Here is a 62,349-nt window from a genome sequence, read left to right as displayed (position 1 = left end):
GAGGTCACGTGCGCCGAGCAGCCACTGGGCGTGCGGTCTTTTTGTTTTGATACATTCCATTCGACTCTTAAAGGGGCCGCGCGCCTCTCTGGCCGCGTTCCACTCGCAGCTCCAAACAAAACAAAACAACGCAAAAAAAAAAAAAACAACGGCATTTGGGCCCCGGCCACTTTTCCCTCCAGGGTTTGAACCTCAAGCATCTTTGGGCCCTCTACACCGACCCCTTCTCAAAAAGAAGTAACAACCTGTAAGGAGATGCTAATTAGCTCCTTGCAAACACCATTTATTAAGCACTTGCTGTGTCCCTGACCTTTGCAGAACATAAAAACCCTGGTAAGCTACAGGAAGTGCTTAGTGAAAAATCTTATCAAGCTTTAGCCTAACACATGGATATGCTGGAGCCCTTCTGGGCTCACACACTGAGGGGAGGGTTGTACGACTTGTCTAGTGCAGCTGTGGCTGCTAAGGAGGGATTATCCCAGAAACCTTATTTGGGACAGATGTGAAATGCCACCTTCCTCCCCAAAAGGTGCAAGTGCAGGAAGAGGCGTTGGGGATGCTTGGAGCCACTTCACAGATGGGGAAACTGAGTCACAGGGGGACTTACTTAAGGACACCCAGGACTCTAAGGGCCAGAACTTCTCTTTTGAAAAGGATCTTAACCAGCCCTCCCTTTTCCTCATCTTGCTCAGACCTGAAGCTGTGTTCCCTCCCACCCATAGCTGGACGTTGAATCACCTGTCTATAGATTCATTTCACTTGTTTGTTAATTAAGGTGTAAGCATGACCACCACCCAAATCAAGATACAGAACACTTGTGATTCCTAAGGCCCAGTTCGAATTAGAGTCCCACCTCTGGAGATGACTACTGTCGTCAGTTCTGACAACACTAATTTACTTTTTGAGAACTTCACACTGGCAGTCATGCAGAATGTGCATTTTAAGTGTGTTGGTTTTTTGTTCAGCATAATTCCTGTGAGACTCATCCAGATTATTGGAACTACCTTTTTCATTACCTAAAATTATTGCGCATATACTAAAATTTATCTACATCCCTCTTGATAGGTGTTTGGGTAAGGTTTTGACGTTTGATTATTATGAATAAATTATGTATCTTTTGGTGTCTGATTATAACTCTTGGATAGCTACTAAGAATGGATTGCTAGATCTTTTAGTAGGTATCCTGAGTTTTAGGAGAAATTGACAAACCTTTTCTCAGTGTGCTTTGAACCATTTCATACTTCTACCAGCAATTTTGAAAGTTTCATTTGATAGTGTCAGTTTTTTCAGTCTTTTCAAATGTAGCCATTCCAGCAAGTGTGAAGCGATCTCTTAGCTCATTTTAATTTATATTTGCAACATGAATAATAATGTTGGGCTTTCCCATATGCCCCTTTGCCAGTTGGCTATCTACTTTTGTGAAGTGCCTATTTAAGTTCTCATTTGTTTTTTGGAGTTACTTTTATAGTTTGATCACTAGTCCTTTGTTAGGTATATTTACTAAGAGTATCCTAGTGTATTTTCTTTTTTTAAACAAGTGTGTGTTGTGTCAGGGAGTTTAGAAACAAAACAAAGCTGAGGAGTGAGTCATTATATACAAAGGGACAGAAAGGGATCCTGAGGTCAGAGGGGCCTTGACCTCTACTGAGTCAGGTAGGACTACAGTCTGCGCAAGAAAGATGTCATCTTGTATGTCTCGGAAAGTTATTTCTCTATAAAGCGCTTGCGTGGGATGGGTTGGTCAGAACAATTTTTTAGAAATAACATGAACACACAATGATGTTTCCCACTGCTGGGCCTTTGTATGTGTTGTTGTTAAAATTTCTCCTCCAGGAAGCCCTCATTGATTCTCCCTAGCCAACCTGGGTCCAGGGTAGATTCTGTTCTGAGTAAGCCCTTGGCAGGACATAGTGTACTGCAGGTCCATCTTAGGAGACAAAGACCCGGCTTGTTTTTGACTCCTTTCTCTCTCCCCTAGTTCTTTTTAAGCTCAAGATTTTTTTAAAAAAAGATTTATTTAGGGCCCTCCCTGGTGGCGCAGTGGGTTAAAGCACAGCACTAAGAAGCTAAAGCCATTTCTGCATGAGTTTGATTCCTGCCTGCTCCGGAGGTGACCACATAGTGCGGCAGACCTCTCCTGACCGCCCGCTGCTCCCCTCAGCAGTGAACTTGGTTGATCTGCCTGTTCTGCTCCCCACTCTGTCTCTGGTGAAGCCTCTCGCCGCCCCTGAGCCTCTGGTCTGTACCCCAGTTCTGTATGCACAAATAAATAAATAAATCTTAAAAAAATGATTTATTTATGCTTACAGAACTGGGGTATAGGTCCGCGGTCTGGTGGGTGAGAGGCTTCACCAGAGACACAGTGGGGAGCAGAACAGGCAGATTGACAAAGTACACTGCTGACTGCTGAGGGGAGCAGGGGGCAGGTCTGGAGAGGTCTGCCACGCCATGTGAGTCAGCTCCCTGGCCGGGCATCAAACTCGTGCGGCAGTGGCTTTGGAGAGCTTCATAATGTAGTGCCACCATCTCCCCTAGTTTTTAATGTCTATTAGTTTGTCTAGGTCTTTAAACTTTGCAGAAACCTTTTGTGGAACAAGACAATGGATCAATAAAAGAATAAAGTGAGCAATTAATATTTGCCAAGTTGAATGGATTTGCTTTATCTTTGGATCCCAGAGCATTCTTGTCATGGAGTAGACGTTGGACAGGGGTTGCTGGATGAATACATTAGACAGCAAAGCTGGGTTCCAACAGTGTTAGGTAGATGGGCCCTGAGTGCTGAAAGTCTCCATATCTGGGGTTTCATGGGGCCATATGGAGACCAGGTCTTGTTAATTCATTCATATATATATATATATATATATATATATATATATATATATATATATATGCGCGCACACACACATACACTTGACATTACTTCTTAATAAATCACTAATTCATTTAGAAATGTTTATTGAACACCTAATGTGTGCCAACCTTTATTCCAGGGGAACACAACCGTGAAAAAAACCAGACCAGCTCCTTGCCTTTAAGGAACTTATGTTTTAATAGAGGAAGAGCCAATAAGTAAAGAAGGAAATAATTATATGGCCCATCAGATGAAGTCAAGTGCCCAGAGACAGATAAAACTGGGAGGGGTCGTTTAATATATTTACAGAGAGGTTTCAGACAGGGTAGCTGGGGCAGATCTCAAATGCTGTGTTTGTTCTTTTTTTTTAATGAAAGACTTGAGGTTTAAAGACCACAGTGAGAGCAGTGTGGCTGGGCACAGTGAGCCTGCGGAGAGGGGTGAGGCTGAGGAATGTGGGGACCAGATGGGGGGCCCTCAATGGCCACAGTGAGTCATGCCAGGAAAGAGCAATGGGAGGTTTTGGAGTAGATCAAACATAATCTTAGGGTTTTTTTTTCAACTGTTGGAAAATTTTAAATATATCCATAAACAGAATAATAAAATGAAACTCAGTGTATCCATTGTAAGGTTTATACTTTTGTGTTTATTTTTAAAAATTTAAGGTAGTATTTATGTATAAAAATGACCTCCTTTTAGCATATAGACCTGGCACCTGTATACCCTCATGTAGCTACCACCACAGCTGTTCATCACTCAAATCCCCTGTGCTCTTCTCCCCCACCTCACCTCTGACCTGTTTTTTGTTTCTATTGTTTTCCTGTTCCAGTGTGTCACATCAGTGGAATCAGGTAGCATGTGATCTTCTACGTCTACTTCCTTCAGTCTGCATCGTATCTTCTCCACCGTCTCAAGTGCCTTGCATTCCAGTCATATCCCTTTCCAGGCTTCTGGAAGATCCCATGAAGTGGAATCCCTCAGTCAGAGGTAGACCATGGAGTGTAAGGGGACCTCTGTGTCTGTTGCCCGACACCAGGGTTCTCAGATAGATGCTGTGTACAAGGTGCTGCTGTCAGTCATCTATTTTAAAAAATATTTATTTATTTAGGCATATAGAACTAGAGGACAGGCCAGAGGTGGAGGGGCAGTGAGAGAATTCATCAGAGACAGAGTGGGGGGCAGAACAGGCAGATTGAGGAAATACATTGCTGAGGGGAGCAGCAGGCGGGTCAGGAGAGGTCTGCCGCACTGCACCTGTGGATCAGCTCCAGGGCTGGGGATTGAACAGGCTCTGAAAAAGCTGTGACCAGCTTGCAGTGCTGCACTTTAACCCCTTGTGCCACCAGCGCCCTGTCAGTCTTCTTGAGGTTAACTTCTGTAGGCCATATAGTTGGCAAGTGGTAGAATCAGAATCAAAACCAGTCCCTCTCTGTCCTGTCCCCAAGAGAAAGAGGGTCTCCATTAGGTAGTCCCAGGAAGATATGATGCAGATTGTGGACATTTGCTGGTGCCATGACTTGCCACTCTGGTGTAAGGGGCTTCTGACTCCAGGGAAGCAGCCGAGCTGGACCTCAGAATCTGAAAGGCCAATATCAATTTCCACCACCACGTGGGAACCTCACCCTGTGCTCCTAGCTTGTGGGTTTGGCACTGCCGCTGCCACCCCATTGCCTGACTTGGGGAACTGAAGCCCCCATGGGGAAAGCTCCCAGGAGAGTTAAGTGACAGATTTAGAATTTGAACCCGTCTATTCTAGAGCTTCGCTCTTAGTCTAACTCTATCTCTGAGCCTCATTTTCTTCATCTCCGAAATACAGGGTATGAATAATTTGATAAGTGATGATGTTGGAGGCTGAGGCCTGAGCTGGGCTGGCTTTTCTATCTTGGGCCAGCTGTGTGACCTCATCCCGCTGAGTTCACCCTCACTCCCGTCAGTTCCTGCAGCCCCAGCCTCCCCTGACTCTGCCCCAGGACCCCTGCTCTGCCAGGCCTGTGTGGAATGAGTGTGGGTGGGGTGGATGCATGTGTGTTCTAGCTCCAGCCCGACATTCTTCCTGGTGAGCTGCTACCCTCTTACCCCTCGCCCAAGACAAAGCCTTCTCTTTTCCTTTAGCGCCTTTGCTGTTCGTCCTTCCTGATTAGAAGCACGAGAGGTGCTCATTTACAAAATTCAGAATAAACAGGAAAATATCAAGAAGCTCAAAGACCCTCCTAAGTTGACCTCTGAAGTCCACTGCTGTACACCGTTTGGCACTGTGTCTTCCTAGACATCTTGTTTTTATTGTCATTCATTCAGTCACTCATTTAATGTTTGTTGATGAGCTACTATGTGTTCGGGCTCTGGGAACACAGTGGTGAGTGAATAGGGCAGACAAAACTGTCTGCACAGCACTGAGGGCTTTTCCTAACAAAAAAAGAATCAAATCATAATCATTATTTTGTAGTAGTTCTTTCCCCCCATTTAACAAGATGCTGTGAGCATTTCCTTTGTTAATATGTAGAAAACCACAGAATCATTCTTTAAGAATATTTTTAAATTTAATGATTGTTTAGGTAATATTCATGCTTCGGACACAGAAACAAAATACATTCAGGCATCGCTGAGCCAACCCCTTTATGCCTCTGCCTTCTTCTTCCCAGTCCTCCTTCCATACCCAGACCTGGGAACACTTTCTTATGAATTTGCCACACATAAACCCAAGAAAATACAATTTTTTCTTTGTTCTCTTCATTAACCCAAAAGTCAGCATATAACCCAAAAGTTCAGCATGCCACCCAGCAGAATGTCCTGGAACTCTGTCTATGTCAGCACATCACGGTGTCCTCACTTCTGTACAGCTGCATCATCTTCCGTTGATGAATATACATGATGTCATTAACACATGACAAGACCCTCACCATTCTCTTTGACACAGTTCTGTATTGATGGCTATTTGGGTCATTTCTAAATATAGCAACTTTGTCCCAGCTGCTGATTCTTCCATCTTATGGATATAATAATCTCGCCAGCTCCCTGGTGTTGGACATTTAGGTCAATTTCCAACTTGTCACTGCATTGAGATGAATATATGCGTACAGATATTTTTGCTGAACTGCACAATGATCATCTCAGAAAACTTATAACAACAGCAAAATCCATCAAGTGCTCCTTATAGACCACGTGCTATGCTGAGTTTCTCTGTGCAGGTCTCTCTCATGTAACCCTCACCCCTCCCCTCAGAAACAAGGGTCATACCAATGAGGGGACTGGGCTTTCAGAGCCTCGTGACTGTCAGAAATTCTCCTCATTGAGAGGTGGTAGAGCTGGGATTAGAACCCGGGTGAGGCCAAGTGCAGAGTCTAACATCCCAGCAGAGGACAAGCCACTGGGACCAGCAGCCTCCCCAAGGCTGGGATGGTATCCTCCTGAGGACACCTGTTTGCCCTCAGAGGTTACCTGGAGTAGATGGAGGCCGGGGGAGGGGGGAGTTTTTGGAGGGGCAGTTGAAAGCACAGTCCCCAGGCAGGACTCAGGAAGGTCACATGATTAAGGTAGACAGTCTGGGTGTCAGACATGAGGAACGGTGTGGGGCATAGCAAGGAGGGACTCTTCTCTGTGCAGAGGTGAAGCTGCTGCCTACCCCAGCTCACTGTCACATGTGGGAGACCTGGGCTAGTTCTTCTGGTTTTTCAATTGGTGCCAGAAATCATAATAAAGTGAGGTCTTCAATGTGTAAGTGAAGGCAACTGATTTAAAAACACAGTTCTTTGGGTCTGCTGCTAATTCTTTTTTGTGTAATTTACTTTAATTATATATATATTATATTATATATATATATTAAATCATTCTTGTTTGTGCATTGCATGCTTTCTCCTCTTGTAAAGTTCCCACCAGCTGGGAATGCAAACTAGTACAACCACTATGGAAAACTGTTTGGAGGTTCCTCAGACTGCTTAACATGGAGCTTCCCTATGACCCAGCAATCCCACTCCTAGGTATTTACCCAAAAGACACACAAAAAACTGATTGAAAAAGATACCTGCACCCCCATATTTATTGCTGCTTTATTTACAATTGGAAAAACATGGAAGCAGCCCAAATGCCCAAAAGTAGATGACTGGATTAAAAAGATGTGGTACATATGTACAATGGAATATTACTCAGCAATCAAAAAAGAAACACATGTCTTTTGCAGCAACTTGGATGGAGCTGGAAAAGATCATGCTTAGTGAGATAAGCCAGAAAGAGAAACAAAAATACTGGATGGTTTCACTCATAGCAAGAGTATAATGGACCAAGCGAGGAAATAATAAGAATAATGAACAGCCATATACCAGAGACATTTTGTGGGGGTGGAGTAGGTAATGGGATCAAAAACGGGGGTTGGGGAGGGAAGTGCACGGGACTGTAGTAATGGCACATGGGTGACTTGGTGATGGGAAACCCGCGGGGATTACAATTGAGATGGAAAAAAAAATGTACAAAATGATGTAAAAATAAACTGTTACAATAAAAAAAAAGGGGGGGTTAAAAAAAATTCCCACCAGCAATTCACTGGTGTACCATTCACCATAGTTCCTTGTGTAAGAACACATTCCCTCCTGTTTTAATCCCTCTCATTCCCCCTCCCCTACAGTATGTCTCTGATTAATAGTTTCCCGTTAATTTTGTTTTTTAATTTATTATAATTTTCTTCCTGGCCCCTTATTTTGTTCCCCTACATCCTCCTCCTGGCTTATTTCACTGTCTGCCGCTAATTCTTAAATGGAAGTGGGGGAAAGAGAGAGGAACTCACAAGCTATTAACAAGGTGAAGGTCATGTGCATATTATTGCACAATTTTGGTCATTCTGGAGATGTAACCTTCAAAATTAAAAGAGATAGAGAGAGAGATAAAACCAAATATGAGATTTTGTTTGGATCCTGATTTGAAAAAAAAAAAAAAAAAACCCAGTCCAGCCACTTAGGCACAATGGGGTACCTTAAATGTGGACTTTGTATTAGATGGCTGGGGAATTTTAGATATTTTCTTAGGTGGGATCATCATAATCTAGTAGAATATCCTTGCTTTCGGGCAGTACATGCTGAAGGATTAGAAGCAAATAATTATGCTGTCAGCAAATTTCCCTCAAATTGTTCAGAAAATGGCACATACGTACATGCAGGCAAAGGGCGGAAGGAAGCACACAGGCCCTTTGTGGCCACTGGCCACCCCAGGCTTCACCTTCCTCTGTGCTTGAAATTTTTCTAAATTAAAAATTTAGGGGAAAAGGGTGTATGTGTGGGTGGGGAGCAACCCTGGGAGTAAAACAAATGTTTGTGAGCTTAGAGATTGCTCACCTGTCACTTAGCCTAATTCAAATCCACTGATGGGGAACAGGCCCAAAAAGAATGAGGGAGTGTCCTTTTCCCCCCCTTTTTTGCAACTGATTTACTGGTAGTCTTAATTCATTTTCCAGCCCCATTGTGAGAATGGGGGTGGGGCTGGTAAGGGTGAGGCTCAGTCTGTTTTTTCAGCCCCTTTTGTCTTCTCTCTCCCACCAGAGCCCTGTGAGGGTGTTTCTCTTATATCTCCATTTTGCTGAGGCTCAAGGAGGACAAGGGACTTGATGGAGTGGCATGCCAGATTGGGGAGGGAAGCTTTCCTTCTGGCCTCCTGCTTTCCGGTATCCACAGCAAGAACACCAGCTTGGGAGTCTACAGTTCTGGCTCCTTCACCAGCTTTGCTGTGTGACCTAGGGAACTCACCTAACCTCTCTGAGTCACAATCTGGGTTGATGAGTTAATAAGATGATGTATGAACTGCTGAACTCACATGACTGGTGCTGTCCCCTGGCCTCTGCTCCTGCAGCCCCTGCAGGCTCAGGTCTCCAGCTTTCTCCAGGCCCAGTGCCCACCAGTGGTTCTTCTCCTCCAGCCTCACCAAAGGTCTCTGTGTGACCCCAACTCCTCTCACTGTTTACCACAGGTTTCAACCCATCAGTTCACCCTTTGAGCCTCAGTTTCCTCATCTGTAATCTGTAACATGGCAGGGATGGGGAGCAGCCCCAAGTGCTCAAGGAGCTTTTTTTTTTTTTTTTTGCTTCATTGAATGGGCTTCCTACTTCCTTCTCCCCCAGTTTTAATAAGGCATAATTTACACCCCAAAAATTATCTGTTTAAACTTACATTTGATTTCTGATAAGTACAGCATCAGAGTTGTGTGCACACAAGCATCATATAGAATGTTTCCTTTATCCCTAGATTTCCTTTATGCCCCCTTGCAATTACCCCAACCTTTCAGTGTTCCCAAGGTCCTGGTGACCACTGATCTGTTTTATATCACCATAGTTTTGCCTCTTCCAGAGTGACCTGCAAATGGAATTGTATTTAGTGTTGCCTTTTAACCTCAGTTCTTGGGCTCAGCATAATGCACAGACTCAGCCTTTGGCTGTATCTGTAGTGCATCCCTTTTTGTTGCTGAGTAGTATTTCACCCTTGCATTTACATCATTTGCATGTCCATTTGAAAATTCATGGAGATTGGATTCTTCTGCTGTTTTAGTGATAATGAATAAAACAGCAATCATATTTGCATATAGGTTGTTTCTGGTGTGTAAAAAATAGAAATTCATTTATCTTGGGAGCAGAATGTCTAGGTCACAGGTACATGTGTATTTACCTCTAAAAGAAATTGCCAAACTATTTTCCACGTAGGCATTCTGTTTTCTGTTCCCACCAGCAATGTGCTAGAACTCATGTTTCTGCCTGTCTTGTCTGGTACGTTTCTTGAATTTTGGCCATTCTAACGGACCTCACTATGGTTTTGATTTGTACTCCCCTCATGACTAGTGGCACTGAGCACCTTGCCCTATGCTTGCTGGCCTTGGTGTGTTTTCTGTGGTGAGGTGTCTTCAGATCTTTTGCGCATTTTTTTTTATTGGTCTGTTTATTTTCTTCTGTTTGAGTTGTAAGAACTCTTTGTGTACTCTGGGTCCAAGCCCTTTGTCAGAGATGTGTTTTGCAAACATTTTCTCCAGAGTTATTTTGAGGATTAAATAACATCATAAATGCTCCATAAGTGGGTGCGCTTAACATTGTTGTTCTTATTACTGTTGTTATTTTACTGTTCCATTTTGTCAGCATGCATCCTATCTTGTGAATAGAACAAGGTCTGCTCCCCCTGTCTCACCACTCAGAATGCCCACTGGCACATGACAACAGAGATTCCTCAGTGCACTACTTGGTTCCCCCTAGGCTGGCACCCCTGTGGGAGACACAGCCTCCCCAGAGCCCAGAATGTCACTGTGTTGTTTGTTGTTTATAATGTTCATTTATCTAAACCAACCAGCTGGCTCAGGCTGCTTGGCTGGGCTGCCCCTGGAAAGCAAGGGGCCCAGAGGAGTGCTGGATGGCCTCGCCCTCCCTGCTCTGCTATAGGGGCAAAGCCACATCCCTCCCCATCTCAGTCACAATTCCCTGACTCCAGCTCTGTGCCAGCAAACACGTCCCTTTGTTCCAACCTTACCACACCCCCAGCATCTGACTCCTGCTTGCCAGCCGAGACACCGAGCCTTGGAGAGGAGATGTGGCAGCCTGGGAGAAATGGCATTGAGACATGGTGGCAGTTTCTCACTGCTCACTCTGCAAACGTTCCAAGTTGGCACATATCGGAGGCAAGCAGAGAACAACTAGAGGCAAACAGTGACTAGTTATTGAGGCACGGGTAGGTCCTAAACACTGGCCTCCAGCTGAATTATCTCGCTCAAGGGAGTAGCTATTGTTGTTCCATTTTACAGATCAGGAACTGAGGCTTAGATGACCAGGTGACTCACACAATAAATTAGTGGCAGAGCTGGATTTAAAGCCAGGCACGCTGTCTCCTCAGCTTGAGTTTGCTGGACCAGTCTGCATTTGTGGACACTGTCCTTTAGTGGGGCCTGTCCCATATGTGGCCAGCAGTTCTGGGGGCACCCAGGCTTGGCATGTGTGCATCCCCAGCCACTTTGGAAGCTGTTCATGCCATCCCCATTTTGCCCAAGACACCCTCCCTCCTTTCTCCCTTCTTGCTCTTTATCTGTGTAGTGCTTCATCACCCACCATCACCTTACCTATGCATAGCTTCCCAATGAACACAGCTGGCCTTGACACATGGAGAGTAATGTGACACAAGCTCTCTGTATCAGCCAAGATGCTCTTGGGCCCAGACTTGTCCCTTTGGGACCCTCTTCCACAGAAAAGGGAAAAGGAGTTTGCACAAGGATGTTCATTGTAAATGCAAAAGGTTGGAAGTCTCCCAAATGCCTCCCAGCAGGTTAAGTGCATTGTGGGAGCATCATTCAGTAGATACCATGCAGCTGTAAAGGAACGGTGAGTTTCACGTGCTGAGATGAAAGGGACGTGGGATCTAAAAGAAATGGGAAAGCACAAAGCGATACTTGGGACAGAAACAAAGAAGCAGACAGGGCCTTGTCCTTGCAAGAACAAGCAAGGGGCTGTGTCCTGGGAGTGGCTGAGATGCCCAATGACAGAGGTGTAGACACTTTTCACTCTATACTTTGTCACCTTTTAAATTTCAAACTGAAATTTCTTCCTCCTCTGAGGAACCTCTGGCTCCACTAACTAAGGGTCCCACCCACAGAGTTGTTTTGAGCAAACTGGAAATGGGGTGATAGACCCCACCCTTTTCTAAATCTGGCCACCCAACCAACTCTTGGGAGACACCGCCCAGCATCCCTTGTATCTTTTTGGGGACTGGACACCTTGGGGAAGCCTGGGTGGGGCTAATCCTTCCAGGGAACTCACAGGTCCAGCCCAAGACCCTAGAGAGTCACTGAGTTGGCCTTGAACTGAGGAGCTAAGGCTAATTTCAAGCTAAGCTCATGGAGCTCTGATGATTTGTAGGCACCCCCCACCCCAATCCTTGTCCTAACTCTTTAAAGGGGTTACATTAAAACCCTCTACAGAGGAAGAAACTGAGACTCAGAGCAATTAAGAAATTCTCTAACTTGCTTTTGGTAAAGCACAAGTAAATGGAGAGGCTGGAATTCCATCTCAAAGGCTTTTGGTCACATTCTAGGGGTGGGGGGGTAGAGGTGGGGTGTTGGCTCCTTCTGGTCTGTCAATCCTGCACAGGAGGCTCCTCAACCTGGAGGTGACTGTGTGTTACCCTTGAAGAGGCTAGAGACTCAAAGATGCATCTGAATTGGATCTGTGGGCTCCAAGCAGAGTGATGGAGGGCAACACAGAAGTTGTGGGAGCTCACAGTTGAGAGCAGCAGGGAAGGCTTCTTGTAGCTTTCAGTCTACAAAGATGAGGTGGTCATCAAACTCCTCAACTCAACACGTTCTCTGCCAAGCTCACTATCTTCTTTCCCATACCAGCTGCTCCGCCTGGTTTTATCTTTGTGATTGGCACCCTCCTGCATAGCCCGGAGGAGGTGTCAAGCCTCCCTCACACCCTGGCCTTCTCCCTTGGCCTTCACCTCCCTCTCACCAGTCGCTAAGGCCTCTGAACTGTTCTCAAATCCCTCTCCACCCTCCATCCCCTTGCCTGTCCCATGGGGATTTACTCTTCCAGCTTCCTCTCTGGAAGAGGAGTTGGGGGATGAGTAGGGAGAGGGGAGGAGGGGCTATTTTCAAGCTAAGCCTCATTGAACTCTGATGATATGCAGGCATCTTCCAATCTTTATCTTAACTCTATAAAAGGGTTACATTAAAACCCCTACTTTACAGAGGAGAAAACGGAGGCTCAGAGAAGTAAGAAATTCTATAACTTGTTTTGGGTCAAACACTAGTAAATGGAGAGGCTAGAATTCCATCCTAGAGGCTCTTGGCAGTCCTTTGGGGGATATTGGCTCTTTGTGGACTGTCTACCCTGCTGGGAAACCCCAACAGAAGAACTGCTGACATACTGACAAGTGCTATAGATGACTTTGTGAATGGTTATTGCCCATGCTAAATTACAGAAGAGGTGTGGAAGTTAAAATAAAGTGGGGGGAAATTATCATTCCTCCCATTGTGAGGTAGGAGTTATATTTCACCGCATTCAAAATGGTGGGCCACTTCAACCAATAAAGCAAGGAGCAGAAGTGAAGGTTTGACTTCTAACTCTGCTTCAGAATGGGTCATACAGCTTCTGCCTTATTCTCTTAGGACACATACTCTTGGGGCCTGTCCTGCATGCTATGGGGGACACTGCAGAGGCCACTTGCTCTTCCTTCATAGTTACAGTGGGGCCAGCCCTAGTGCCCTCACAGCTCAGGTGCTTGAGATGGAAGGGAAGGAGTTTCCAGATAAGTCCAGCTGAAGTCCCAGACACCCTGGGACAGAGATAGGTCAACATTGTTGTATCTGTGAATCAAAAAATCATTGTTTTATGTCACTGAGTATAGGGTGTTTTGCAATGCAGCAAGAATTAAGCAGAGGTTTTTTTTTGTGACTTTCCCTGTTTCTGATCATCATTCCTTTCTCCACACATAGCTGCCTGGACTGGTGAGGGGCTGGTACTGCAGACCCTGTGAGGTATGTAACTCAGCTCAGGGTCAAATCCTAGAGGCACTATTAGCCCTTTCCTGTGAAACACAGTGGGCCTGCATTAGAGTCAGAGAATCTTGACTATGACACTTTGTTGACTACAAACTATTATATACATCCATCCTGACCAATGGAATCTGGAGTATTGGGTCACTAGATGTGCTGTGATGATTTCAGTTTTGGTAACCCAGGAAGACTACATGTAGGAGGCAGGATTTGAATTCTGAGGAATATGCAAAATTAAAAACCATGGCATTTTGTTTACATCAAAGTATTATGTTAACATTAATCACATTAACTGATTTTATTAGCATTGAAATATTATATATTTAATATATATTAAAAATAACACATGCTCTTTGCAGAAATATTTGACAGAAAAAGCATAAAAAAGACCAACATGTTTTTTGTCATCTCAATGCCCAGAAATCACTATGGCTGACCTGTTGGTGTATTTCACACCATTATATTCCCATTGGCCACACACAGTTCAAACTAGGCTTCAACTTTTTTTTTTTTAAAGATTTTATTTATTTGTACATACAGAACTGGGGTACAGGCCAGAGGCTCAGGGGTGGCGAGAGGCTTCACCAGAGACAGAGTGGGGAGCAGAACAGGCAGATCAGCAAAGTACACTGCTGAGGGGAGCAGCGGGCAGGTCAGGAGAGGTCTGGCGCGCCATGTGGTCACCTCTGGGGCAGGCGGGAATCGAACTCATGCTGAAGTGGCTTTAGCTTCTCAGTGCTGTGCTTTAATCTGCTGCGCCACCAGGGAGGGCCCTAGGCTTCAACTTTCATTAAACTTCCCTGATGATTCAAGCAAGTAGGAACCCAGCTGACTGAAGGGAGAGCTCATATCAACAGCAGAAGTCACATTTGGGGTACACGGTACCCTTCTTCCCTACCTTGGTATTGCTCCAGTGACAGCGTCCAGCAACTCTTCCTTTCGTGGCCCCAGACACTTCTTGGTTCTCTAATCCCTAAGCACAAAATGTCACCTTCAGCCCAAGGCTGTGAGAACTCACTCTGAGGCTCACCAAGGCAGCCACTGTGTAAGTGAGCCTCTGGCACCCTGCCTGTCCGCCCGGCAGATGTCTGTATCAGTCTGAGTCCTGGGCAGGAGAGTGGGGGAGGAAATGAATTCCTTCATCGTGGCCTCCAGTGCTCTCCAGCAGCCTGTCACCCACCCCTCCCCACCCCAAACAAATCTGTCTTTCCACCCAAGAATGTTTTCAGCCCTCCAGATGGCCGTGTCCCAAGATCAACCTCTTGAACGCTGCTTCTCCCCTTAATTCGAGGAAGTCCAGCTCCTTGCTGGAAAGGGTCTGGAAAAGAACATTTTCCAGGATCGGATGGCTGAGCCTTCAACTCTGGAGCAGAGGGTGGGTAGCTGCTGATGCCCTGCCTCTTAAGGCCCCACCCCATAGGCCAGGAGGAGGTTTCTCAGGAGACAAGGCCTCTTTTTTTTTTTTTTTTTGCATGGGAAGGTAGAAACGGTTATTTATATATAGGTTAAAAAAAAAATCAACATTTTATAGCACTTTTCAGCTTAAAGATCTGTTACAGTGCCCTAGTGTACACATCAGGGACAGATCTGGGCCTTGGTTTCTGTTGCGATGGCTGAAAGACCCTAGATACCTCCATGCTTATCCCTCAGCAGGGCCCTCGGGCCTCGGTCACATCCCAGCCAAAGCTTGGATCATCAGCCCAGCACTGCACAGCAGCCTCCCTGGCCTCGTCTTGCCAGGGGCCTCGTGCTGGGCACATGTGCCCCTCTTGCCCGCTCTCAGCAGACCCTGGCCTGGGGGCCCCTTCACCACTCCCTCTTGTTCCGGACTCAGAGCACAGAGATGGGGTGCAGCCGAGCAGGCAGCTGCCCCGGACGTGTTGTGCAGACCTGGCAGCTGGACGGAGGGCGGCGCACTTGGCCACAGCACAGCGCCGGGATCCGCGGACAGACATTGGCTCCGTGCCCAGCAGTGGCAGCCTGCTATGCTGGTGTTTTCATCCACATGGCTCTGGCGAGTCACTTGTGGCTTTTTTCCCCTGAGCGTGTGGCTGGCAGGCCAAGAGTCCTGGAATGACTCAAGATCTTCTAAATTTATTCCATTTTTGGCCTTCCATGATCCAAACCTGCTGACCCCGAATCTCAGGTCCTTCCCTTGCGTCTCCCCACCAGTGTGCAAACTACTCTAGATATACTGGTCTTTTAACTTTTTATTCTTTTTTAAAAAAGATTGATTTAGTTATGCTTACAGAACTGGGGTGCAGGCCAGAAATGTGGTGGGTGAGAGGATTCAGAGTGGGGAGCAGAACAGGCAGATGGACTGAAACACACTGCAGAGGGCAGCAGCAGGAGGGTCTGCTGCGCCATGTGGGTCAGCTTCCTGGCTGGGGATCAAACTCACGCTGCAGTGGCTGCTGAGCGCTTCATAGTGCGGACTTTAACCCGTTGTGCCACCAGGGAGAGCCCACTTTTTGTTCTTTTTAAAGCAATATGTGTGCACAATGTTATAAGTCAAATAGTACTACTAGGCTTATAGGAGTAAAAGCAAAAAAGCAGCACCTGCCTTCTCCGACCACAGACTGACAGGAATTGAAATCCATTGTGTACCAGGTGTTCTAAGCATTGGGGATATGGTGGTGACCCAAACCCAAGTCCCTCCCCCCCCACAGCTGATATTCTAGCATAATTGCCTCCAACTATTAAGGGGAAGGATGTCCTAAAGGAACTCTGCAGAGTTTTGTGGACTCCACCCCCTACTCCAGCTTTCTGGACTCTACTCCCCTATGCCAGTGATTGGAAACTACAACTCCCAGCAGTACCAGGGAGAGAACTGGAGGACCCAAGGGCGGAGCTAAGCCGGCACTCTGGGACTTTGGGGAATAAATAGGGAGCCATTTTCCAAGGTGCTCTCTCCCTCGGGCAACGGCTCTCGAGACCATATGACCGGGGACTTCAATTAGTTTGTTTTAGAGCTCCAAGTCAGCGGAACAGGTAAGATATTCTAGTTACCTTGTATCTCTCTTATCCTGGGTTGTTCCTTTTCCTTCCCTTTTTTAAACAAAACCATTATTGACCCTTTTGTGTGTGCCTACAGTATAACTACATTTTAAGCGTGTGGGTGAGGACCCACAGACAGACAGCCCAGTTCACACTGGGCTGCCTTGTAACACAATCATTCATCTCATCCTTCCTTATTTCTCCATCATATGCTTCTATTGCTATTCTTTTCTTTTCAGTCTTAGACACGATCTGATGGCTTCTTGCTAGAGAAGATGAGGATTTAGTTCCACTACCCATGGATCCCTGCACTTCCCTCCCCCAAGTGCCTGATCTCATTTCATCATAATTTTTGGATTCATCAGTATTTGGTGTTTACAGTGTTATGATTATGTAAATATTGGTACAAGCCAAGCTGTGCAGTACTTTATGACTATATTTCTATTTTATGTTGCTTTTCTAGGAGCTAATAATTGCCTGTTTTCTCCTTCCCTCAAGCTGGGCATTCCGGGGATCCTTTCAAACCCAGGACTCATGACTTTCCTCCTGGGTCATTAGAAGTCATAACTGCTCCTCTTACAAACCTTTAACTCATTTTGTTTCATCCCTGCCTTACCCACCCCCAGTTTCTGGCCTCAGTTGACTTCCACCCCCTGCAGACTTTGAATTCACTTTCTTCCACGCTGCTGAATTAGTTATTCTTTTCTATTCATTTTCCAGCTTTGAAAAAATTTTGACTACTCTTTTTTTTTTTAAAGATTTATTTATGCATAGAAGAAATGTGGTGTAGGCCAGAAGTTCAGGGTGTGAGATGACTTACCACAGAGAGTAGGGAGCACAATAGACAGATCTATTGAACTACACTGCTGAGGGGAGCAGTGGGCAAGGCAGGAGAAGTCTGCTGGGCCATGTGTGTCAGCTCCCTGGCCTAGGATCGAACTTATGCTGCAGTGGCTGCTGATAGCTTCATAGTGCTGAGACCTTGATCCCATGGTTAACTAGAAGTTCTCTTTATCTTCACTCTCTGAGCACTACTGAGTGTCATGGACTATGTGAAGTCAGCCCTGACTGTCCTCAGCTCTGTCATCACCCAAGTCTGTCCTCAGAAGACATCTCCTTTGGGAAAACCCCCTTAATTGTCTAGTGGAGCCACCCAGGGCCTTTCTATCATGCCATTCTGCATTACTTTAGTATATAGTCCTTACTGTTGTTGAAATTACTTTATTGGGTTGTCAGAAAAGTCATGGCGAATGTTTGCATAGAAAACAGAAAAAATACATCATGACTTTTATGACAACCCAATATTTTATCATTATTTTTAATATTTATAGAGGGTTTACATTCACATTCATCGAAAACTGGGGAAATCTCAAAAGTACATTACTTTATAGCTAAACAAATTGCTGAGAGTGAAACTTTTTTATAGTATGCAAATATCTAAGTTTTTAGGATTCTAATTCCCCCTTTCAGCATCTGTTGTACCCCCTTTGACCCTTTCTCTCCTTCTTTACCTCAGAAACCTTACTTCATTTTTTAAAGTCTACTAATTTTTGAAAACAATTTATTTATGCATACAGAGCTGGGGTACAGGCTAGAGGTGCAGGGACAGTGAGAGGATTCACCAGAGACAGAGTGGGGTTCAGAGCAGGCAGGTCAATGAAATACACTGCTGAGGGGAGCAGTGGGCGGGTCAGGAGAGGTCTGCCACGCCATGTGGTCACCTCCGGGGCAGGCGGGAATCAAACTCGTGCGGAAGTGGCTTTAGCTTCTCAGTGCTGTGCTTTAACCCACTGCGCCACCTGGGAGGGCCAAAGTCTACTGATTTTTATTTTGTGGAGTCATCTGCTATGTAAATAGCCAATAGTTGTCATTGTCCTAGCAACTTACTTACACATCATTCCCTGATATATATGTTCTAGTTTGCTATAAATGCCATTTTGTCTTTCATTATGGCTGAATAATATTCCACGCTGATGATATACTACACTTCTTGATCCAATCTTCTATTGATAGGAATTTAATTTCCTTCCATGTCCAAGCTATTGTAAATAGTTTTGCAGGAAACATGGTTGAACATACAGTTTATAGAGATGATGGATATATGCCCAGGAGTAGGGTCATGGTATTTCCATTTTCAGTTTTTTTAAGGTAAATCCAGTTTACTTTCTATAATGGCTCTACCAGTTTACATTCCATTCAGCTGTGTAATAGGGTTCCTCTTTCTTTACGTCCTCTTCATATTGTTGGGGCCTTATAATATGTGCCATTGTCATGGGCATGAAATAACATCATGTGGTCTTAACCTGCATCTTTTTTATTGGAAGCAATGAGCGTTTTTCCATCTGTCTATTCTGACAGTGCACTGGTGAACTGGTAGCATAATCTTTGATGAATTGTCTGTTCACATCTGCTGTCCATTTGTCAATTGGGTTGTTTTTCTATTGTTGAATTGTATATGTTTTCTCCCACTCAGTAGGAATTTTTCTTTTAATCTACTATATTTTATTTCCTGTGTAAAACCTTTCAAACTTAAGGGATTCCCAATTGTTTGTTTGCTTTTATTGCCCATGCCATAGGGTTGAGCCTCTAAAAAACATCTCTGTCAATGTTTTATGGAACCTATGTTTCTGTCTATATATTTTATTATTGTGGGTCTTACATCTAAATATTTAATTCCTCTGGAATTTGTGTACGTGGGGTTAGAGAGTGGTCTAACTTCATCCTTTTATATGTGGCTATCTATTTTCCCCCGCATCATTTGTTAAAGAGACCTTTTCATCATAGCTGCTTTATCGTAAATTAAATATTGATTTCTAGGCTTTTAATTCTGTTCCATTGATTCAACTGCCTATTTTTATGCCGGTAGCACATTGTTTAATTACTGTTCCTTTATGGTATTGTATTAAGTCGGGTAATGTGATACATCAATTTCTTGTCTTTTTTCTTTATAATTGTTATTTGAGGATTTTTTTTTTAAGATTTATTTGTGCATACAGAACTGGGGTACAGGCCAGAGGCTCAGGGGCGGTGAGAGGCTTCACCAGAGACAAAGTGGGGAACAAAACAGGCAGATGGACGAAGTACACTGCTGAGGGGAGCAGTGGGTGGGTCAGGAGAGGTCTGCCACACCATGTGGTCACCTCTGGGGCAGGCGGGGATTGCACTTGTGCGGAAGTGGCTTAAGCTTCTTAGTGCTGTGCTTAACCTGCTGCGCCACCAGGGAGGGCCCCGTTGTATGTATTTTTTAATGTCAAGTTTGTAAATTTCACTTTATTGTTTCTACTAGACTTTTGGTGGTGCCTTTAGGATTTTCTATCTGTAATATCATGTTATTTGCAAATAGTGATAATTTCATGTTTTCTATTCTAACTTGGGTTCCCTTTATTTCCTATTGTCTGATTGTTCCAGCCAAAGGCTCTAATACTAAATTAAAGAGAAGTAGCCATAGTAGACATCCTTGTCTTGTTGCTGATCTTAAAGGGAAAGCTTTCTGTCACCATTAGATAAGTTATTGGTTGTTAGTATGTAAGAATATTGCTTTTATTAGATTCAGGAGGTTCCTTCAATTTTCATTTTGTTTGGAGAAATGGATCAATCTTACATTTCTCTGTATAGAAATTTATTTTATATATTTACTTTCATTGACATATTTACTTTCTTTCTCAACCTCCCCCACAAGTTTTGCTTCATGAAGGCAGGAACTTGTCTGTCTTGTTCTTGACTGTCTTCATAGTACTCAGTAAACTGTCAGGCAAAAAACAGATGCTTGGGAAATATATATTGAATGGATGGATGGATTTGAGCTTGGCATCTCCAGAAGTAAGTTCTAGCATAATGTAAGGAAGAGGCTAGTAATGGTTATGGTTTCCTGGGAATGGAAGACACAGCCAGTGAGTGAGTTAAGTCCCTTGTCATGGGAGGAATCTGAGCCCAGGCTTGGAGATGGCTGATAAGAAACAGAACTGTTGGTGAGAATGGACACAATATTCTCCAAGACCTGGCTGAGACAAGTCATTGACACATGATCACTCGGCTACTTCCTGGAGGAAGTCAGTATACCCTTCATATTGTAAAAGAGTCCTTCACAGGCAGATATGGGGGTGCATTTGGGTGATGGAAGCAGCCCGTTCCAGATGCAGTTAGTTCTGTCTCTTGTCCCCCTGGTCCTGGTCTTGGGCAAGTTGCTTCATCTGTTTGCAGTATTTCTTACTGGTACAGTGGCATTAAGAACAACTCCATGGTCTTGCATTCTAGATAGAAAACTTGAGTCTTAGAGTGAGATTCCTGATACATACACAGTAGACATTTCAGATGACCTGGGATAAAAATCCGGTTTCCTCTTTCCTGGTAAACAGGGTTTGGGTAGGCTGCTTGAAGCCTTGGACCTCAGTTTCTGTCATGTGTGAGATGATCCTCTACACACATTGACCTTACCAGGCTGTGTCAAGTTGTGAACTTGGAGTGTGCCAGTTAACACCTGTTCTAACCTGTTGGGCAGTCAGCGAGGAGCTGGGGACAGACAGGCTGCAGGCCCAAGCTCATGGGAGGCATAGAGCAGGGGCTGGAGGCAGCTGCAGCATTTCTGAGTCAGGCAGCACAGACCTAAAGGCCCCATCAGAAGCAAAGAGCTGGCACCTTTCCAGAGAGTAGCAGAGGCGCTCGCAAATGACTTGTTTTAGTAGCAGAAGGACGTTGAGAACCATTTTAATGGAAGGGAAAAGCATGGAAATTCTTTCTCCAGCTGGTAGTTCCAACAATAACTCTGTGAATACCAGTGGCCTTAGTCACCTCTCCGAGCCTCAGTTTTCTTACCTGTTAAATGGAGGTCATGGTAAAGGTATGCACCTTGCTGGGGTGTTGTAAGCCTTCCTCTATTCCGAGATTGTTCAGTGAGTACCTGCTGATGATGGGGACACTGGTGACCAAAGCAGAGTCACTGGCCTCATGCAACTCATGTCACAGTGAGTCCACTGATGTGCTTCAAGGGGTTGAGACACAGCTGGGGCTCTAGAGGGGCTTGCTCTTTCCCAGCTGAACCATCGAGTGTGGAGGAGTCCATCCTCTGATACTTGAATGGTGACAAATGTGCCCGAGCAATGAGTCCTCTGCCATGTCCACTCAGCCTTTTCTGTTCAATACAAAGCCAGAGCCTGTCCCTGACTAAGAGGCCCCCACCTGCCTCTAGGCCCCTCAAGTCTAACTTCTTACCGACCCAAAGCCCCATCTCCTGCTGATCTGGGAAGGAAAGAGCTCCAGCCCCTACTTTGGAGCAATGAAATCCAATGCAGAGGCAGAACAGAATTGGCAGAGTTGGGTGCTGAGTTGGGAATGGGGGGCAAGAAGGGGTGCAGCAGTTCAGGCAGAGCCTCTCTTCTGGCAGTAGAAGTGGGCCTTGAGGGAAACCAAGGTGGAGCATTTCCAGCTCCTCCTTTGCAAAGTAAGATTTAAGAAGAAAACTTTTTTTAAGAGCAGCCAACTGGGGAGAAGTCTGAGAAAGTCCCCTTTTAGTGAGACTTGGCAAGGTTTGGAGCGCAGCCAACCCCAAGTTTGGAAGGCCCTCTCCACCACTGTGTGGGGTAGGAAGCACAAGGAGGAACAGGAAGGGCAGAGAGCGTGGCGCGTGACTGAGGCCGGCCATGCTGCCCCAGGCTCCTTAGAATGACCAGCTCATGTCCAGCTACCATGCTGGATCTGGTCACCAGAGGGCACTGTGGGTCAGCAAACTGGGAGTCCCTGGCAGTGGCCTTGACAGTGTGGGCACAGCTGTGCATATGCCACACCTGCCTGTGCCCTGTGGCCACTCCACGTGCATGCTGTGCACTGCATTATGAGCGTGGGCATGTGTATTTGGGGTGTGTGACTCACACAGGTGTGAAAGCAGCTCAAGCGGCTGCGATGGTGTAAAGGCATTGGGTGAGCATGAAAGCATCAGCCACTACTCCAGGGACATACTTATCTCCCCGCGCACCTTCCACCCCAGGGCTTTTAGACTCGCTGCTCCCTCTGGCCCCGAGGAGGAGGCATGCTCTCCCCCCAGAATCCTTATGACTCCTTCCTTACCTCCTTGGGTCTTTACTTATGGGCACCTTCCTAACCACCCTTTTTCTAGTCCCAGGCACATCTGGTCCCCTTCTCTCCTTTCCCCATAGCATTTATCCTCTGACAGACTATAATTTAACTTAGGCATTTTGCTGGGCTGGCTTGCCCACCAGATCACCACCTCTCCTTGAGGGCAGGGAGTGGTGTCTGTCTTGTTCAACATTGTGCCCTCAGTGATAGGCACACAGTAAGTGCCCAATAAATAGTTGTTGAATGAATGAATGGATGAGTGAATCAGCTCTCCCAATCCTGGCTTCAGAACATCCTTTCTCCAGCCTCTGTCAGCCTAGATCCTACCAACTGAGCTAACACCCACATTCTGACTTTGACCTCACCCCTTCCTACCCCATGCCAGTTCCCCTGAGTCTACAGAGAGGGGTGTTTGGGACTTTCCTGCTAGAAGCCGGGGTAAGAGGCAATCTGTCATGACCCTGTTGACTGCCCCTTTTTGTTTTAGTGGTGGAGTCTCCCCTCACTGTGCTACTCAAGGCAGGAGGAGGCCAACAGATGTTGCTGCAGCCAGCTGGAGGAGGAACTTCAGCTCTCAGCAGTGTTCCCTACACAGCCCATTCCTCCATACTCCCTGCTGCTCCTATGGCCCTTTTGTTTCTTAAAGCTCTACTCTCCTGGAGGTTTCTTACTTTCTGCTTGGCAAACTCCTACTAGTCCTTAAAGGTCCAATCTCTAAGTCACCTCCTCTGAGAAGGCTTCCCTGACCCCACCCAGGTGGAGTCTGACACCTTCCTGGGACTCTTGCTCATACATTTATTTATAGCACCCCACATGCAGTTTTGTGATTCTTGGGCTGTCTGTCAGGATCCCTGACTAACCACTAACCCCTCCAGTGGAGGGCCTTGTTTGAGTCATCTGGGTGCTCAGGAGGCTGGCCTGGGACTAGTCGCTTCACCCCCATTGGCAGCATGCTTTCCATTTTTCCTTTGTTCATTCCTCAGATATTTAATATTATTTAGTATTGAGTAGTATTTAGTACTCAGTACCTACTATGTTCCAGGCACTGACTGTGCTTTGGGAATGCAGCAGGGATGGGTTGGGCAAAATATATGCTCACGAGAGACTGGTAGCCTAGAGGGAGAGCAGATTAAAAACAGAGTAAATAGGAAGGGCATTGGCAGTGTGGATGCTGTGCAGAGAATTAAGCATGATTTGGGAACATGACCAGGAAGGCTCCTTAGGGGTGTGCATTAAAGAGGAGGCCTACAGGAAGCCATCCTGGCCTTCCCATTCCTCAGTGTCTGGAATAGGCCAGAACATCAAATGGCCATGTGACCTTGGACTGATTATTTCATCTGGAGTCCTGCTGCTTGCCCATCTGAAAAATGGGTACCCAGTAGCAACTACCTCTCTACCAAGAGGGTGAAAGAGAACCATTCTAAGAATCATGGTAGGATAAGGGGGGTTAGTGGGAGACGTTCTAGGTAGAGGGAACAGCAGGCATGGAGACCCTGAGGCAGGTCCACTATTTCTATGTTCAAGAGGCAGCACTAAAACCCTTGAAAATAACAAGGAAGTAGAGAGTGGAAGGGGGAGGGTTATGAGTAGAGCAAAAGTCTGAATGGTCAGCAGGGGCCTGAACCCACAAAACCTGTTGGACCAGGCTTGCAGATTTGGTGGAGAAATAGCTGCTACTGGGTGCCCATTTTACAGATGGGCAAGCAGCAGAACCCCAGGTGAAATGACCAGTCCAAGGTCACATGGCCATTTGAGACAGGATGTTCTGGCGCATTCCAGGCACTCAGGAATGGGAAGACCAGGATGGCTTCCTGTAGGAGGAACATACTGTACCTAAAAACTTATTTATTCTTTTACAGGTTCAAATATTTATTGAAAAACATTTCTTAGGTACCTAGGTACTTCATGTTGAGCTCATGAACCAATTTCAGAGAGGTATATTGTAAACTGAGACTTGGAGTTGCTTGGTGACGTCTAGTAAGTGGCGAGGTAGCATTTGAACTCATACTCTTCTGAGTCCAGAGCTCATAACTTTCCTCCCACTGCCTGGAAAGGGTGTATAAGAAATGCAGGAAGAGAGTAAAGATAATTATAAAGTCTCCCCCTTATCTCATCTGACCCTTCCCACCACTGTGTGGGTGGGGCTCTGTAAGATCACCCTTGTATTACAAATGGGCAAGCGGAGGTCAGACCCCTGCTCCAATTATTTCTAGCAGGTGGTGGAATCTGCTTCTCTCACGTGAGGTCCAGTCTGCCTCGAGGTAAGGGGCTGACCCCTTGACCTTTGCTAGGTGCTTCCTGCCTTCATGAGCCCATAGCTTTTCATCCAGGTCACCTGACCACAGCACTAATTGGTCAGAGGTTCTGAAGTCCCTCAGGCTCTAGGTGGGAGCAGAAGGCAGGCCCCTATACAGTGAGATGGTTGAGGTCTTTAAGAAGAAGGAGAGGGCCACAGGCACAGGGGAGAATCAGGAAGAGCCTTCCCTCAAGACGTACAGAAGGGAGCAAAAGGCTTTGAAAGGACACCTTCCTTTTTCCAAGTTTCCCAGGTGTGGGGTGGTTGAGGTTAAGGGTGTGCAGACTCACTACATGAACTGACTCCCACTAGGTGCCATCGGGTTCACCACTGTACCTGCTGCGCAGACGCCCTGTAGCGCGGCGGTGTGTGTGTGTGGGGACCAAGTGCACGCCCTTGGGGGACATTGAGCTCAGCCCATGACAACATTCACTCCACAAACGTGCCTAAGTGACCATGGAAGTCCCGGTCTCATTACCATCGGTGGCACCAAGAGACGATGTTTTTTTGTCACTTTGACGCCGGCGAAAACTGAGTCTGGGTTGTAACCTGACTTGCCCCAGGAGATGCCCCTTAGCCTATTGGAATGTGAATCCAGGTCTCACTAGAGGACACACCTTGAACCCCTCTGCATCACTCTGCAGTCCCACTTCCCTGGGCCCCAGCCGTGCCACCCTAGGAGATCACAGTTTTAGATTATGGACCCCAGGCAGACCCACACTGGCGGGGGTGTCGGACTCGAGGAGCGAGGGGGCGGGACCTATGTCTGCCAGACGAGAGGCGGTCTAGGTGGGTGCCAGGGGTGGGCGGGGCTGGCGTCCGGACAGGAGGCTCTATCCTGGCCGGGCCTGCATTTCCCGGGTGGCGGGCGGGCGGGCTTGGCAGACAGTGGGAGGAGCCGAATTTGGGGCCAGCAAAGGGCGAGGCTTGTGCTTGACAGGCAGGGCAGGCCGACGTTTGATAGGTGGGGGACGGACCCTGGAGACTGGTGGGCCAATAGGTACCCGGGGGCGGTGCCTGCGTCGGCGCCGTCCGGCCGGGGCCCCCGCGGCGCTGCCCAGTCCGGCTCCGGCGCCGCCCGTCGAGAACACTTCGCTGCCGCCTCTGTTCCTTCGCCGCCCCTGATCCTTCGCTGCGTCGGGCCGCCTGCCCACAGCCATGAGCGCGCTCGGCCCGGGTTGAGTCCGCTGTCCTCTAGATTAGTTCTCCGCACTGTCTCCGGACCCTCTTGCCCCATGGAGTCGCCTGCCTCGAACCAGCCCACCGGCATGCCCCAGTCCAAAGGTAGGAGTGCCCAGCCTGAACTTCGGCTTTACCCGGCTCCTAGTGTGGGCCGGGGCTGCCAATTCCGACATTTGGGAGACCTCACACTAGCCTTGGACCCCCAACTACCCCCTGTTCGCCGTCTGTTTCTGCTTCCAGTCTGGGTCCTCACCTGGACCCCAGTTTAGCATTTGGGACTGTCCTAGGCCCGAACTCAGTTTAGAATTTCGTTCTGATCATTGCCGCTTGAGATTGGGAACCTCACTCTGACCTTAACTTAATTTGCTCCTTAACTGTGCCCTGGACAGGAATTCTACCAATTTGGGTCTTCAGCTGCATCCTGGTGGATTCATTCTGATTTCCTTTCCACAGCTGGGTCCCAGTGTATCTGGGCTGGGATTTAAGGACTCCCCAGTGGTCTCCTCCTGGGGACCTTATTGACACCCCCCCACCTTCAGTGCGCACACACGGGTGCCCTGGCTACACTCCAGTTTAGAAATGTCCTGTCCTTTTCCACCAACTCTCCATCATTGTAGGCCCCAGGTTACTCCATCTTGTAGGCCTGCATCTCACCCTATAGCCCTGAACCCCAGGGAACCTTCTGCCCTGCCCTAATGCACTGACCCCTTTCTATGAGCTTCTTCTTGCTTTGAGTTGCAGCCTTCTCTCTGCCCTTGGGGCGCTCACCCCCTTGCACCCCAGATTCTGCAGGGTTGCTTGCTGCCAGACCTGTCCCTGTTGCCTGTGGGTTCTGAGCCAGCTCCCAGGTCAGATGCTGGCTAAGCAGCAGGCTTGTTCTTGTCTTCTCCAAGTAGCTGGTCTTCCTGGAAATTTTTGTGAGGTGGCGACTTCAGCAGCAGCAGTGGGATTTGTCATGCAGAGGCGGGGGAGGATGAGGCTTAGAGGGCGAAAGGGTTTTTTTTTTTTTTTTTGGCAGGAAGAGGAAAGGATGTTTTTGGCATGTCGGGAGTCTTAACAGGCTGGGCTGTGTGAGAGATTTCCAAACCGGACATAGCTGTAATGAATGGGCTGCCTCCCCACTCCTGAAGTGTGCTGCTGCCTCATCCTACATCAGGAGTGTCTTTGGGTCCCAGTTTCCTTTTTTCTCAAATGGGAGTAATCACACCTGCCCTCTGTGGACTTCTGGTATATAACTTGAGACAGTGAATATTAAAGAGTTTAAGGCAAGTGTGTGCAATGAGGTAAAGAGCCCAGCATGGCAACTGTACAAAGTAGCTGCTGAGGAAGGGACAATTGCTGTGTGGCTTGTTACTGTTACTATTTTTCTGTTGGAAAGGCTTCAGCCATGCAAGCTCAAGACCTTGCTTCTGTTTGGGTTGCAGCTGCAGAGCAGGGTGGTGAAAGTTGGTACTTACTTGCCCCTAACCAGAAATTGACCCTACCTCACTTCCTAGAGGATCTCAGGCAGCGAAAGGGCATCTGGGGTCCCAGGGAGAGTGTGGGTCTTTCCTTGCCCCTGCTGCTAGTGGCTGTGGACCAGAGCCCAGCCAGCAGGCCGGGTGGGCAGGGTAATTACGTCTTACATAAGTGGGAGGCCGGATCCCTGACCATTGCCCAACCACTGTGAGTAACTCCGGAGGCACTCGAGGGGGGAGGTGGTTGGGGAGGGACTTGCTTAGCACAGACCTCGTGGTGCTTGGGAACCAGGAAATCAGATGCTTTTCCACTTCTCCAGCAGCTCAGGATCTCAGTTGCCTTGTTCAGTGCTGTGGGGTTTGGGGCAGGTCCCTTAACCTCTCTGGGCCATGGTGTTTTCATGGGTAGAAGGAAGAAGTTGGAGGCACTGTTTGTTTATGAAGCCTCCTTCTGCTCTACAGGCAGGGTATTCCTCATCAAAATCAAAGCTAAAGTTTCTGGGTTGTGAGGGAGAAGTATTTAGGGATATAGGGAAAAAGCCTTTCAGGGAGATACTGTTTGATCCCCATATGTTGTGTGACTGGAGTTCTGGCATTGTTCTCTCTGAGTCTCTGCAGAGAGAGGAGCAGGATGAAATTCCAGTTTGTAGATCCAGGCAATAAATGATGTTGGGTGGACTGGTTTGTGGACCAGAGACTTCCCCCATGCCAAGGGCCTCATCAGCCTCTTTGGGGTCCATGGAAGGATATAATGGGAGAATCACAATGTATCTTAACCAAAAATTTTAAGCATTCCCACTTACCAACTTTTTCCCATGTGCCATGTGTTGCTCACAGCCCCATTTACAGATGAGACAGGTTCAGAGTCATTTGATGCTTGGCCTGAGGTCATGCATCTGTGCTGCTGGAGCTCTGGGGTTCCACCCAGGATTGTATATCTTCTGAAGCCTCCCTATCCTCCCCTTTGTCCCATTCCTGTGCTGGAGGCTTGAGCTAGCTGGTGGGACACTTCCCCCAGTGAGCCCCCAGTACTCTGTCCTGTGGGAGTCCCTTCCAGACCATGCTCCATTTGGATAGATCGAGGATAGATCGAAGCAGAGGCGATTCCTATTGTGTGCTTGGCCCTTTACAGTCGGCACATTGCATACTCACTGCAGTCCGTCCCACCCGACAGATGACAGAACCCGGGTCAGCAGGGGGAGTGGCTGAGCAGTTCGTTGGCATAGGACCTCTTTTTCTTCCCTTTTGGAGGAATTTAAACAAAGCAGGGTGTGACTGGCACTTGACCTTATGAAGTTTTATCTTTGAGCTTCCTGCCTTGCAGGAGGTGCCCTGCCCTGTGCTCCATGCACACGCCTGGGGAGTTTTCCATGAGTATATGAGGCCCCAGACCTCATGACCCTGCTGGTTTTCTTGCCGTCTTTGGCTGGGGTCAGAGGCTAAGGGCAGCTGGCGCTGGGGCCAGTGGACAGGGGCACATTTGGTTGACGTAGTCCATCTCTGCTGCCTCAAGCCATATTTGTTCTGGGGGGACCATACTTTCCCTGCTGCATTATGAGCACCATCCACATGGGCACATGTTGGCTGATGCTCAGTTGACTCCCAGTTGCCCCCTGTGCCCTGTGGGGACACTGAGGCTGTAGGAGCACTGTCCGTGTCCTGGCTGTGGTGGCTGCAGCAGTATCCCCCACTCCACCCGCCAGTTCTATCATGTCCCGGCTATCGGAAAGATTAGAGGGTGGCACCTTGGGACTTCCCCCACCCGTGGCGTGACGCACAGGAAACTCTCTATCAGCCAGCCCATGGCTTTGGCTCTGAAAGGAGCAAAGTTCTTAGTTGCCTCTATGGGGAGAGGGCTGGGGCAGCGGGAGGCTTCCGGTGGGTGAGTCAGCGGGCACTGGGTGCTGACTCACCCACCGGGCATGCCAGCTGGCTGATTGCTGCTTAAAGGGGCAATGCCCTGGGCTGGTGGGTATGGGGGGGGGTGCTGCAAGCCCCAGTCTTGCAGGTTGGCATCTGCCCTGGAACCGGGCTCTGGAGACAGTCTCTTCCTGGACCTGTGACTGGTCTGGGGCCCCGCAGGCAGGCCTCCTGGCCTTGTGCCTGCCCCGCCCAGGAACTTCCTCTATTAGGCAAGGGCCCTATTTCCTCTTGCTCATGGAGCAGGTGGTAAAGGCTACTTACCGCCATTGGCCCAGGGGTCCTCGGGCCGGCGCAAACTGCAGCCAGGGGCTTAGGGAGGGTGAGTCCATGGGTGGTGTGAAGTTTGCCTGAGCTGCTGGAAGACAGGTTTGGAGAAGTGAAGACTGCCTGGGATCAAATCCCAGCTAAACCCCACTTGCTGTGTGGTGTTGGGCACGGCATATCTGGTACATTGTCTATGCCCTGTAGTTGATTTCAGTCCCAGGCTTTCAGATGAGAGGCCTCACCTGTAGAATGAGGTTGGGAGTTCTGCCAGTCTGTCTTTCTGGTTGCTGTAGGATGGAGATAGATAGTCTCATTCCACTCTTGCTAAGTCTTGCAACTGGATATAGCAAGACTCTCCTGCTCACAGATACCCTGGCCTGAGCAATAGCTTGGCAAGACACACTGGGGGCAGAGCCTGGGCTTGGGGGTGGACGGACTGCATTCAAATTCTGACTTGTTGCACTGCTCCCTAACTTCCTCATGTGCCCTCTCTGACCTGTCTTCTCTTCTGTAAAGAGGGAATTAAACACTCCTTCCTTGCAGGGTGGTGGTAAGATTAGAGATAATGTTTGTCAAACGAATGGCATCTGTTTGGATTTTCTTGTTGTGATGGTGATGGCAATTGTTCTTGGTGGGTGAATAAACAAGACCAGGATTTCTGGTGAAGGACTTGTGAGCTTTGTGGCATGGGGTCTCTCTGGCTGCAGGGTTCTATAATGTTAGTCGGATTGTACCGGGTTCTTTTTTCACTAGTCCCCGAACTGGAGTTGAGTACTCCCCCTGGCCTCTTGGGCCTTCCTGGGGAGAGCCCTCAGGGGACAGAGAGACTGGGTTCCTGCATCACTGTGTCCATGCATCAAAGGTTTGGATTTACTGTTCAATTTTGGACAATATCCCTTGTCACTGATTCCCTCAGGATCTAATAATGGTTTAGTGTTGCTTTAGCATGGTCAATCTTTTGATTTTATTGCAAATTTTGGAAGAATATATGTTTGCTTTATATTTGTTCATTATGATCCTAGTATAGCAAGAGTTTTGTACATAAATAGCTGTTCTCGAGCATCTGTCTTCACGTTTACTTATATCTATATAGATTAGTCCACAGTTCTGTCTTACCCAACTTAGCCTAACCTCTGGGTCCCCAGTGTTTCTTATTAGAGGAGATTTTCTCCCTCAAATATCCCCAGCACTTTGGTGTCACTACGTTGTATCAGAGGGAATTGAAAATGGCCTCCTGCCACACCTCATGGTGCATTGTTTCAGTAAGACCCCAGAGACACATTTTTGTAGGTCTGCCTTCCCTGGAGCTTGGGAAGCTGTTGGGCAGCCCCTCAGTTCGTACAAGTTTATCAGTGTCAGACACAGGACTGGTGGTCGGGATACAAGGGTGTGTGAGGGTGCAGAAGAAGGCCATAGGGTAGTGGTTCTGAGGTGTAGGTCCAAGGTCAGGTGTGTTGGCGACTGTGGGGGCCTGGATGCAGGAAGGCTCAGCACAGGGTGGCTATGGGGAGCTTTGTCAGTATCTTTGGAGGGACGCTTGTGTCACTCTTGGATCTAGAGAGAGAACGGTGGGGAACAGCATGAGGGACGCCACACACTGATCCAGAACTCCCGCTCTGCTGGCTGGGGTGATGAGGCAGGCCTACCTTGGACTCAGCTCCCTGACTTGGGGCTTACAGTCCTTCTGGGAACACCTGTGTCTCCCTACATCTCTGCCTCCCCTATTGACACATAAGTCAGGCCTGCTTGCTCAGTTCTTCTGTAGATACCACCCGGAGCAATGGGTGTGGGCTTTGTCTGATAGGCAGACAGCTTTGGGTAGCGGCCATGACAGCCTAGTAGCTCTCTCTGCAGCTCAGGCGCCAAACCTGGACCTGCACCCAATCCTGAGAGGGCTATCCGGTTTACCTGAAGGGGCTTTCCTGCTCCCCTGGGCCATGCATAGGCTCCTCTTACCTTCCACCTGCTCTGATGTCGTGGCTCAGCTGGCGTTCCAGGGGCTGCCTTGGCTTTTCTGGGGTGGCCATGTCCAACTTCCCATCTGGCAGCTGATGCCTTGTCCCGGGCTTGTCTGCACTGACCTCTCTGCCCCTTCTGGACTGGGTCTGCAGCCTGCTGTACTGACCACTCTGGGCTGCTCCCTGCCCTGGCAGGCGGGGCCACCATTCCTTTGTATTCTTTACATGTAAATATATCACACACACCAAAAAGACATGTAGAGTATACCTTTATATTTTAAGGAATAAAAATAAAAATGGATTCAGTGTACCTAGTACCTAGCTAAGCCAACTGAACATTACTATGCCAAAAAGACCCTCTCCACTGCATCTCCTTCGACAACTGTCCTGACATTTGTATTAAAAATCACTTCATTATTGGGCCCTCCCTGGTGGCGCAGCGGGTTAAAGTACTGCACTGAGAAACTGAAGCCACTTCCGCATGAGTTCGATCCCCGCCTGCCCCGGAGGCGACCACATGGCGCGGGCAGACCACATGGCGCGGCAGACCTCTCCTGACCCGCCCGCTGCTCCCCTCAGCAGTGTACTTCGTCGATCTGCCTGTTCTGCTCCCCACTCTGTCTCTGGTGAATCTTCTCACCCTCCGCAACTCTGGCCTGTACCCCAGTTCTGTACGAATAAATAAATAAATCTTTAAAAAAAAAATCACTTCATTATTTTATTTTTAAAAGTTGAGCTGTAACATGTGGCATATTTAAGCTCCCTGTTCTGTAGAATCCCCTGGCCAGTGTGCATGCACGTGATCATGGGGAGAGGAGAGAGACAGCTTGCCAACTTCAGGCTTGTTTTCTCCATTCACGGGCCATGTGGCCTCAGTTCCCACACCTGCATCATGGGGATGACATTAGGACCTAAACTGCAGGTTTGTTAGGAGGATTCAGTGTTCTCATATAGAGATGTGCTGTGTTGTGGGCTCACTCAGTGTATATGAGTACTTGCTGCTGCTGTTAATTGTTTCTTTAAGTGAATCTTCAATTCCTGGGCCTGTGCACTGCTTACCCTGTGCAGCTGTATCGACAGTCCTGACTCTCCTCATCTGCGTCACTGTGCTAATGCCTCCAGCTTCGAAGACTTGTCCTAAGGATTGCATGAGCCAGTGGGTGTCAAGTGGCAAGCAAAGGGCAGTGGATGCCACGGAGGTGTTTGGGCATGATCAGGAAGTAAATAAGGAGCAGAGGAGTGTGGCTGTGCTCCCAGTAAGTAGGTGCTTCAGTGGTGGTGGGTGACTGCGGAGACCTGGATGGTCAAGAGAGGCTGCTCAAGAGAGCTTTGAGTGTGAGAGCTGGAGGATGGTCCTTGTGGTCCTGCCCTCCTGTGTGGCTGTGAATTGGCCTTCTGGTCTATTCTGTACGCGCCTGGTGCCTGCACAGTCTTCCCCATTCCAAGTTGACTGGGACAGACCCCCTGTTCTTGCAGGGTGAGCTTGTGTGGACTTCCAGATGGGAGGGCTTCTAGGTTCAGCTCTATCTGGACTCCCTTTGTAACCTGCTGGGCTTCAGTGTTCTCATTTGAATAAAGAGATAGAAAACACTCTCCTCTCAGACCTGCTGTTGAGGGTGAGAGGCAAGGAGACCTGTCAAGTTCAGGGATAGGTACTGCATTTGAACTTGAGTGATGTATTAGTGTTTTTACCACCAAGAATATCTTTTTGAGTGTTTCTCTTCATTGGCCCCAAGTTTTGTAAGTTGTGATGCTGATGATAAAAGCAAGATGACATTTTAAAATGAAGGTTGGTTTTTACATTTGGCATGAGCAGGTATGTGGGGACTGTCAGTGTGCATGGGTGGCCTGGGATGGCCTGGTGATTGCACACTGGCCCCAAGTGGAGTTTTGTGGGCACCCTGCCCATGAGTGCAACCACAGGGAGGGCCCGTTCCCTTGGGGCTCTGTGAGGCTTGAGTGTCACTGAATAGCCCTTCCCAGTCACGGCCTCTGGAAACCTGGAACTTGGGCTCCATAGTCTGCCACCCCTCTCCCCCCATCCTGGGGCCCACCTTGGTGACTGAAAGCCTTTGGACCAGGGCCTAGACAGCCACTAACCAGACCCGTTTTGTGTCAGGCCTTCCATGTGCATTATCTCATTTAGCTCTCGGTTACCCAGCAACACAGATATGTTGTCACCACTGAACTTTAGGAGTGAGTACATGGGCCTTGACCTAGGAGTGAGTGACTTGCCCAAGGTCATGCAGGTCTGTCCTGTGAGCGTGGCTTTGTATTAACAACTCCTGACCTGTGCTTGTCCTCTCCTGGAGGTCAAGGCCATGGAATTCCCCAGAACATGGAGGGAGGAATTGGAGGCTCAGAGAGGTGGTGTGACTTGTTCACAGTCACACAGAAGTTCAGGTCTCTTGATGTCAAAGCCCCAACTTCTTACTCACTTTCTGTTGGCCTCTGCCAGATTGACTTGGGGGCGGGGGGATTCTATAATGACTGTGGCTGATGGGTGGGGAAGCCAGGACCTGGTCAGCCCAGGGCGGAAGTACTGGTGCTTCCGACTGCACTTGACTCCTGCGTCTACTGCTGCCTTGATGTGATGCTGGTGTGTGACCTTGGACCTCTGGTCCAGTGTCTACACTGGGCAGTCTCTGAGACACAGCTGCGTGCAGGACCTTCTGCTGGCGTCCCTTGGAGGGTGCTAGTGAGCCCACTGCTCTCTTAGATGAGGACACTGAGGCCACGGATGTGTGTTATGGGACTTCTTTTATTTATTTAATTGAATTTATTTACATTTAAGTAGCTGGTACTATACTTGGAAATCTCAACGGTACAAAAAGGCAGTTTCTTGCTTCTCATTCTTTCTGTGACCAGACAGCATGTTTTCTCCCATGGATCCTGCTTACCTCCCACCCCGGCCATGCCAGGGACTCAGCTTAGTCTCTGGAGCAAGCTCTCCAGTTTCTTGACTTCACAAATACTGGGCCTGGGCCGCTGTATCTGCACAGTGAAGCTCCTGTATTCATGCCTGCCTCTGAGAGTTGCTGAAAGGGTCAAAAGAGATAAGGTCAATACTCAGTGTAAGCTGACACAGAGGGGCTCGCTGATGTTGGCAGGGCTTTAGCCATTATCTCGTGGAGCTGCATCTCAGTGATTAGCTCCTCAAGGTAGACTTTCTGGGAAACAGGGCGTTTGGATGGAGCCAGGTAGCCCCTGAGGGAGTGGCCTGGTGAATTCATGCCACTAGCCCCGAGAGGGTGCCTGCAGGTTGCCCTTCCACCCTGTACCTCTTGGGTGGGATGGGAATGCTGGTCAAGGTAAGGGGGTACCAGCCCCACTTGAGACTCTGAGTTAGGCCAGATCCCTTTTCTACACTTGCCTCTCTCCCTTTCCTCCCCTCCAGGTTTGTCTACACTTGCAGTTCCCTCTGCTTGGATCATTTTGGCTCTAGAACTTTCCATGACTTCCTCCTCCTCTCAAGGGGAGGGAGATGGATACCTGGGGTGGACAGTCACACACCTCACATGTGCTTTGCAAATGAACAAGGCCTCAAGGTAGAGGGTTCTGACGGTCTCCGAAGCCAGGTTCCAGCAGAATCAGAAATCATGAGAAGCACCCGAAACAGCCCAAAGACAGTGGTAGGAGTAATAAATGAGGCGTCAGTATTGCTCTTGTCATTGGCAACCATGGGGTGTGACTGAGGTGACGTGGAGTGGGGCTCCTGGCAGAATTCAAGGGTGGAGTGCCTGGCATTTTCTAGGGAACTCTGGTTTTCTGGAATGGTCTAATCTAATCTATGCCTCAGGTGGTGCTGGGCATGGCACTGATAACCATAGGACACTCTGGCAGGTCAGTCTGTTATCTCCATGTCACAGTTGAGGCCATGGTACCCAGGGAGCTTAAGTCACTTGCCTTGTAGTGAACATCTAGAAGTGGCAGGATTCTAATTTGAAGGCAGGCTGTATGGCTCTAGAATCTGTACTTGTAAGCTTTGTAACTACCTCTTAAGAGAGTAACTATGACAGTGACTCGTGAGAAGTGACAGGAGAGAAGTCAGCCAGATGCGGGGAGGACCAGTAGCAAGAAGGCTTAGCTGGGACCATCAGGAGGTCTCACTGAATAGGTGAAATGGAATAGCCAGGATGAAGTCGCTGGAAGGGTATTGTAGATAGAGGAACAAAATATGCAAGAGCCCTGAGATGGGAAAGAAGGCAAGGAAAGGACTGAAGCACTGGTAGGAGTTGTGTCTGAGCCTGGGGACACTCTGTCTCTGCACCTTGGGTCGTTGGCTGAGTTCCCTGTTTCCTGCCTGTGGTTCTGCTGGTAGGCTGGAGTGGGCCGAGGACACACAGATGCCTGGCCCTGTGCCCACCTGTGCCTGGGGCCCTGCATGCTGAGGCTGGTGACTTGTTGTGGTTTGGTGGTGGCAGCCTGTGAATCTCTGTTTGTTGTGGCGACGGTCGTCACAGTGGGCCTGCACCTGGGCAGCTCTGGGCTGCCTGGCCATCTGGGCCTCCTCCTGACGTCTGAGGCAGATAGTGGCAGTGGCTGGTGGCCTGTGGCCTGTTTCTTGGCTGTCTCCATGTGGCCTCACCCATTCCCTCTGACAGCTGCTCTGGATGGTCCATGGAACCCACGTCACTCCAGACTCAGGCTTGGGGCCGAGGCAGGTGGACCAGGAGGTTAGGATCACACTCTTCCATCAGCCTTGTCCACGTGCAGTAGCCTCTCTCCTTCCAACTTGGGAGCTGGCCAGTTCCACCTCATTGTTCCACCTCACATGGCACTGCCTGCCCAGCCCGGCTATAGATGGAGAGTGCTGGTGACAGTGGGAAACTGAGGCTTGCTGCGAGGGAGCACTCCTTACCACATTTTCAAGTCCTAGGGTGGGAGATGGGTGTGCAGGCTGGAGCTTGAGGAAGGCGAGCATGGGACCAAGAGCAGAGACAGTCGAGAGAGGGCTGCTCCCTAGGCTGCCACACGCCACATGAAGTGCTGATAACACTGATCTTCCTAGCGCTTTACAAACCCTGTGACCACAGCCCAGAGCCCCTGCCCCACGTAAGAGGCCGCTGTGACTTGGTCTGACCCAAGGGCAGCATAGATACCTCTATGCTGCACAGGAATGATGGCCACATGCCTTGGCGTTTCTCTTCTCTGCTGTGTAGAATGTGCTAGGCGCAGACATCTAGGGGTGCCTCTGGGCTCCTGATCAGCAGGAGATACTCTGTGTCCTTTTGGGAGTGTAGCAGGCCTATTCGTGCAGCTGACAAGCTGTCTGCAGGAAGGATGCCGTGAGCCACCAGCCTTGGGGTGTCCAAGTCAGCAAGCCCATAAGTGACCGGCTAGACCCCTGACTCGTGTGGTGACCTCACCTGTGGGCCTCAGTTTCCCCAAATAAGTGAGGCTAGGAGCTCCTCCCCAGAGGACTGTTGGGGCTTGTGGAGTCATGATACAGGCTGCTGCTTTAATGCACGGAAGAACCTTTGGGGAGACATACTTGGTTGCTGACAACCAGCCATACTCCCTTGTAATAGGGGATAAAAACACCTTGTGCACAGATGGAGATTAGGTGACTGGTACACCCCAATGATGGGCAGTGGGGTGTGGGGTCCCAGTGACTACAGCTGTTGCTATCATTATTCACTAAACTTGTTTCTGAGGCCTCTGTGCAGATCCAGAAGCCTGGGCTAGGGGGCCTGAGATGGCAGGTGGCGGGTGATTGCCCCGTTGCATTCTGAGAGCCTTGATAACTCTGCCAAGTGGGTGCTGTGTTCTTCCTCATGTGCCCAGGAGGACACTGAGGGAGGATCAGAGTGGCTTGGGGATTTACTTGTCCATGGTTGTCTGGCCTATAAGGGACAAAGGTGAGATTTGAACTTAGGGCAGAGAGTCATGAATTGTACCAAGAGCTGAGGCTGGCACCCCTCTTTGTCAGGGGCCTGGATTGTGCTGTCAGGTTCCTAGCTGGGTAGTAGGTATGTGACCCGCCTCTCAGGGTCTTTGGCTTGGCACTGTGTCTGCTGCTGGCTGTCAGAGCATAGAGGGATGCACCTCAGAGTCCGGCTTCTGGGGGTTCCTGTCATGGATTTGGAGAGCCTGTGGATGTTGGCCCCTTGTACTCCGATCACCTTCCAGGGCAGATGCTGGGATCCCCTTAGCACAGGGGCTGTTAGGTTTGCTGATTGTTCATCCAGCTCTGGGATAGCAGGATCTGGGGCTCCCTTTACAGCGGCAGCAACAATACTTTGTCATTATAGATGCTGGATCCGGACCTGGTTTTAAGTGGCTTCAGGGGCTGGCGTCTCCCAGTGCTCTGAGCACACCCATGGCAGCTGGTGCAGGCCTTCGGGTGGGTCTCATTTCCTTTGGCTGTGGTCAGAGGGCACCAGCCCCTGCTGGTGAGGATGGGGGTGTTGGGAGGGGGGTCAGAGAGGGGGTGTGGGGCTGGTGATAGGAGGCTAGGAGGAGGATGTTCCTGCAAAAGCAGGCTTGTGAGCAGCACAGCACTGTTTTTCTGGGTGGTCTTGGGAGTCATGGCCGGGTCCCAACTCAGTGACCCACATGCTAGGTATCTGGGCCTGGAATATGGGACCTATTGTGTGGGTGCCCAGAGCAGGGGTGCCAGACCCAGGCCCACATGCTTCTTCTTACTAGGTGACACTCTGATGACTCTGAACCCTGCTTTGCCACCTCTGAAGTGTCACTGCTCCTTCTTCAAAGGGTGACCCTAGCAAACAGTGGTCTCTGCTGTGCCAGCCTTAGCGCCCAGTCCTACAACTGCTGATTCTTTAGCGCTGATTATGTGGTAGACACCCCTTTTTCAACTAGCCAGCTCCTTCCCTGTATCCTGTGGGTGAGAGGGAGGGAGAACTTGCCTGGCACCTGGGGGCAAAAGTGGGCTTCCTGGGTGTCCTTGGTGTGGTGATTAAGGCAAGAACTTGGTGGGGATGGGAGAGAACTGTGCACCAGGCTTTAGTCTCCAGAGCTGGCCCTGGTTGCTGCGTAACTTGGAGGTCTGGCCCTGCTAGACCTCCGGTCATCCACCCTGCAGCCTGGGCCTCCTTACTTGGCATGTAGGTAAGCTCCGTTCCCCACCTGTGGCCACGAGGCCCGGAATTGTGCATGCTGCAGGCACTGGCTGGACTCTCCTCATCTTACCCACATCTCTGTTGGCTTGGCAACCAGGACTCAGGAGCAGCATTGCACACAGATGGGAAAACTGAGGCCTAGAGGGCACTGAGATATGCGGGACAGTGGATGGGTGAGGCAAGGCCCTGGTTCTGCCCTGCTTTGGTGTTGGCTGGTTTGGTAGACCTACCTCCCCTTTTCCCAAGAAGTGGAGCCCCTTGGCATCCCTGCTGTCACCCCTCAGCCTGATGTGGAGGTACAGGGCTGGTGGGAGGATGCTGCAGTATCAGGTGTATCTTTGGATATGGGGTGACTCCGGTCTCCTTCTGTATCAATGGCTCTGGGAACAAATGAGACCCAGAGCACCTCCGTTCCTGAGCTTGTCCAGCCCTCACTGGCCAGCGGAGACATGGAGGCGCTCAGTATGTCCTGTGTCCTCTAGAAAGCACATGGACTATGGGAGCAGCAAACATGGACTTATGTCCTGGGCCTGCTCTGATGTACTGCTGTGACCTTGGCCTGGGGGGCTTCTCTTTGTGGCCTTAGTTTTCTGGGCTGGGTGTGGGTCAGTGTGGGGACCTCTGAACAGCAGGGTCCTGGAAGGAAAGGAGCCCTCTGCTTTATCCTGGTCCTGTGCTTCCAGCCTTGTATTTCTCCCCACGCGCGCTCCCTTGGTGTTAGTATGCTGCACACAGCTGGGGAAGCTGAGGCTGAGAAGGGCCGGGGCTTGCCTGCTCAGATCCCACTGCTCTCTACTCTGCCTTTCCTGGTCCATGTAGCCCTGGGCTGCGCTGTGAGTGATGCCCACCCAGTGTTTGCTTTGGCCAGGGGCTCCCCAACCTCCATCTGCTGCAAGTCTCGCCACCCTGAGGAGGGTGCCTGTGTTCCAACATGACATATGGGGGAAATTGAGGCTTAGCAGAGCTGGGACCTGAAAGGAGCAGTCTGCTCAGATGCTCCCACCAAGGTTAAACGCCACGAAGGGATTGGAGGCGGTGCAGGTTCCTCGGGCTGTTGGAATAAAGCGCCACACACAGGCTTAAACAACAGACACTGTCGGGCAGTTCTGGAGGTTGGAAGCCCAAGATCGACGTGTCAACAGGGTGGCTGGCTCCTTTTGAGTTACCAGGGGAGGGTCTTTGCAGGCCTCCTTGGCTTGCACATCTTCCCTCTATGCTTGCTTGTGTCCAAAATTTCCTCTTTTATAAGGATTCCATCATGTTAGATTAGGGTCCACCCTAATGACCTGGTTTTAACTTAGTCACTCCTGGGAAGGCCCTATTTCATAATAATGCCACGTTGTGAGAGACTCTTGCCTCAGCTTCAATACATGAATTTCCAGGAGACAAACCGAAGCCTGTAACAGATGTCCAGGACATAGCACTGATGTACAGGCTGCCTCAGGATGGCGTCCAGAGGCCTGCTGCAAACCTTGGCAGCTCAGACGTGACTCACCTGAGGTGGTGCTCAGTGGCCAGCCGCTGTGTGCCCTGTGGGGACAGGTCACAAAGGAGCAGCCAAATTCTTTGAAGGTGCATTCTTTTTTCAGGCGGCCATGGACAGCTTCCAGGAGGGCAGGCAGGGCATGGGTACTTCCAGCCTGGGTAGACATATCTTCTGGGTGCCCAGGAGGTCTTGGGATCCTGGCATGGCACTGACCACACTGACCCTCGAGCGTCTATGTCTGTGCCTGGGTTCCCTGTGAGACAGGGGACCTGAGTCATCTCTGTTCCCACTTTGTCCAGCTACGGGGAGCCCGGGATCTCTGACTAAGTGAGCACGGACTTGACGCCTCACTTTCTCTCTCTTTTAGGGAAGTCCAAGAGGAAGAAGGACTTACGGATATCCTGTGTTTCTAAGCCGCCCATGCCCAACCCCACGTGAGTTTGCCTCAGTTTCTCCCTGGCTCAGCATGGAGGGGCTCCTTGAAGAGGGCCCCGTGGGGGGAGGAGGGGGGTCAGAGTGGCATGGTGGCATGGGGACTCACAGGCACTGCCTTCTATGCTGTGTCCTCTCACAATCTCAGGATGGCAGGGTGAGGCCCTGGCGTGTCCTATGACCCTGAGTGCCTGTCACAGCAGGCGCCCAGTGTCTGATGAGACCAGGACTAGCAGCACATCCCTGCAGTTGCTTGCGGCTGGATTGCCCCTTCTCTTGGGGGGAAGGGCTAGTTCTCGCTGAGACTCACAGCATCTTCTTTCTCCCCCAGACCGCCCCGGAACCTGGATTCCCGGACCTTCATCACCATTGGAGACAGGGTAGGCACTGGCTGTATACCCTGCACAGGGCCTTGGAGCCCCTGAGTCCTGTTGTCTTCATTTGATGAGTGGGCGAAGTGGCTCCTAGGGGCTGTGGGAGGTGCTGTGGTGGTGGATATAGCTGGGCTTTGGAGCGCTCTGCTGCTCCCCGGATGCTGGTGTGGAACCCTGTGCACTGATTTTCTGACCCTCATGTCTGGGGAAGGGGCAGTGGCTAATCTGGTGGGCCCTGGTGAGCTAAAGCTGTCATAAAATCTCCCAGCATGAGAGTTTGGGTCATGAAGCCACCTGTACCTGTATCACTTGTAGGAACAGAGTGTTGAATGTACCCGCCCTACCCAGGCCTGGAGCAAACCCTGGGCACAGATGGGGCTGGGGCCCAAGCTGCACTGCATGTGTGTCTCCAGGGGGCACCAGTGACAGTCTCAGGGTCTCTAGGCAGAGACCCCACTGTGGGGCCCTCTCCCAGCTTATGTCTCTTCCCTAACACTTACCACTGCTTGATGTCCCGTGGTCAACTTACATGTTGCTTTTATAACTGCCTCTTGCAATAGAGGGCATGAGAGGGAGCAGGCTATAGGACTCTTCTATTTTATCTGCATCTCCAGCACCAAAAACAGGGACTTGCATGTGGTTGGTGCTCAAATAGTGAATGAACAAATGACTCAGCCAGTCCCATGAGTGGGGTGGGGAGGAGGGACAGTGCACCTTTGAGGATTCTGTGCTGGCTGGGGCATTGTTTACAGCCCCTGGACATTGGTGTTGTGCCTATTTTATAGAGGTGACATGAGGCTCAGAGAGGTTGAGTGATGTGTCCCAGGTCACACAGCAAGAAGTGGCTTGGTCAAGATTTGAGCCAAGTCTGCCTTATTAACTCTCCCTTCTTTCTGCTGACCCAGCCGTCTCCACCAGACCAAGGATAAGGGCTGATTCCTGACTTGTCTGCCATCAGTCCTCTCTTTTTTCTGTCCCCTAAGAACTTCGAGGTGGAGGCCGATGACCTGGTGACCATATCAGAGCTGGGCCGTGGAGCCTATGGGGTGGTAGAGAAGGTACGGCATGCCCAGAGTGGAACCATCATGGCTGTTAAGGTAAGCACGGCCTCACCGGCCCCAGCCCCATCTGTCAGGGAGCCCTGGCTGAGGAGACAGCTGTGGGGCTGCTCGTAGGAGGTGTGTGGGCTGAGCCTGCCTATGGTGCCCCTCAGCTCCTGGCCTGTTCATATGCAAGATGGGGGTGGGGTGGTTTGCCTTGTGCCTCTTGGCACCTGAACTGCAACCGTCCTCCCCGCAGCGGATCCGGGCCACCGTGAACTCGCAGGAGCAGAAGCGTCTGCTCATGGACCTGGACGTCAACATGCGCACAGTCGACTGCTTCTATACCGTCACTTTTTATGGGGCCCTCTTCAGAGAGGTGAGGCCCTAGCTGAGGGTGGGTGGTGGGTGCTGGGCTGGGAGCTCAGACGGCCCCCAACCCGCCTGTGTCTGCAAACCTGCCCCCCCAGTCTAGCCGGCAGCCCTGACTTATTCCAGGCGCTTGAGAGCTCAGGCCCAGGACTGCTGCAGGTTGGGGCTCAGAGCAGGTGTGGTGCGGAGATAGGTGAGGGTTGGGCTGGGTCCTCCAGGAGGACTGAGTGTGGGGTGAGAGAGGAGTCAAGGGTGATGTCAGGGAGGTAGCCTTCAGCGTGAGAAGGTGGGTGCCTGCTGACTTGATTCGGGTGTCATGCAGGGCTCGTGTGGGGTGTGCGTGGAGCCAGGAGCCCAGAGTGGATGTGCTGGTTTTGTATGTTGATTTGCTGCCTACATGCCAGGGCTCCCTTTGCCTGTTCTCACCTCCTGAGCACTTACTTGTTCCGTGAGCTTGCTTGGTGTAGGGGATCCAGAAGTGAGTCAGTGCCTTGTCACCTACTTATCTGGTTGGCTGAGAACCAACTGTGTGCCAGGAGCACACTGCCTCTGTGGCGCTGGGGTGACAGAGGCACACCTGGGCCTCGCCTGGGTCAACACTGCCAGGGAAACTCAGGTGCCTTTGCTAGCCCAAGGAGATGCCACACCCAACCTTCCTCGATGGCTGCTGTCTGGAGGGTACACAGGAGATTGCTGGGGAACAGAGGGCAGACTGGCAAGGACACTGCAGATGGAGGAGAGGCCCATCCAGATCAGGGCTGGATGAATCTGACATGTGGGACTGTGGGAACTGAGGCAGGAGGGGTCCGCGGGGCTGCATCAATTTGCTGAACTGGCGAGGCCAGATCTGGAAGCCCTGGGGAGGGACCTTGTCAGGTGTGGGTTTTGGTCATTTTTTTTTTTTTAGAGATTTATTTTTTTATGCAAACAAGAACTAGGGTATGGGGGTGGGGGATGAGAGGACTCACCAGAGACAGAGTGGGGAGCAGAACAGGCAGATTGAGCAAAATACACTGCTGAGGGGAGCAGCGGGCGAGGCAGGAGAGGTCTGCCGCGCCATGTGGGTCAGCTCCCTGGCTGGGTATTGGACTCATTATGCAGTGGCTGTGGATAGCTTCTTAGTGCTGAGACTTAACCCCTGGTTTTAGTCATTTTTCTGTGGAAACTGCCACGGAATTAGGGGATCAGATGGGGAGACCAGGGGTGACAAAGTGGGGGAGCCTGGTGCATGGACCCAGTGATGTAGACCAGACTGGAAGGGGGAGGCAATGCCGAGTGAGAAATTTGCGGGGCAGAGTGTGGAAGCTGATGTCTGAGGACATATCTGTGCCTCATGGGTTAGTAAATGTGTTTGAGAGGCCTTGTGGGTACAGGAAGGTGGGTTCAGGAAGAAGCAGGCACCAGGGCAGACCCCCTGAGCATAGCTGCAGCTCTGTCTGTCTGACCCAGGCTGATTTCTGGGTGTCCCCCACAGGGAGATGTGTGGATTTGTATGGAGCTCATGGACACGTCCCTGGACAAGTTCTACCGGAAAGTGCTGGATAAAAACATGACAATTCCAGAGGACATTCTGGGGGAGATCGCTGTGTCTGTAAGTAGCCTTGGGCTGGGCAGGTTTGTGGTTTGTTATAAAGCTGTAGCAGGTACTGAGTCTGGTCTGTTACTGGTCTCTTGGGCAGAGCGGGACCCCAGTGTAATGCTGAACTTGGGGACTGTCCCCAGAGGTCCAGGTTAAGGGCACTGGAGCTTCTTGATGAGGGGACCCTAGAACCATAACGCTTTGGCATATTCAGGGGCATTAAGCCTTCACATGCACTCCCAAAAGGATTTCGTGTTTCTTCATATTAAAATCGCCACATGGCAGCCCACAGAGGTATAAGCCTAGTTGGGAAAAAAGTTAGTTTCAAAAATGTTCCCCTTTTAACGTTGAACACTCCTAGAGGGCAGCGACCCTCATCTTGAGCACCAAGCAGTCAGGACCAAACTGGAAATGGAGTCAGTTATACCAAGAGTTCTCTATGCTGACTGCCTTGGGGAGCATTTAAAACATACCCATGTGGGAGTATTCAGTCAGTATCTTTGGGATTATTACTCAAGCTCCATCAGTGCATCTTCCTGCAGAAAATGACTCCAAGCATGGAGGCTACTGGCTTTGCTGAGGGGAAGAGGAAGTGACAGGAAACAGCAGGACTGGTTTATATCCAGGAGCCTGGTAGGGGCTGGATGCCCCACTTCCGGGGCTCACAAGTCTAGGATTTTGCAAAGGGTCTTGGGTGGGTACATCATATTCCTACCATAGTTCTGGGCATGAGACCCTGACCACTTGGGTGGGAATGAAGCCACAGTTGGGTGTGTTGGCACAAGGCTGCCAGGACACAGAGCTGAGTGCTGGTATGTGGGTGGAAGCCTGGGGTAATAAAGGTTGGGGTATATATGGAGACGAGAAGACAGACAGACAGGGTCTGGGTGGGGCGGGTCAGGGCAGGGGTGGTGTCACTGCCAGGTTGATGCAGCTGGGTTTACATCTATGCTGTCTTTTTCTTCCCATCCCCAACACCAGATCGTGAGGGCCCTGGAGCACCTGCACAGCAAGCTGTCTGTGATCCACAGAGGTCAGTGCCTAGCCTGATTAGAGGTGGTTTTGCAGGGACAGAAACAGATGACACAGAGGCAACTCACATGTGGCTCATGTGGGTCTTTGTGGTGGGCGAAACTCTGTTTTCAAGATGAGTGCGTTGAGGCTCATGGTGATGAGCTGTGACAGGCCTGTGGGGGCCAGAACCCAGCCACCACCCCTTAGGTTTGCTTAGCTGGTCCTTGGAGCCAGGACTTGGCTTTTGTTGTGGGAAGGCTGACTAATTTAGTTTGACATGTAGTTAACATGTTGTGAAATGAAATGAATAATTTGGCGAATCTGATCAGCACTTATGTAATCTTTTCCTGCAAGATGCAGGATGTTTCCAGCCTTTCTCCACTCCAGAAAGTTTCCTTAGCCCTCTCTGGTCAGTCACAGCCCCCACCCCCCACCCCTCCCCATCCCCCCCTCTGATTTTCTCACAGTAGGTTGGTTTTGCTTGTTCTTCAGCTTCACACGTGTGACTCACGGCATGGTGTGCCTCTGTCCAGCCTCTCTCTTTTGACCTAGTATTTCTGAGGTGCACTGGGTTATGTATGCCCATGTTCTTTCACTTTCAGTGCTGAGCAGTTCACTTACCCAGATGCACCGCTATTTAGAGAGCTAATTAGACTAAGAATTCTTTGACTACTTGGTGGTGTCCTGGCTGCTCCAGGTCACGTCTGTTGGCATTTTGGCCTGAGACCTTCTGTTCCACCTGTGTATTTCTGTGTGTACAGATAGCCCCAGAGAATGCACGTGTAATATGTGTGTTTCGGGTGTGCATTTGTGGGAAGATTCCCTGCTGTAGGCTCTGCCTGCCTCCTGCTCTGTTAGGAGCAGACTCAGTGCTCACGTCAGCTCTGCCTCCTGTGTTCTAGCTGCTGCACTTTCTGGCTGAACCTGTCCGTCCTCAGTGTGGACACTTGGGCGGTTTCTAGGTTCTCCTCCAGTTATGTCCTGACCCTCCAGTGGGGGAGGACCCTAGAATACAGGTCATATAGGAGGTGGAGGCTGTTCTGCCTGTGAGTCTGCATAATAGGGACTTGCCTTGACCTTTGGACCTCAGCTGCTGGTGCAGAGACTTAGGCCTGGGATGGAGCTTCCTTCCCTGCTCTTGGCTAGTGGCTGGAGTTCCCGGGGCTGCACCACCCTAACTGTGTGACCTCAGCCCCCCACCGACCCCTCTGAGCCAAGGGGCATGGGAGAAGCCAGCAGATCTCTGGGGGGATCCAAAGCCGGTAGTTGAAAAAGGTAGATCTGTCTCTGCAGATGTGAAACCATCCAACGTCCTCATCAACAAGGAGGGCCACGTGAAGATGTGCGACTTTGGGATCAGCGGCTACTTGGTGGATTCTGTGGCCAAGACGATGGATGCTGGCTGCAAGCCCTACATGGCTGTAAGTGGTCCCTGAGCTGTCCAGGAGAAACTGCCAGGCCTTGGCCACCTCTGCCCTCTGAGTGGGAGGGCAGAGCCTCCCTAGTGTCCACATTTCCTGCCTCAGAGGGCAACCTGCTGCCCAGCCTGCTCAAAGAGCTTCTTTTCACCTGTTAATTAATGGTGCCTCCCAGTAATCCCCCTTGGATGAATAATTTTGTGGTCAAAATTAATAGAGGTGACTCTGGAGTTTGTGCAGTTCCTGTCCCTCCGCAGTATCCTGAGGCGGGACCCCTCTTCCCTGCCCCACCTTTCTGGGTGAGGGCAGCTGCCAGTCAAGATTTGGGTCATCAATACAGAAACCCGGCCCTCCCTGGCCTCAGACTCCTCACGTGTGCCATGGGGAGATGGATCAGGATGGCCCCTCAGTTTGGGATGGGGTAGGCAAGATCTAGCAGAGGAAGTAGTGGGACCTTCCTTGGGTCCCTCCTCTGAGGGTGGGTACCCATGCTTCACTGATTCCCATTACAGCCGGAGAGAATCAACCCTGAGCTGAACCAGAAGGGCTACAATGTCAAGTCTGACGTCTGGAGCCTCGGCATCACCATGGTACCACCTGGGGCGGGGCTGGCGGCCGGTCAGGTGGGGCCGAGGGACTGTGCCTGCGCCCTTAAGCTTTTGGGGAGTGTCAGATAATTTATTTTTAAAGATTTATTTATTTGTATATACAGAACTGGGGTTCAGGCCAGAAGCTCAGGGGAGGCGAGAGGCTTCACTAGAGACAGAGTGGGGAACAGAACAGGCAGATTGACGAAGTACACTGCTGAGGGGAGCAGCGGGCGGGCCAGGAGAGGTCTGCCACGCCATGTGGTCACCTCCGGGGCAGGCGGGAATCGAACTCATGCGGAAGTGGCTGTAGATTCTCAGTGCTGTGCTTTAACCCGCTGCGCCACCAGGGAGGGCCGAGTGTCAGATAATTTAGACCCTGGAAAAAAGTGTTGGCTCCAAAACCTCAGAAGAAAATGTGCCCTTAATCATGACATTTAAGGGGATGCCTACAGGTAACGTTGTGCTCTTTGGGGGTGAGGTGTGGTCCTCAAGGCAGTCCTTACATCTGCAGCAACCTGGGTGCTGTGTGTTGGGAAATCACAGCCAGCGCCACTGCAGTGAGCCCTTGTATACAAATGATTTCAAAGGCAAAATGGTAGGAACCTTTACAATTTTTTCACCACATTAGGTATGTTGCCTGTGGGTCCTAGGTGTGGTGGGAGGGGTGGGGGTCCACTTTGGGGCCTGTGGGGGCAGATACCAGTCCGCAGCAGACTGGAGTAGGTGCCTCTGTGATTCAGAGGTAGGGCTGGGCTCATGTGCCTCTTGTTCTTTCTGGAACTGCCCAGCATGCCTCTCCCCCACTGCCAGTCTTGGTCAGGGCTCCCCAAGCTGCGAGCCTGGGCTGTTCATTATGCAGAACACATTTATAAGTGTGTGAGGGTGGACTCGAGGGTTAGGGAAGCACTAGGATGTGCTAGAAGATGCACATGAGATCTGGGCTCCTGGGCGGCACTGCTGTCCAGCCGGCCAGCATGGATGAGCCCAGGTGATGCAGCCTGGGTGGCCATTGCCCCCTTCCTCTTCTCCCACCCCCATCCCCCTCCCCCCCACATAAACCCATCATCAAGACTGATGGGGGAGTGCCAGGGTGGATTTGTCCTTGATGTTTTCATGGTGCCAGTGTCCTCCCTGTCCAACTGCCTCTGGCTTCTTCGTGTTGGTGGGTTATGTCACTAATCCTAATCAGTGACATATATGGTGGGAAGGGGTCTGGGAAAGGATCCCGAGGGGTGGGCATAGCAGCGCAGCTGTGGTGGCCTCCGGGTGGTGGACATCTTTATGAGGGCCCCTCCATCACAGAAGGGCTCAGAGGTGTGAGGCTCCAGCTGCACTTCTGCCTCATCGTGTTGGTCGGAGCAAGTCACCGTCAGAGGGAAGGCTCCAGGGACAACAGACTGGCAAGCACACATCAGAGGGGGTCGTGGTGGCCTAGGAGACAGCTCCCTTAGTACAGGCTAACTTTCGCCTACAGGTTACAAGAGTAATAGAGACAATATAAAAACACAGAAAAGTAAAGGGAAAAGTCACCATAGTTGTTCCACTCCAAGGCACATATCCCATATTCCCTGTTGTCAGATGCCGACATTATGCATTTCCTCTAGACTTTTTAAAAAACATACAGTTTTTTACTTTGCCTTTTTCAGTTAGCATCACATCATCCTTATTTCTCTGGGCTGTGGTAATCTCCCGTAGGCGTCTCTTCTAAAGACGCTACCATCATCTGCTGCCATCTACCAACCAGCCCCCACTCTGGTTGTGTCTGATTTTTCCTGATTTCAGTGTGGAATCCCTCCCCTGCCTGCGAGTGAGGGCCTGGCGAAGCCGGCTGAGGTGTCCGAGGTGACGCCTCCTCAGATGGTGCTCTGCGGGCCCACTCTGCAGACCCTCGGCCAGAGCCACAGACCCAGACCCACAAGGGCATGGCCCAGAATAGGGACAAGATCCAGGCAGGCTCTAGGCCAGAATGAGCAATGACCACGTGTGGATCACATGACTGTTTGGGGTGTGACAGGCTGTGACGCGGTCACAGCTGAGCCCTGTGCAGTGCCAGTCCCCTGGCACTGGACAGTTTGGCTGCTTCTAGTTATTTGCTATTACAGATAACACTGCCCTGTGCATCTTTGTGCCCAGAGGTAGCTTTTTATTTTGTTTTCATTCTTTTGGGCTTTTTAGAAAAAATTACCAGGAAAAGGATCACTAGGTCAAAGGGCCAAATACTTTTCTGTTTTCCTGATAGTACATTCTGGTTGGCTGCTGGTTTCTTTGGATCCCAGACAGAGCCCTCACTTCTCCATGTTGGAATCATGAAAGTTCTAGGAAAGAGTGCCTTGAATTTGCCCTGTGAACACACACACACACACACACACACAGACACACACACACACACACACACAGAGGATGACACCACCCCCACTGCATTGTCAGCTCTTCCATCTGTGGGGTGTGTTTGTATCTTTGCTGGAAAGGGGTCTTTAGCCTAATGGGAAGGCCCTTTGTAGCACAATAATTAGAGATCTGCTTAGGCGCTGGTTGCCAACACGAAGCATTTGTTTGAGCTGAGGTCTCTTCCGTTCATTACGGTGATTATGGCCTGTCAGTACGAGGCCTCTGCTATTCCAGGCAGGGGCCTGGGCTGACCTGATTTTTTTTTTTTTTTCATCTTGACAGTCAAAATCGGAACCCAGAATTGTCATAAGTTAGCCACTCTTTTCCACAAATGACTTCTCACCAACCACAGGTGAGGTTAGGCGGCCCCCTTGAGCATAGAGGCTGACAACCCTGATTTCTCTTGGGGAGATCCAGATCCAGCAGGAGAGATGAGCCCCCCATGGCCACATGTCCAGGGTATTCAGAAGAAAAAGTGATTAGGTGGAGCTAGGGAGGCTTCCTGAAGGAAGAGGCATTGGTGATGGGCCTTACAGGATACCGGTAGGTGAGCTGATAGGACTCCACTGAGGAGGGGTTGCAAAGGTCAGTTACCAGTGCTGGAAGTATAGTAAGCCTATCACATGTGGGCCTCCTGGTCTAACACTCCTTCCAGGGCTGGAGAGATAAACATTGAGAATCACTTCATTTCCTTTGCCTCCTCTATAACAATAGCTCAAATAAATGGTGGCAGATGCTTAAGACAGTAGGGAGGAGAGTGGCCTGTCCTGGGCAGAAAAGCCATCGTCTGTGTGAGATGCTTTGCGACTGCTACCTGTGGAAAGGTGACTCAGGGTTGTCAACTCTTGACTTTTCCAGATTAGCCAGAACCTAGGTTTTTATATGAAATCTTTTGAATTCAGATTGTTTGAATACCTGCTAATGGTCAAGCCCATGGACAGTCTAGGACTGGCTAGGTCAAGGGAACTTAGCTACTGGTGTCCCCCTAGTTTTTGTCTTCACTCTGATGTCACATGTCATCTTGACCTACCTTGTGGCTCAGGTCTGGGCCCTGGACCAGGATGGCAGGTTTCTAATGTATCCAGCTATAGAGTTTGAATGTGTCTTGGAGTTGGGGTACCTGACTAACACCACTGTCCACTGCAGATTGAGATGGCCATTCTCCGGTTTCCATATGAGTCCTGGGGAACCCCATTCCAGCAGCTGAAGCAGGTGGTGGAGGAGCCATCTCCCCAGCTCCCAGCTGACCGTTTCTCCCCCGAGTTTGTGGACTTCACTGCACAGTGGTAAGTCTTCAGCCAGCTCTGCTGGGGCTTCCCTGCACCCTGCCTGCATTCCTTCTTGTCCTGGCCACATCCTAGCTCCTTCCTGGACCTGACCTCTTTAACAGCAATGCATCAAAATATGTAAATTCGACAAACTGATCCTGGGGGGAGATTTTAATGTAGTCCTAGAAAGAAACAGACCAGATAGACTGAAAAAGAAAACAAAAGCATGTGAAGAATTTAAATAGCATAACAAACAAACTTGCTTTTGTTGCCGTTTAGAGCTCTGGCCAAATTAAAGATGGTCAAGAGAACCTTATACAAGTCAATTGTGTTTGAGGTTTCAAAATAAACGGGGAAAAAGAAAAAAGGCAAATTCATACAGACATGTTCTTTGATCATAATTAAGTAAAACACTAAAGAGGAAATAACTACATGGAAATAAAAGTAGGGTCTTCTAAAATAACCCTTGAGATACTAATGATATTTGTAAAATAAAATAACAAATTATTCCACAGTGAGACAATGAGAACATGACTTGTCAGTAGCTATCTATGTGTTGTGGACAAAGAGATGCTAAAGAAAATTCTTAGCTTTTGCTTCATTAGTAGCTAATAAGAAAGACTGGAAATGAACATGGCAGACAGTCATTAGTCACTTTTTAGTGTGGGCCTCTCCTCTTCCAGGAACCGGGATAATGATTAAGGATACTAAGTATCCTTAATTGTGGAACTTCAGTATCATTTCTGTATTGGGACCACTCTAGGTCATTGGAAAGATAAGAAAGCTAAGACCCCCCAGGCACAGAAAGTCAGCCCCAGCCTTGTCCTGCACACCCAAGGACCCGAGGAGGAGTCCTGTCCCTTCTTTCTGAGCCGTGAAAGCATGTGTTCCCCTTGCTGCCTGGTCAGGGGCGAGTCCAGCCTGCAGGACTGGGGCTTTCTCCTCCATGCCAGCCTGCCTCCAGCTTGCCCTGTTCTCTCCTAGCTTAAGGAAGAACCCTGCAGAACGGATGAGCTACTTGGAACTGATGGTGAGTGTGTGGTGGAAACAACTTCTGGGCATGGGTTGGCTCCCAGTACTGATTGATTTAGGGACTCAAACACTCTTGTGTTCCTGGGTCCCTCATCTTCCTCCACACCTACCCCTGTGGAGGCACACACAGACAGTATTATGACAGAAGGGGAAGGGGAGGGAGGACAGACGGGCCATTGTATTTGAAAGCATCAGGGATGGCTTCACAGAGGAGATGCCATTTGAACTGTCCAGGAAAGGTGCATTTACCTACTGATAGAGAGAGTGGAGGGGGCATTCTACAGGAAAGGCCCAGCCAGCATCCTGGCACCTGTAGGGAACTGTGAGATGAGTGGCTGGAAGAAGGCTGCAGGACACCAAGGAGAAGTCTTCAACACAGTTTCTAACAAGGACTGCTTCCTGGCGGTGGAGGTCCTAGAAGGATAAGTAGGAGTCTGCCAGGCAGGAGCAGGGTACTCCAGGCGGGAGGAACTCAGAAGAACTGGGCTGGTTTAGGGAGGCAGGAGCAGCGCCACTGTGCCCTCACCACCCACCAAAGTGAATGCCCTTCCTTATCCCCCCAGGAACACCCTTTCTTCACCTTGCACAAAACCAAGAAGACAGACATCGCTGCCTTTGTGAAGGAGATCCTGGGAGAGGACTCGTAGGGCCGGGGCCTGGACCCCACTCCACCCTCCAGAGCCCACGGCCACCTCTGCTGGGCAGTGCTTGCCCACATCCATAAGCTACTGCCACCTGGCCTTGGGCATCAGGAGGAATCAAGGGGGCTGCTCTCGTCTTGCTCAGCAACAGGCCGCTGTTCCCAAGTGCCAAAGAAGCAGACCATTGGGGGTCCCCAGCAAGGTCCATGCGGGCCCTGCCAGTGCCTCTGCTGCTCCGAGGACCCCAAGTCTCCAGACCCTGGACTTGGAGGGACCTGGGTGACCTGGTCATATGCTGCTGCTCAGCAGACAAGGCAGCTGCTGTCTGTATGCAGCCTCTGCCTCCACCAGCCTGGATGCCACCAAGTTGTATATTTTTTTATCTCTTGACTGAATGGACTTTGCACACTTCGGCCCAGGGGGCCCAGCCACATCTCTGTTCAAGCATCAGAGGGCAGGACATAAGAGAGGGATGAGCCATATGAATTCCCCTGAGATTCCCATGAGGGAGATACCGGGAGCCACCCAAGGCCTCACCCCACACTGGCAAACAGGGCTTCTGAGGGAGATGGGTTACAGCCCAGCTCTCCACCTCTAGGGGTGTTGTTTTACTTTTTTTTTTTTTTTAATTTATCCTTTCTAAATTTTTTTTCTTTAGCTTTGTGGGTTTGGCAGTTTTTCTTGCATGGTTTGGAGCTGATTAATTTTCTTCTGTCCCCTAGGGACCAGCAGGGAGTGACCTGCCCTTTCTGCTCAGGCTGGGGCCTAAGGGATGGGCCCAAGGTCTCTGCTCAGAGAGGTGCTGGGGAAATGTCCAGCTGACTCTTTTCTGGGGCCGGTGCAACAGGGGCTGTGGATTTGCTTTTGGTGGTGTTTTAAAAAAAAAATAATAAAAAAAGAAAATATATTTTTTTGAAGAAAGAAAGGACTGTGCCCGTTCTGGGTCTTATCCCCGATCGGTTCATACAGTTACCTGATTGCTGTTTTAATTTAGAAAAGGAAAACAAAAACAAACACGGGGCCAAAGGTTGTGTGAGACTGTTATGTCACAGCGATGAGCCCTGTTCCTCAGGGAAGGTCTGGCTTCTAGAAGGACTTTCTGCCCCTGGGACAGGACCAGGGCAGCGTGACCAGGAGAATGGGGGCGCTGTGACTGGTCACACCCTGCACTTGCCAAGTCCTTTGACATAGGAGGACCTGAGGCTCCTGGAGGGCTGTAGTGAGGTTCCAGCCCCTGCTAGACCCTGGGCAGGACTGTGGCACTGACCCAGTCCACTGGTGGGCCGCCTGTCCCGCTGTCAGTGTGGAGATAGCCAAAGGCACAGAACAGTGGGCATGGGCCAGGCACTGAGCCCAGGACTTGCTACTGTCACCTCACCGAGGGTATTACAACCTCAGGTTGTTATGTTATCCGTAGTTTACAGACGAAACAGATCTAAAGAGCCGAAGAAACCTGTCCAAAGCTGCACTACTTGTAAGATGGAGAAATTGAGTCTTGGGGATACCTCCAAGATAGCACGCCCTGGAGATAGCTCTGAGGGGAGTAGGAGCGGCTTGAGGAAAGCCCCCTTGCCAAGATCCAGTGTGCCTCTGATCTTGAAGGCCTGGACTGGGGCAGAAACCCTCTCTGCCACCAGACTGAAGCAGAGGAGAATTTATTTGTTCATGTCATAAAAATTGGCTTTAGGCACAGTTGGATCCGGATACCTGAAGAACTAGTGTTTCACCTTGTTTTTTTGGTTACCTCAGTTTCATACTTCCCTCATGTGAGCAGTCAGAGCCTGATGATTCATACCAGCTTAGCAAAGGGCCCAGACACTGACTGAAGTACTGAAAGCATTACAGCCATAGGGTCAAACACGCAAGAGGCAGTTCCTCCCGGCTCACAGTCTGAGAGCAGGGCCTCCCTAGTCTTCAGGGGAATTGGGGAAGGTTCCCAAGAAGAGGAGCACAGATCCCCGTGGGGGTCTGTCTGTCCTCTGCCCAATGCTCCCACCATCCTCAGTTGAGCCTGTCCTCAAATAGGACAGACTTCGTTACTGAGCCTTTCCTCAGTGCGACACTTAGCTTCGAGGTGCTTTATGCCCTTTCCTCCATCACGAAGGCTTGTTATTCTCAACCCCCCCTCAGTTCCTGGGGAAGTCACCACACCTGCTGCAGTCAGCAGTGTAGCCCAGCTCTAGCTGCTTTCCTGGGAGGTTTGACCTGTCACTTTGTCCTGCCAGTGAACGCAGCTAGGGAGAGGGCTGGCAAACTTTCCTGAATGAAAACAAGAATGATTGACGACCCGAAAGAAAAGACGAGGCATGAGTGGCTCCTGAAGCCCTCCGTGGTGTGTAGATGCTTGCATGGCTGTGTGCACGTGTGTGTGAGGATGGGCGGCTTGCAAGGGTGTGCGCGCGGACCAGAGCACCCACAGGCCCTACTGACCCAGAGTACCAGGGGCGTGGCCTCAGTCGCTTCTCCTGCAGCCACCAGGAGGCGGCAGAGCCCCGACTTTGACCCCTTGTCCCCAGAGCCCCGCCCGGTCTTGGAGCACTCAACCTGCTCTCTCCCTACATCCCCATTTGCCGGTCTAAAGAATCGGTGTCCTGGGGTGACGGTCTGGGGTGGGCGGAGGGCTGCATGGAGCTGGTGCCCTCGGTTTGGTTCTGTGCTGGCCGCACGCACCTGCCCCTCCCTCCAGCAAACGCTGATGCTGGGTAAAAGGGCGGGAGGCCTGACTCATCCGCTGATTGGCATGAGTGCACAGCCCTCTACAGCTGGCAATGACTCCGCAGCTTACAGAACCGTACAGTTTACAAAGGGCTTTGCAGTGTATGATCCTCCACGAAACAGTTTACAAAGTCATTTGCAATTTGTAAAACGCTCCATAGGATTACAGAGCACTTTATAGTTTACAAATAGTTTACAGTTTACAAGCACCGGCCAGATCAGAAAGTCCTTTAAACATGTCAGATTCCTCTTAGTAAAGCACCGGGTATTTACAGATACAGTTACCATTTCGGGGACCCCACAGCTTCTACAAAGGGTGTTCAGGGACCCAAGTGGAGAAAGCCAATGTGCAGATCTTGTCGACATTTAGAGTACATGCCTGGTTTCCAGGCCTGCACAGTTTATACAACCTATGACCTCAGACGAGGCCCATCACCTTCCTTTTTGCCCACGTGGCTGGCGCCCTCTTCCCAAACCCTGTCTGGTGCAGGTGCCTTAAGGTCAAGGTGCAGTCTGGGACCAGAGCACAGGGACCGCCTGGCCCTTTTGCTGAGTGGGATGTCTCCATTCCCCTCCAGGTAGCAGGCTGGGTGCCTAGGGCAGACCCAGGTCTGCCTCAGTCTCTCTAAGACTGATAGTTGGTGGAGGCCATGGGCTTGCTGTTTCAACTGTAGCATGTCAGCTTCATCAGGCAGCATTAAAGATGCAGCATCCATGCCTCGTTGGAGTGGACATTTGGCCTCCAAGGGAGGGTTTGACAGGTTCCCTTCTGGAGGTCAGAGAAGGCAGGCATCTTTGTTAAATATTAGCCTCTCTTCTCCTCAGTACTTTGCTGTGACATCTACCTGCTCAGGGGGGCCACAAAACTCACACCAGCCTATCCTCCCCAACTGTCCCTCCAGCACTCTCCCCTCAGCTTCCTGCCTTCAACCATCAGCACTCAAACACACCAAGCCAGACCTGCCTCAGGGCCTTTTCCTAGATGTCTTCTTTACCCTAAAGGTTTCTATCACCTGCTTCTTACCCTACCGAGGAGGTACCCTCCTGGCTGACCCAGGATGTTTTTGCTCACATGTACCTCTTCAGAGAAGCCTCCCACCTATCCTGCCTGTCCGTTCCCTCACCTGCTCTATTTCCTTTGTATTTCTTCATTTACTTTCTTGACCCCCTGGAGACTGGAAGCTCTTCTGGAATTGGGGTGTGTATAGAGCCTGGCATGATGGGTGGGCAATGACAAAGGAGAAAGGGCAGGCCCAGGGAAGGTATACTCTGATCCCAAGACTGAGCCCATTATCAAAACAGTGGGGCCTTGAGAGTGGGCCCCACTCTGTCACAGAGTGGGGGTGGGGGTGCAGTTCTAACTCTTCTGGGACAACACTGGAAGGGCTCTCAGGAGTGAGGCAACCCCATTATTGGGCAGCCCGGGGACTCTGCATCAGAGAAGGGCAGTGGCCAGCTCAGGGCTACACAGCAAGCAGCACCCATGCGGGGAACTGAACACACACATAGGGGTTACCCCCACAATGGCTGCCTCACTTTGTGTCTGAGGGCAAGAGTCCTCGCATCACTAGGGAAAAAATGGTTCCTAGGAACTGTAATTCTTTCTTGGGGAACCCTGACCCCAGGAAACAGCTGCCTCCATCAGCTTTATCTTGGGCAATGTCCCTGGCTTGGTAAGAGTGGTGGCTGAGCAATAGGGTCTGTGTCATCTCTCCAATCAGGGACTCGAACATCTGGCTGCTCTGAAGCCTTCATAGTCACGCCCCGCCAGGGGTTGTATTCTCTGCTTGCATACCTCCTCTGACAGGGAGTTCATTTCTTTATAGACGTGGTTCCTGGAGCCATCTGAGATTCTTCTTGTCCTGATTCTCCCTGAGGTCTGTGACGTGAGGGCTCGTGTGTAAACTCCAGCGCACTCTAAATGCTCATTTCTTTGCCTCTTGTGAAATCTGTTTCAAATCCTTTTGGAAACCAGGTGGGAGGGTCTATATATACATCAGCAGTGCTAAGTTTATCATAGTTCGTTTATCCTCATGACCAGTGCAGTTGGGCTCTCCTGGAGGTTGCAAAGACTCAGGAAACCTGCCCTGCCCAAGACTCCCCAGATAGTGAAGTAGAGCCAGGTGGACCCCCAAACCTAGGAGTCCTGACAACCCCCTACCTACCTGCAGCCCAGGCTCTAGGCCTACTCAAATTGAGCCACCTGCCAAGCTGGGTTTAGCTGCATCCACCCCCTCCAGCCTTGCAGAAGCCGTGGGCTGCTCTATTCCTGTCCCGGGCCAGCCTCGTGGCAACATTTGGGAAGGCAGCACAGCTGTGATCTCTGATTGGGGGTGTATCAGCCCAGGAAGTTCTTTGCTTCCTAGCTCCCAAGTCTTCCATTGCTCCCCATTACCCATAGGATCCCGTGAAAGAAGACCCAGCATGGACACTGTAGCTGAGCCTCCTCTGGTTGTTCTCTGTGGGGTTCGGCACTGTGAAGGTGCTGTCTGAGCACTTACTGTGTGCTGAAATGATGAAACACTAGCAGGAATGGACTGGAGCCCCTGTTACCTTCTCTCAGCTCAGTGAGGATCTCAGACTCAGCAAAAGCAAACTCACCACTGCCTCAAGCAGTTTCTCACTTTTTTTGTCATGAGTGCCCTCTGAGGAGAAACAGCAAATTAAATTTAAATGAATTAATTAAATCATGTAAATTAATTAAGCTTAATTACAACTAAGCAATTCAATTAATTAATTAATTAAATTATTTAAATTTAATTTCTTCCTAATGAGAGATATGATACTAAGAATTCAGATTTTATCCTGTAGGGCCACAAATAATTCTAACACTCAAGATTTTTTTTTTCACTCTCCCAAGGACCAACTTTTGCCTTCCTTGACAATGCATGATTAAGAGGATTATAAACAGTACTCAGTGCCATGAAAGAAAAGGGGACCAGGACAGTGGGGACCCTTACTGAATACTGGTGTTGGGAGACAGCCCACAGCCTTAGACTCCCTGTGAGGGGGCAGAAGGCAAAGAGGAGGAGGAGTGGAGTTAGCAGGCAGGTATAGCTGTGCAAAGGCCCTGAGGTGGGATGAGACTTGGTGCCAGCACAGAAATTGGGGGGCTGGGGACAGGTCATAAGGACCCTGCAGGCCAAGAGCTCTATACTTTATTTTCAGGGCATAAGGGAAATCATCAGAGTGTTTTAAACATCAGAGGGGGTGATCCGATTTATGTGAAGAACAGCAATAGTATCATCTTTTCTGAAATGTCATCATCTCTACCAGTCAAGGCCTTTTTGGCTTTTAAAGCCTTGTGGCATGTCCCCCACCCTCATAGAGGCTGCCAACTACCCATCCCTGGCTCTTGGGTCAAAAAACCCTGACCTGGACGTCACTCCAGGCTGTAACCTTGAAGATATCACATAAGCCTTTTGGAGACAGTTAACTCCTCCGCAAGTTGACGCTGCTAACACTGCACACTTTCCATCATGCAGATTGCGGTGAGTTTTCCCCAAGCCCCAAAGAGTGCAAAAGTCCGTCTTGAGCCTGGCACATAATTTATATACCTGTCTTCAATTTATATACCTGTCTTCTGGTTCTTGCCCCCTCCCCCACTCACCCTTACCCTCCCTGGGCCTCTCCAGGCCCAGAGCAAATGGGAAGCATCAGGCACCTTGTTCTTTGGGCTCCAAATTTATTCTCCTCCTCACCATTCCTTAAACCCCCCACCCTGCTCACACAACTCGCCGTGATCCAGACGGACTTGCCCTTTAACCCTTGATCTCAGTGGCTGGAGACTTGGTCCTGGGCTGTGAGATTTCACAGGCTTCTGTGGCAGCTCCAGTCACACTGGGTGGATGTTGTCTATGTCCCAATCTGCCTACACCGTCTCTGCTCCCTGGGGGCAGGGTTGACCTAGCATTTGTGGAAAGCGTGCTCCATGCCAGCACCGTCCATGAACTTGGTGTGGGCTCTCACATTGACTGAGGCTGTTCTGTCACCTTTCCCATTTTACTGATGAAGAAATGGAGGCCCAAAGTAGTTAAACAAACTGTTTGTACACTTACTGAGGGGCAGGCCTGAAATCCAAACCCAGGCTGCAGGCTCTAAGAGCTGGTAAGCAGAGGGTGCAGGTCTCCAGGGCTGACTCTCAGGGTGGGGTCTGGCCAGGAGTTGTTCTTCCCCTCTCAGGTGTTGGCCTTTCTTCCCCAGAGAGGGCTACTTGAACTAGTAAATAACATGCCATAGTCTACTTGGAAAGCTCTACCTTGTTTAAATCTTGTTAAAATAAAGAAAGCACTTGGTCTCAAAATACTGGCAAATGCTATTTTCAGAACAAAGAGGGAGAAAGAGCTGGCAAGAGTGGGAGGATCTTGTGCCCTGGGCTAAATGGGCGGAGGAACCATGCTTACCAGCCACATGGCTGTGGCAGCCCCTCTGCCACTGTGAGGCCAAGTCCTTCCCTAGGATGGTGCAGAGAATGGTCATGCTTTCCTCTGCCCAGGGGCTCTCTCTGGGCCACTGTGCAAAAAGAGTGTGCTCCACAGGGGCGTGCCTCCACCGAGGAGCAGAGACCAAGGGTCTGTACTGTGCCATTGCCAGGCTTTGCAAGCTGGATGGTGTGCTGGGCACCCCAGAGGGAACCGAGTTGGGAGCACCCACTTAATTGACTCTTCTTCCCCATCTCACTTCCCTGTGGGTATTTCCCTGGATTTCCTGCCCTTCTCGGTGTCTGCTACTGAACAGCCTAAGGAGCCAGTGCCTTTTCTGGTGGAGAAGGTCAGGCTCTAGCTCATAGGGGTGCTTAGTAAGTGAACCTGAAGTTGTTAAGGGATCTTCCCCACCGCCTCCTCCCAAAATCCTCCCACTGCCACACCCAGCCTAGCTCTCTTAGCTCCCCACAGAATCTGGGGTCTTCTTCCAGGTTCTTTGATGGCTTTAGTCTTTTTTTTTTTTTTAATAATATCTCCCTTCTCCATGCCCCCCTGGTCCCCAACCCCTTGTCTACCTGTTTGGCTGTGTGGTCTTGAGTAGGCTCCTACATTTCTCTGATTTATTTATTTATGGCAAGCCCCATAAGCTGGGGCTTGCCAGCATGGTTTGCTGGGCAATCAAACCCTGTATTTCACAACTGGTGAAAGACCCAGGATTATGTCTGTGGGGCATACTCATCGTTTTGTCAGGGGGGCGCTGGTTGGTGGGAGAGGTTGACAGGGTGGGAACCGCAAGGGGCCTGGAAGCTTCCCATGTGTGGAGCTGAGTTGGCCCCTCTCCAGAGCCTGGAGACCTCACTATACAGACCCCATGTCTGACACCCCTCCTTCCCCTCCCTCCACCCCAACTTTCACGGAAGCTGACTCTCCAAATTTTCTTTTTATAACTTACTTATTGAAGAATCTCAATTAATAGTCCTGTAGCTCACTGCTGACCGCTCATGTTTTGAACCTGCTTCAGACACTTGTCCTCCAATCCCCAGAGATTCCTCAACCCCCATTCCCACCCCATAGCAAACTTGGAGTGCCTGGGAGTCTATACCCACACCCTGGGGGCAATGCCAGCCAGTACTACAGCAGGAAAGCCAGTACTTTGCCTTAAGCAGCACATTCTCAGGGGTGCTGTCTCACTCCTGAGCTCCTTGGGAGCACGCCATGCCAGGGAAATGCACCCTCGCTGGGCTTCTACAGTCTCCCGTTCCCTTACTTCCTAGCTGCTCTCTGCCAGGAGAACTTCCTTCAAGGAGCACTTGCCTCAGGCTCTGCTTCTGGAAGAACCTGACCAGGCAACCTGCTGAAGCTGGGTGTCAGGACACACTTCAACAGAGCCAGTTCAGTGGTTAGGGCCTAGGTCTGGCTGCTTATTAACTACAACAACAAAACCACATCGATGACGGTTTAAAGCAGATGATTTCTCTCTCATGGAGTACGCTGAGTGTCTGTAGTCATGGCATCAATGGCAGCTGCACAGTGCCAGGGCCCCCATTCCTCTCAGGTTGCTGCTTTTTGACATCTTCATCCCTATGACCCAAAATGGTTCCCTGGCGCCAAGCCCACAATCTGGGTGGCAGGAAGGGGGAAGAAATGGCTCTTGGCCATTTTTTAGTCACATGGCCACCCAGACCAGCAAGGGAGTCTGGGAAATGTAGTCTTCACACAGGTAGGCAGACTCTGCCCAAGCCCCAGGCCTCTGACTCTAGGAGGAGGGAATATCTGTCAGTGCCCATTACAAATAAAGAGACGGAATACTATTTTATATTTGGAATAACATTCTTCTTGCAGTGAGAATGGACTTTGAGAAAGTATGCTGTGGGACTCGTGGGTGCCAGAAGCCTCAACGTCTTCTGGGTGGTGTTCAGAGCATCCTCGAGCCAGGAGTTGAAGGAGAAAGATACGAGTGGCCAGGAAGAGCTGTCTAAGCTGAGAGCTTCACTGCCAAGCCCACCTGTTCCCACTTTTCAGTTAAAGTGTGACACCTGCAGCAGCCTGGCAGGGCTTCCAACCCAGGAAAGGAAACTGGATGTCCATGGAATTTGGCCAGACAGGTAGAGGGACAAAACGGGCAGGTGAGAGACGCAGGGCAGTGGCATCAGTCAGCTTCCTGAGGACTTTGGAAGTTATTTTGGAAAGACAAATTCCCCCCTTGAGGGATCAGGGCAGTTTCCTTTAAAACATTAATGGGGTGTCCCAGAAGGCTGATAATTGGCTTCCATTTACTTTCCACAGATTCACCACTGGAGTTGTATCAGATGTACAGGTGTGTGTTCTGGGTGAGTCACCATTCAGTCTGAGGCCATGGGGACAAATTTGGTGGCTGCCTAGCAGTCCACAACCTCCATGACCATCTTCTCCTAGATGCTCCAGTCTTCGGGCGTGCCCCTCGCTCCTAGTTCCAGTTGCTGTAACTAACGCTACCGTGGATGTCCTGGAGCTGACTCGTGGTTGGCCTTCCAAATTTTAGATGCTTCTCCTGGGCACAGGTCCCAGAAGAGAAGTGGGGGTGAGGGGAAGCACATGTGCCTGTAGGGCCATGGTTTCTGCAGCCAAATGGCTTCCCAGCCAGGTCATGCCAAGTCATCCGTCCACCTGGCGCACTGAGAGAAACCTTCGCCCTTGGGGAATGCGGCTAATTTAGTTGAATTTTTCTTTAAAGTGCTATGTGTTCCTTGTGGAAATTTTAGAAAATATCGAGCAATTTAAAAAGAGAACTTTCTTATAATCCCATCTGCCAGAATTATTTATGGTTAGCATTTTAAAAAATTTATTTTTATTGAGATATAATTGACACACAACATCAGGTAAGTTCTAGATGTACAGCTTGCATTTTAATTTATATCCTACCAGCCTTTTTTTCTGTGTATGAATTTTTTATTATACACAAATTGATATACATAAGCCTTTTATTATGTAAGGTCCCAACGCATACAAAATGAGGGC

General features: G+C 49.9%; 1 protein-coding gene across 1 annotated transcript; it reads left to right on the top strand.

The window, feature by feature from the left end:
• The first annotated feature begins 25,785 nt into the window (after window positions 1-25,785).
• On the top strand, window positions 25,786-53,105 carry MAP2K3 (mitogen-activated protein kinase kinase 3). Its single transcript, XM_004684512.2, has 12 exons — window positions 25,786-25,994; window positions 40,433-40,499; window positions 40,829-40,877; window positions 41,855-41,968; window positions 42,171-42,290; window positions 43,758-43,874; window positions 44,844-44,895; window positions 46,170-46,297; window positions 46,807-46,884; window positions 50,419-50,558; window positions 51,525-51,570; window positions 52,136-53,105. Exons 1-12 carry the CDS (start codon window positions 25,946-25,948, stop codon window positions 52,217-52,219), a joined length of 1,044 nt encoding a protein of 347 aa, XP_004684569.1. The 5' UTR covers window positions 25,786-25,945; the 3' UTR covers window positions 52,220-53,105.
• Window positions 53,106-62,349: the final 9,244 nt, after the last annotated feature.

The sequence above is a fragment of the Condylura cristata genome, unplaced genomic scaffold (genome assembly GCF_000260355.1).
Source record: "Condylura cristata isolate star-nosed mole 26May11 unplaced genomic scaffold, ConCri1.0 scaffold00017, whole genome shotgun sequence".
Taxonomy (NCBI): domain Eukaryota; kingdom Metazoa; phylum Chordata; class Mammalia; order Eulipotyphla; family Talpidae; genus Condylura; species Condylura cristata.
The sequence above is the reverse complement of the archived record's forward strand: the minus strand, read 5'-3'. Positions and strand labels throughout refer to the sequence as shown.

What these genes read in the sequence shown, in the direction of transcription:
- MAP2K3 (XM_004684512.2), top strand. Translation starts at nt 25,946, where the DNA reads ATGGAGTCGCCTGCCTCGAACCAGCCCACCGGCATGCCCCAGTCCAAA. An exon ending in CGGCATGCCCCAGTCCAAAG is followed by an intron (nt 25,995 to 40,432) that starts GTAGGAGTGCCC and finishes TCTCTCTTTTAG; the next exon opens with GGAAGTCCAAGAGGAAGAAG. An exon ending in CCGCCCATGCCCAACCCCAC is followed by an intron (nt 40,500 to 40,828) that starts GTGAGTTTGCCT and finishes TTTCTCCCCCAG; the next exon opens with ACCGCCCCGGAACCTGGATT.